The 72,089-nt window shown below is 38.4% G+C and overlaps 3 protein-coding genes across 10 annotated transcripts in view; 2 read left to right on the top strand and 1 right to left on the bottom strand.

Annotated features, from left to right (window-relative positions):
• The first annotated feature begins 5,233 nt into the window (after positions 1–5,233).
• fbxo38 (F-box protein 38) lies at positions 5,234–46,373 on the top strand. 8 transcript variants are annotated; one of them, XM_060885387.1, is made up of 22 exons: positions 5,246–5,359; positions 11,766–11,822; positions 12,436–12,646; positions 15,513–15,646; positions 17,299–17,462; positions 17,537–17,702; positions 17,803–18,078; positions 18,590–18,683; positions 18,773–18,903; positions 25,106–25,276; positions 30,243–30,385; positions 33,381–33,555; positions 33,969–34,094; positions 34,270–34,443; positions 34,525–34,986; positions 38,957–39,057; positions 39,127–39,229; positions 39,334–39,500; positions 40,382–40,527; positions 44,643–44,746; positions 44,958–45,071; positions 46,141–46,373. In XM_060885387.1, exons 3-22 carry the CDS (start codon positions 12,516–12,518, stop codon positions 46,317–46,319), a joined length of 3,261 nt encoding a protein of 1,086 aa, XP_060741370.1. In that variant the 5' UTR covers positions 5,246–5,359; positions 11,766–11,822; positions 12,436–12,515; the 3' UTR covers positions 46,320–46,373. The 8 variants fall into 8 exon arrangements, 7 of the variants coding, with proteins under 7 accessions (XP_060741372.1, XP_060741370.1, XP_060741368.1 ...); XM_060885386.1 differs by having other exon boundaries at positions 5,269–5,451; XM_060885388.1 differs by having other exon boundaries at positions 5,278–5,294.
• A 14,069-nt stretch (positions 46,374–60,442) lies between these two features.
• Positions 60,443–72,089, bottom strand: part of hdac3 (histone deacetylase 3) — a 448,843-nt gene continuing 437,196 nt past the window's right edge. Inside the window, exon 16 of the mRNA XM_060885402.1 lies at positions 60,443–60,456. The gene's annotated coding sequence lies outside the window, so the exon portion shown is untranslated. The remainder of the gene's footprint in view (positions 60,457–72,089) is intronic.
• The window catches only part of hspa9 (heat shock protein 9), a 22,761-nt gene continuing 19,802 nt past the window's right edge, over positions 69,131–72,089 (top strand). Inside the window, exons 1-3 of the mRNA XM_060885586.1 lie at positions 69,131–69,379; positions 69,678–69,736; positions 69,841–69,928. Of these exons, the coding sequence (XP_060741569.1) occupies positions 69,302–69,379; positions 69,678–69,736; positions 69,841–69,928 (225 nt within the window). The 5' untranslated portion in view covers positions 69,131–69,301. The remainder of the gene's footprint in view (positions 69,380–69,677; positions 69,737–69,840; positions 69,929–72,089) is intronic.

The following is a 72,089-nucleotide window of genomic DNA, read 5'->3' on the forward strand; positions in this document are numbered from 1 at the left end:
TGATTTCAATAAACTACTTAACCTTTTAGCCTATTTCTCAAGCATGATTATTTTGCATCTTTTAAAAATTATTATAGCAAACTGTTATAAGGTGAATATTTTTGTTAGACCATTCTAAAGTAGCTCATTTATAAGATAATTCATATAATATTTTATATTTCAACCTTTAAGGCATTTTTGGACTATGAGATATTTCTCAACAAACTTCCTTCTCTCAGCCAGGGCATTAAAAATGGGTTATAGGTGGATATTCCAGCATGACAATGACCCTAAACACACAGCCAAGGCAACAAAGGAGTAGTTCTAGAAAAACCACATTAAGGTCCTGGAGTGGCCTAACCAGTCTCCAGACCTTAATACCATAGAAAATCTGTGGAATCCCATAAAAAATCTGAAGGTTTGACTTGACAAACATCAGCCTCAAAACCTTAATGTCTTGGACGGATCTGCAAAGAGAAGTGGGACAAAATCCCTCCTGATCATTTCTTTGTCACTGGGCAAACATACAAAATCAGCAAGGGATCAAATAATTTTTTCCCTCACTGTAGGTTAAACTGTAGTCATGTAAACATCAAGCTACTTGGAGATGGTCTTATAACCTTTACCTTTACCATGCTTGTCTATATTTTTTCATCTCCTTAGACAACTCTCTCCTTAGCTTTCTGTGGTCCATATTCAGTGTGGTGCACATCATGATACTAAACAGCACAGTGACTTCACGCTTTAAATAGGCAGCCTGACTGATTACAAGTTTGAAGACACCTTTAATGCTAATTACAGGACAAACTTTAGTTTAACATGTCCCAATGGTCAAATTATCTTCAATTTATTCTAGGAGTAGGGGAGACCAGTTGTAGTTGTAACCCTTTTTGCAATTTTTAGCAATACATCAAAAACCATTTTTACTGGAATAATATATAATGAATCAATCATGTACTCAAAATAGAAAATATTATTTATCAGTCATGTTATTGTGACTATTCATTTCATGTTTTTAAGTAATGATTACCTTTTTTCACAGAAATGACAAAAAAGAGGATGAAACAATGTCAAATTATAATGCAATAAAATTATTTATTGGATAGAACACCTCAAAAAAGGTTAAACATAAACTCAAACATTCTCAAAAACAGAGAGAGAGGGTGGGGTAAAAAGTGTAAAAATCCCTTCTGTCTGTGCAGTCCTTGTGTGCCCAGGCTTTACAGGACCAGCACTGGAGCCAGACCTCCCTTGACCTGGAGAAGCACACAATGCAGAATTCATTTTCATCATCAGATGAGTCCTGAGTTTTCTGTTTCTTCGGTTTGGATTTTTTGTTGTTGCTGAAATTAATTTTTCTTTTAGCTGCAGACCTGCTTTTCTCGGCCTCCAGTTGTTTTTTCACAGGAGTATCTGTAAGTTTCCCTTCTTTTCCTGGCCTTTGTCGTCTGCTTTCTTGGGCCAGCTTTTGGGTGTGGTCAGATGGACACAGGTGAAAAAGTTGTGTCCATAGCAGAGGTTGATGGCTCAGGCTCAGGCTTGGACACCACACATGGTGTGACAGGAGATGATGCTCTAAATGGCATGGAGGATGCCACTGTTGCCACATTGGGTGATGGAGCTGTAGAGGAAGATGGAAACTCTGGTGTCACTGCTAGCATTGGGCGGTCTGTGACTAGGGATGGTGCAAAGTCACTGTCAGTGAAAATATTCCTATTAAAAGGCCAAATTCCAGTGCATGCAATCCCTGCCTGAATTTGCCGTAGCATGGGGAAGGGCACGCTTCACAATGCCTGGCAGATCATACAGTAAATGGACATTGTGGCTCCTGGATGAGCTTTCATCCAGCCGTCAGAGCAGTTGTATACCAGCCTCTTCAGTGGCCCATATACACTGCGATCCAAGGGTTGCAGCTTATGGGAACAGCTTGGTTGGTGATACTGTGACAGTTGTAACGGGGCATTACAATCGTCCCAGTATCACCAACCAAGTTTTCATCTCATGTGAGCTAGCTTGATGGCTAGTTTGACACTTGTTAACCATTTATATTTTTAGCTTACAAAATAGTGATTCTAATAATACTTGTTTGAATTCATAGACATTTGATCCTATAACAGCATCCAAAAAGGTACATAAGAAAGAAAAGTAATTTTTTACCTCAAAAACAATCTTTTGTATATAACGCCGTCAGGAAGATTCAAATGTGGCTCCCTTTATGGCAAAAATGGAGGGAAACTAACTGACAGTGAGTGCACAGTGAGTGGCATCACTCTAGGTTGTTTCTGATTGGAGGAATTCAAGGTGTTACAACCTCCCCTGTTACAACTGTCCCTGGTCTCCCCTACCATCATTTTTGTCCAGGCTGGTTTCATTAGTTTGTTTTTTTAATGCTTCTGATTTTCACTAGTCAATTTTCTGTAATTTTTATTTCTTATTACTTTTGTTAGTTTCAAGTTATTTCAGTAACCATTGTGGGTTTTTATTTTTAAAAGGAAGGGTACCAACACTTTTGTAAGCCAAGTTCACACTTGGGTGTCACATTTGCTTCAACACAAACTGTTTATTTTAAAGCAGAGAAATGTGAATTGTACCAGAACACCATCTGGGTTATGTCATCAGCCTCATTGTTGAAATTTGACTAGAGCAAAGTATAAGCAGTAACTCTATCCCCAACTCCCTCTACAATTAAGGAGCTACAAATAATTCTGAGTTTTGCAATTAACTATAGAGCAAACCCCAAAAGACTCTGTTGGTCTGCCACCACCCAGATGGTAGCTTCACTGATCCCAGCATCCCTTTAGTGTTGGGGTAGACACCTCCAGCTATGGAGTAGGGGACATACTGTCCCAGCATCACAAAAACGTGGGCAAACTCCTTTTTTGTGACTGTTTCTCCATAAAGTTGACCCCTGCTGAAGCCTACTACTTGGGCCTTGGAAGAGTGGTGTCATTGCCTAGAGGCAGCCCTATGTCCATTCCAAGTGATCAATGACCATAAAAACCTAGAAAACCTACAGAATGCTAAGCGATTGAACCCATGTCAAGTCCACTGGGCCCTTTTCTTCTCATGGTTTAACTTTACAGTGACATATTGACCTAGCACCAAGCACTGCAAGATCGTATTGCAACCATGAGAAGCTCATAGAGAAGATGGCCCCATTCCTCCTATCAGCCACCTATCAGTATGGCCCTCCACACGCTAACTTAAACTCAAGCCACTGTAAGAAATTACAGATAAATGCACCCAGATTCCACTCCAAGATACACATCGGAAAGAGCTAATTCCTAAAAAGGCTTAAGTATTATAAGGTAATACATTTAGAACTCTAAATGAATAAAACTTGTTTAAATCGTTAGTATGGGAGCTGCAGCAGGACATCAAGGATTGCCACTAACAAAGATTCTACGTGGCCGCTATTACTGTACCATTTAAAGTGACCATTTGGGTGATAACTGTAACAATACCAAGCCAAAGTGTACGTGACTATGATTAACATTTAAAGACATCTGGCTAGATAACAATGTGTGACCCAGCCATTTGGGAGACACTCAGTTCAGACACTCTCCCAGCCATTTGTGAGACACTCAGTAAAGGGAAACCTCATTTAAACTACAAAACAGTATAAAATGTTTGAGCATGATCTGTCCTGACCTGGGTTCTTACTGACTCAGATGAAACCAAAGTACTTCATGTATTTTGTAACTGCTATGTTGGAATAAACTTCTTGTTCTTCATTAAGATCTTCACCCTCATCGTCTTATTTTTATACATTTTTTATTTCTTACACTACTCATAAGCTCAGTTCCAGTTACATAGGCCCATTTGATGTCCATCCTTTCATGTTTTGCTCCTCAAACCTTCTCATATCCTGCCAACACTTGAAATTGAAGGCTCAGCTTACTTGGTTCATAACTGCCTAGTCTCACACTGCTGGATAGGCCAGCTCCAGTGCCTAATTTACTGTGAGTGCTATGGACCTGAAGGAATGCCATTGCTTAAAGCCCACATACTTGACCCCCTCTCAAACCCACTCTAAGACCCTGCGGCCAACTGTCCGCTGCTAAATCCCCTTATATACTTTGGTGGAGAATATAGTGACTTTAATATTTAATGCTAATTTCTGAAAACATGGATGTATAAAAATCCATGTAACTATATGTCCCAACATATTTTGTTGGTGAATATGGGCACATAAATCTAAATAAATAAAGAACCTACATTTTATTATGGTACAATAATTTCCCTACATTAATATTTAGATAAAATTCTCCTGACTTTTCAGACTTTTTTCAGAGCTTTGACTGGAGCATTGGCACTACAATAATAATTTTATGTGAATCCATACCTTTTAATGTCAATGAGACATTATATGGAGTGTTAATATATGCTATGCAAGCTAATTAGCTAAAATAACTGGAAATTGCAAAATTGAAGTCTTGCACAAAAAGTTCAAAGTTCGAGTCCATCTGAATGCATTAATAAAGTGGATACTTAATACAATAAAGTGGATGTGTTAACTGCAAACTGTGCATACCTGGGGTGCTATTTCTTCAATGGAAGGAAAAGAGTCTGGCAGAGAGGCATGTACACAAAATGTACTGACATATCTTCTGCATATATAATTAAATTCTTAATAATATTGTTTAATTCACATTAGTTGTATTCCAAATGCACCTCAAGTGTAAACAATAACTATACAAGTACAAGTCCATGTACAAAAAACAATAGAAGAATAAGCCCATTAATTTTAAAGTTCATGTTACTGCCAGAACTACCTGTGATATACAATACAAACAAGATTCAAGCATTCATTGTGGTATACACTGTGCTGTGGTATAAAAATACCTTTACTTTATAAAGTTGTATGTCTTAATGCATTGGTGACTTTATTGCTGTACTGTGCATATGAGATTTCATTTTTCTCTCAATTTTCCTTCAACCAAGGAGACAATTTCCTCCAAATTTATGGTTTTCTAATTTAAGTGCACTTTTCCCCCAAAGTCATACATTGCTTTATACAATTTTGTCACAGTATTGTGATTTTCTTTTTACTTACTATATTCTTAAAATATTACAACTCTTTATATCAGATATTAGGGCTAGAGTCACACATTAGGACGTACTTTTCTTTTCTCGACTTTATTCTTGAAATCGCCCTAAAACGCCACCCTAGGTCTAGGTCTGATTGACGTGAAGCGTTTTTATTTAACACTCTCCAGCACAGTAGATGGCAGTAGATAGGTCTTCAGTTGCTTTGCAATCCGGCAATAAATTCACGAAAGAGGACGGCTGTGAGCATGCTTCGTATTTTTGCTGTCAGTGAAAATACTTTTTTTTTCCTCCAAAAAAATGCTTCCTTAAGAAAAATCTTCTAACTAATGTGAGCTATCTTAATTCTTCACTATTGATAAAGCCAGTATGCATACATAACATACATCCAGGAGTATACAGTTCGGAGTCAAATGAAAACAAGTGAGATAAGCAATGTTCCTTCTGTACCATTGTTAGAGCATTTACTTTTAAATAGTCTCATGAAAGCAATCGACAACAATGCTGCATGTAGCTTAAATGTCCACATGTAGTTTGACTGGTTTGATATCTCAAAATCTTTAGTTAACGTTAGCAGTTATGATAGCAGGACTATTTTTGTGACGAACGTTATGCAATTGTTTGAAAATTAGCATTTTCAATTTGGGGTGTCTAGATGCTACGCTTGGGTTTTTGATTGCAGTGAGAAACCGAATTAAATGCGTATATTCGGTGTTTTACAGCTAAAGCACATAAACAGCTATAACGCAACAGCCAGAAAGGTTTAAATGCACGATTCGCTTTATCATCAGTTCATGTCTTTAATATCTGCTTTCCTTATCTAGATTGTACGTTATGCAGAGGTTTGTTTGTGGACCACAATCTTTTTTTACTGTTAATATTTTGACGATTTTTAACTCGTGCGATTTGGGAAAAGCTAAAATAGATGAGATTGTAACGTCATTAGACACCGCGGAAAAATGTAAATTCACTATACCTATTTTAAGAATTATAAAATTGCACAATATTGTATGATATTGTGAAATTACCTGCTTTCAGAATTTGGTAAAGTAAGTAAGAAAATGAAACTGTAGCAACAGACTCTTATGTGCTCCTTTATTATAAATAACTGTTGATTTATGTGAATGGGTACTCCAGAAAAAAAAAAGCTGTCATAAAACTACATTTTCAGTTGCTTATCTGATTCTGTTACTTTTCATTTTTCATGGTGGACAACATAGTAGCAGCTGTATGAGAGGGTCAGTTCAGACTTTGTATTACAACTACAGAATCTAGCATATCTTGTTAAATACAGACATTTTCATTCCAGCTGTGAGATAATCTCTTCACTAGGTCTTTGTCTGTGCCATGTTCACTGTCTATGGGGATATGCTTGAACTCTGTGATGCTCCCTGATAACCATCCAGCATATTTGTTAGGTGCCCAGTTCACCTCAAGTGGCCCCTCCTAATTTGGAGGAACTCCTGTCCCCTCACAGAGGGTATGGCCAGCAATCTTATGGTCGGACCGATTTAACCGATTGTCTCTACCTAAGGTTTTCTACTCTGTATCTGCAGCTTTTGACCATTTTGTGAGCATATTGGGTGTAATTTGACCAGTATGTCGAGAGCATAATTTGCAATCTGAACCTACTCCACAGAAACAGTGTAAATGCTGTATGTTTAATATTGGTTATGCTGAAAAACTGGACTGAACACATTACTATTATAGCAGCAGTTACATGAGATATTGTAATGTATTGTGCAAAACCCTCAGGACGGAGGTACAGGAGTATAAAGTGCAGGACAACCAGACTAAAGAACTCCTTCTTCCCCTCAGCTATAAGACTCTTAAACAGCCACCCACCTCAGTGAACAGTCAGTCCAACTGTTCACCTCATTTGAACACTGTAATTCATATTGCTGCTATTACCACCACCATTATATACCGCAAATATTATTCATGTAGCCCCATCTTAATTTTGCACATCTGTTATTGTCATTGCTGCTATTGTTATACTATTTGCACTTTCTTGAAATATTATATTAATATTTGCACTCCATCTCAGTTTTGCACATCTATTAATGTTATTTCTGCTTTAAATACCTGGGTTATTCCTGCCATTATTATAGTACAGCGATCTCCAATCTTATCCGCAAAGGGCCGGTGTGGGTGCAGGTTTTCATTCCAACCAAGCAGAAGCCACCACACATACCGGCCCTTTCCGGATAAGATTGGAGACCCCGTTATAGTATATTGCACTCACTGTAGTATATTGTGACAACACTGAAGAAATGACACTTCTCTACAATGTAATGTAGTGAGTGTACAGCTTGTATAACAGTGTAAATTTGCTGTCCCCTCAAAATAACTCGCATAACACACAGCTATTAATATCTAAATCTCTGGCCACAAAAGTGACTACACCTCTAAGTAAAAATGTCCAAATTGGGCCAAAAGTATTAATATTTTGTGTGGCCACCATTATTTACCAGCACTGCTTTAACCCTCTTGGGCACAGAGTTCACTAGAGCATCACAGGTTGCCACTGGAGTCCTCTTCCACACCTCCATGATGACATCACTGAGCTGGTGGATGTTAGAGACCATGCGCTCCTCCACCTTCCATTTGAAGATGCCCCACAGATGCTCAATAGGGTTTAGATCTGGAGACATGCTTGGCCAGTCCATCACCTTTACCCTCACCTTCTTTAGCAAGGCAGTGGTTGTCTTGGAGGTGTGTTTGGGGTCATTATCATGTTGGAATACTGCCCTGAGGCCCAGTCTCCAAAGAGAGGGGATTATGCTCTGCTTCAGTACGTCACAGTACATGTTGGCATTCATGGTTCCCTCAATGAACTGTAGCTCACCAGTGCTGGCAGCATTCATGCAGCCCCAGATTATGACACTCCCACCACTATGCTTGACTGTAGGCAAGACACATTTGTCTTTGTACTCCTCACCTGGTAGCCGCCACACACTCTTGACACCATTTGAACCAAATAAGTTTATCTTGGTCTCATCAGACCACAGGACATGGTTCCTTAGTAATCCATGGCCTTAGTCTGCTTATCTTCAGCAAACTGTTTTTGGGTTTTCTTGTGCATCATCTCTAACAGAGGCTTCCTTCTATGCAGACCAATTTCATGCAGTTTGTGGCGTATAATCTGAGCACTGACAGGCTGACCCCCCACCCTTTCAACCTCTGCAGCAATGCTGGCAGCATTCATACAGTATGTCTGTTTCCCAAACACAACCTCTGGCTGTGCCTCTGACGCCGGCCACGTACACTCAACTTCTTTGGTCTACCATGGCGAGGCCTGTTGAGTGGAACCTGTCATATTAAACAGCTGTATGGTCTTGGCCACCATGCTGCAGCTCAGTTTCAGGATCTTGGCAATCTTCTTATAGCCTACAACGTCTTTATGTAGAGCAACAATTCTTTTTTCAGCTCCTCAAAGAGTTCTTTGCCATGAGGTGCCACGTTGAACTTCCAGTGACCAGTTTGAGATAGTGAGAGCGATAGCACTAAACTGCTCCCCATTCACACCTGAGACTTTGTAAGAGTCACATTACACCGGGGAGAGAAAATGGCTAATTGGGCCCAATTTGGACACTTTCATTTACAGTGTACTCACTTTTATAGCCAGCGGATTAGACATTAATGGTGGTGTGTTGTTACAGTATTTTAAGGGGACTGCAAATTTACACTGTTATACAAGCTGAACACTCACTACTTTACCTTGTAGCAAAGTTTTATTTTTTGAACTTCACCTAGTGGTCCGGACAGCTGAGTCACTCAAAAGAAAAAAAAACTTTGAACAGTGTTTTAGACTCATGATATCTTAAGTTGTAACCTAGTGAACCAGAGTTAATGTATTAAATGATAGAGACTTAAAAGCACTTTTATATGTCACTCTGGATAAAGGCATCTGCCAAATGGTGTAAATGTAAATGAATCCAGCTCAGTATTCAGGGTGTAAAGGAATCTCAGCTTTAACTTCCCACAGCTCTTGATTTTCTGGCACTTCCTGGATATCTCCACAGAACGTAGCCACACCAGCTTCCCAATTCTCTTTATATGTGTTCTTTAAGGAATTGACACACTTTTAACTAACTGACAGTTTGACGGTCTTTGGACATTGACAGCCCTTGCCTATTTCATATTCTCCTCTGACAAGCTCCAGTACTCCTGCCTTCTGCCTCTTATATATTCCTTCTCCTTGATCATTCAACAGCTGCCCTCCCATTCATAAAAGAGGAAAATCCTAGATCTGGTGTTCATTCTTTTCTTAGCTACAGACACCAATGCTGTCCCACTCCACATATTTAATTACCTGGTGTTCTTTACCATTGTCTTTCCTATCCTGCATTTCTTTCTAACTTGTCAAAATCTCCCTTTCCTCTATAGTTTCTTGCACCTGTTTTTATTTTTCTGGTGTCAGCTATTTTTTTCCTTCCTACCACTGAATTTGACTACAGAACCTCCTCTCATTCCATTCATGATTGTAGAGATGAAGGGGAAGAGGCCTCCCCATGCATTCAAGACCACAGGGGTTATTCACATCCTGAAGTATGTGCTTGATCCCTCAGAGCAGCTACAGACATGTCACTCCCCTCTTTTTTTTTAATTTCTTTTGTTTACAAAAAGCTGTCTCTCTATCTCTCACAGAACAACCTCCAAGATCTAAACCTGTCTGGCTTAAAAGTGGCATATTCCATAGTGATTCCCCATTTTGCTGTCACTGAGAATCTACATGCTAATAGATTATCCACGCTCTCATTAGTCCTCATCGTCCTTGCCCTTTCAGGAGCATTTGACATTATCAACCACAAGACTTTGGTCTCAGGTCCTAGAATTTGTGGTGTAGCATGGCAGTGTTTTGCATTCTGCTTGGAAGTTCAGTCATATCAGGTGACAGAGGGCATTGACCCTCCACTGACATTCCACAAGGCTTACTACATAGCCGCCTTCTTTTCTCCCTGAATCTTGACAAGGGGTTTCCTGCCACGTCTATGCGGATGATACACAACTTATTTTCTCCATTAGACACTCCATTTTTGCTCTGATGTCACCATGGCTGGAAAATATCTCATCGTGGGTGGGAGCTCATCAGTTAAATTTAATTTTGCCAAAATTAAATGGCTGTTTGTGTGCAGTCTTGTTCTGCTTACAGGGATGGCACAGGTAAAAAGGAGCATTGTCATACATTTTGCAAAATGTAGTATCTTTGTCTGTCTAGACAGCTCACCTAAGGGGCGGGTACCACCCTCTGTACTTAGGTTTGCGAAGGAACTATAGCGTAGATTTTGGTTTCACTTTTGTTTGTAGAGCAGCTATGAAACAAAGAGGCCTTAGGTCTAGTGTTAATTTTGTCACCTATTTTTAATTTAGTCTTAGTCTTGTGCCAAATGTCCTTGTTAGTTTTAGTCATATATAGTCATTCACATATTTTTTTTTTTTTGTTAATCAAGTTTTAGTTGACTAAAAGTCTCGTCATTTTAGTCTAGTTTTAGTCAAAAGAAAACTCAAGGTATCTTAGTCAAGTTTTAGTCGACTAAAAGTCTTTTAATTTTAGTCTAGTTTTAGTAAAAAAATTGTAGTCTTTTTTTAAAATAACACATTACTACTGAGATTATTACTGATAATCATTTCAGTAGAAAAGTGTTTCACATATCTCAAACATTGGTTAAATGTCGTAATTACCTGACAAAATACACTTGTTGAATGATTTTTGTTGAATGCAAATGTTAAACGTGTCTGGTTTTCAATTTCTGATTTAGGAGACACATTCACAAATGATTAACCTGTTCTGAAGAGTATTTTATTTTAACCAACACAATTCAAAAGTTGGGGCCCAACAGACTCCGACTGACAACTTAATTTACAAAGGTTTTTAAAACTGTTTTGGTTGCCTTGTGTCTGATGTTTCTGTTCAAATCAGAAATAAAATAAATATACTCAGAAAAACTGAAAAGAATAGGCCTACTTTACAGTGGGCCTAAAATACAACCTATTTACAGACCGCGAATCACAAAAGTATCAGTGAGAAGTTGAGAACACTTGTTTAAACAGTGCATACACTCGAACTTGACTGCACATCACATTTTTTACTTTATTGATACTGCTTTTATTCCTAATGCAAAGACCGGTCATCCGGACATAAGCTGTCATGTACAATAAAAGAGCCTGCGCAAAGACAGGAAATATAATTTAACACAAAAAGCCTGCCTAGACGATGGACTTGCGCTCAGGATTTATTTTTTAAGCGGCATGTGGACGAATACTATCTACGCACACATTAAACAGCGCGAAGCCGCGAACTCGTTCTGAATATTTTAAAGGCGTAACAGCTAATGAAAAAGCAGAGACAATTGTAGACGAAAATGAAGAGAGATTTTATCTTAGTTTTTATTTTATACAAAACATTTTCGTCTTGTCTTTTTTTGTCAACAATAATGCATGTTGATTTAGTCTTAGTCAGCGTTTTTGGACAGTAGTGCAGTCTTGTCATCGTCTCGGCTTAGTCATGAAAAAAAAGGTTGTTGACGAACATATTTCGTCTCGTCTGACGAAATTAACACTACTTAGGTCAGCATGTTTGGTTTTCTTGCCTTTTTTCTTTAGCACCTCTATTGTCCAGCCCAACACTTCTTCACTGTACAGCACAAAGTATTGTCTGATTATTTTTATTGTTATTATTTGTCTACATTTATTATTATACCGACTTGATCTGTCTTTTCCTTCCCTTCCCACAGCATGGTAATTGCTGACCCTGAGACTCCCCTAGACCTAACTCTTGGTCATAACACAAGGTGATTCATCCTCAGGATCTTGTGACCATCGTCAATCAAATGTGTTTTTCCTTCATCAAATGAGTTGCTAATCTGACACATTCATGTCGGTATCTCTTTGTGATATCAGAAGTAATTGTTCATTGTTATCCTCACAGGCAACTCAGGTGCTTATTCAGGTCCTTGTTATTTTAAAACTGTTATTTTAAGACTTGTTTCTGGCAGGTTAACCTCTGATCACTGCATGTGTGTGCTCGTCACTCTTCTTGCTGTATTACCTCCTGACATGGTTTTTGACTGATAGTATTTTTAGTCTGTGATTTGGTGAAACAGCTTTGATGTATTCAGTGATTGAGATTTGAAAAGCACTTTTGTGAGTTGCTCAATCAATCAAATGCTGTAAATAAGTATACTAATTTTATGAATGCAAGCAAATACAAATACTGTTATTTGATGAAGTGATGAGATCACAGAGAGCTGCTGTTCTCTGCTGTTTTATTAATTTTAGTTACAAATGTTTTTTTATAAGTGTGTTGTTAATATTTATAATACATGATTCATGTAAATTGATGGTTTCTTTAAAATTTGTTTTTGTGTATTGGTTTATATTTTTTTACTTGTCATTTTGTCACAGAAAGAAGACATAAATCGAGGTCTGCGTTTCATGGATCGAGTTGCTTAAAATTTTTGACTGACTACAATACTATCCAGGACATGATGGGCCCTAGGCGGAAATCCACCAAGACATGTTTGGTTGGAGGAAGAAATTGCACTTCTTTGCAGAAAGAGGAACCCAAAGATTACATAAATGAGCTTTCACATGAGGTGCTCTGTCATATATTCCGGTTAGTAATATTAAAATAAATAAATATTTTAATAAATTAAAATAAATTTATTAAACTCAATAAGCTTTTATTTAATAAATGTTAAAAAATGCCTTACTGATGTTTGCTAACTTATAGCTTTAATAATGCGAGAAATCTTCACACTAGTTTATTTGCTTTATCTCAGAAAAAATAATGGAATATATTCTTAGTCGTGCATGAAACAGTGACTGCATGAAACTGTTGTGCAAACAGTGGTCCCAGTGGCAATAGGAGTTGAGCGTGCATTACTGTATGTGTAGCTTTGACACAGAGACCCGGGTTCATGCCTACCTTCTGCCAAAAAAGCTTTTTTACTCTTTTTCATCACATATCAGATAATGAATGCATTTGTGTTCAAAAAAAAATATTTTAAAACTTAAAATTAAGTTTTTAATCATAAAGGTTATGTTTAGGGTTAGGTTTATAGGGTAGGTGTAGGGCATTATTATCTCAATAAGTTATCATCCTTTTAATATCTTTTATAAATATAATGATTTGCCTCACACCTCCAGGGTTGGGTGTTCGATTCCCACCTCCGCCTTGTGTGTGTGGAGTTTGCATGTTCTCCCGTGCCTCGGGGGTTTCCTCCGGGTACTCCGGTTTCCTCCCCCGGTCCAAAGACATGCATGGTAGGTTGATTGGCATCTCTGGAAAATTGTCCGTAGTGTGTGATTGAGTGAATGTGAGTGTGTGTGCCCTGCGATGGGTTGGCACTCCATCCAGGGTGTATCCTGCCTTGATCCTTAAAAATATTCTTGTTTGTAGTAACCCGACCGACCCTGTCAATTTAGGACCGACTCAAATTGTTTATTTTTTTTGCTTTAAGTTCGACCGACTTGCCGGTTGTAAATTTGCGTTGAGACCGACCAATTTTTTTTTTACTCTTCAAACAACTAATACAAAAGCAATAAAATAATATTAATTATATTAATATTAAGTATTGTAAATATATAAATTGCCTAGGCCTACATACAAACGAAGGCTATGTTCTTTCTTTTAATTAAAAATCCGTGACGTCATCTATGTTTACACTATTGGTTAACGGATGTCACACTATTGCCTGAGCGTTCGCTTCGTCTCATACTCTCGTTCACTATCAGAGTCAATGGTTTGCGCTTGGTAATGATGGCTGCGGCTGCAGTAAACAAAATGTTCGTGGTCACCGTTCAAAGTCATATGGGTTCGGGCACCATATTACATCTAAAAAATTCATTGAAACAGCTCGACACCGCTTTAACTTGGCACGAAGTTCTGGAAAAACTGTGCCCAGCATCAAAATGATGTTTGCAGTGATGCGCCCAAAGGCACTGGTTGAAGACCCAGTCAGTGATGTCACTATATGCTAATTTGTTTAAATTCATACCTATGTAATCACCATCACCAAAATTATACGTTTTTTTACATTGAAACTACCGACCCCCTTTTTTTTTTTTTTTTTTTTTTTTTTTACTGTTACTGCAAACCAAAATATTTTTAAGGATGGCCTAAACAACTTTGTAAACTGTATAGTAAACATCTGATTATTCATTCAGAGCTTCACATTTTATTTTTTAATATGAAAAAATTACAGAGGTCCGGAGGCCCTAGACCAGCGGTGTCCAATCTTATCCACAAAGAGCTGGTGTGGGTGCAGGTTTTCATTCCAACCAAGTAGAAGCCACACCTGATTCCACCTGTTTAATCAGTTGTTCTTGGCTTTTAGTAGACTCTGGTGTGGCTTCTGCTTGGTGGGAATGAAAACCTACACCCACATCGGCCCTTTCCGGATAAGATTGGACACTGCTGCCCTAGACAATTTGATCTATACCTGTAGGAAAGTGGGTTCTGTGCCACCTGGTGGATATTGTGTGAAGCACAATATTGTGTGAAGCACAACACTCACTCACTCACTCATTTTCTACTGAACTACCTCAGGTCACGGGGAGCCTGTGCCTATCTCAGGCATCATTGGGCATCAAGGCAGGATACTCCCTGGACGGAGTGCCAACCCATCACAGGGCACACACACTCTCATTCACTGAAGCACAACAGATGTATTTAAATTCTTAAAAACAAGTCATCAGGAATCCACGTGAAATTGCATGAAGTTTCCAGTGAAGCTGCGCGAAAAGACGCGCATTCTTAATAGCCACACCTGTAGGTGGTTTCAGCTGTAGACAGGGGTCGGCATGAGCAAGCTGACTGGTCTGTGGCTGCCAGATTTCCCATGCTGATCCCTGTCTACAGCTGAATCCACCTACGATAGGCATGTAAAAAAATGGTACCAGTACTATGGGAACCAGGTATGCCAGTGACCGCAGTGTTCTGGGCAATGTTCTGCAGGGAGACCTTGGGTCTTGCTGTTATTCTAAGGTTACTTTGACAGGCATTACCTGTACTTAAAAGATTTGCTGTTGAGGTCTTGGTGTCAGAAACTATAGTACAACTGCAGAGGTCTTGTGTAGATGTTTTAGAAGTATAAGAGAGACATTCCTTCCACAATATTAGGCTGGTGGTCTTAATTGGTGGTCTTAGTTGATCAGTGTATAGTGCATTATCTTTGATTGATTTGAAAGTTACAATAGTGAATTTGAGAAAATTCTGTATCATAGAGTTTGGAGCCAATAGAAAATAAAAATTGTGTGCATATTGCATTTTTCTTTCAGACTAACCTCAAAAGGAGCTTGCAAAGTTAAATTGTATGTGGTCTTTTTGAACAGAATTTTTAATCATCTGCCTATCATCAACTTATTGCTTATTCATTATAACATGCTTGAAAACAGACTAAAAAAATACATGGGAATATAAAGGAAAACTGTGAAATTTATATATTCTACCTTACAGTCTAACTTTTTTCTCTTTTAAGCTACTTGCCTATGCCAGACATTATGTGCATGGAATGTCTGTCGCGAAAGCTACAAGAGGCAGTAAGTCTGTATTTGCGGGTGGTGAAAATGGTAGACCTTTGTGCCAGTCGGTGGTGGGAGTACATGCCTTCAGGTTAGTAGAGATCCTCATGGCAGGTGGGTTGGCTTATAAGCATATTTGTTTTCAGATGTTCATGTTTGATAATCTAATGCCACCTTCACTGTGGCACTGGGTGTATGGTCAATTCTTATTCTTTATCACTCAACTTATTAAAACACTTAAATGTGACAAAGTTATATCCTGGATGAGAACTAAAAATACTGTTTATTGCAAAAAACAGCAATCAGCCTGAGATAAAGTCATCAGGACATCCCAGAATAATCTGATTGTGATTGGAAAAATTCCATGTATTTACACTGCATCTATGAGAATTTTTTTTGTTCTCCCTACCTAAAAGCTTCACTATAATATTTGGACTTAAAAATTCTCCTTATGTTTTCCGCTCTTTTAGTTCCTCTTATATCATGTTTTTGGCTTAATGATTTTGTTTATCTTCATCTGTACCTTTGGCAAGTAAACAACTCCCTAGCATCCCTCTCCTCAGTGTTCTCTATTCAGACATCTCCCACATGTGCACATCCTTTGAGTGAGCCTTTCCACTATTTTGGATACTTTTACCATGTGTAAGTATTACTTTACTCTTTTACTCATTTTTGTACAGTTTACTGATTATACCGATTATACTGGCATATCTGCAAGCTTTCATTGTTCACTTTCACCTACTCAGATGTTTGTGTGTGTGTTTGAGGAATGCCTGGTATGAGGAAAATGTACTGTTTTGGATAACGAGTGAAAACACACCCCTCTTGCGCCTTCCTGAACCAGTGTCTTTTTATTTATTTACAGTATATAAATTGTGTGTACTGATAATGCTTGCATAAATGTGTTTTACTCTGTATTAACCTTTCTATACTTCATATTTTGTATGTGTACCCTTTTGCAGCTTCTGCCTCTGGGTCTTGCTGTTCCTGTAAGCATTGTCATCCTGACCCATCACTAGGATTCTGTCATCTGTCGGCAAGCATAGCTGCTGACATGAAAGCAGTAGGGGAGCATCTTTGTGTTTCTTCACTCTCTGCCTTTTTTCCTCCTTCGTTAACCTCACCCTGCCCATCCGTTTACTCTGGCCATTATCCAGACATTCAGTCTGTCATCTGTTTCTTTATTAAACTGTATTTTTCACCAAATTCTGTGTTGTGTTTTTATTTTAATTTTTCATTCCCACAATAATGAAATTGGTTTCATATGTATTTCACTTGCAGCCTTCAGTAGATGCAGCAGTCTTAGCCTGTTGTTGATAGATCACGAATTTGAATCTCATTGTCATCCATTGAAGCCACTGGCATCCATGATCAGAAATCCAAGAGCATATAATTGGCCCTGCTCACATTTGCTATTTATATTCTAGGCAGGATTAAACATCTATTAGCTATTGTACATAAATGTGAGAATGTTAGAAATGTGTCATTGCAAGGCTATCAGTTATGTTAAAGTGGCTTATTGATTCAGCAAGGTGGATGCAATTGAATTTCTTTGCCTTTCCTGGCTGGTAGCTGTGTAGACAGGAACTATCAATGATTAAATTAAGAGCACATGCATTCATGTTTGTAGATGTCTGTGCTTGACAGGGTGGCTTTACACAAAGCATAGTGATGATGGTATATTGAGCAACCCAAAAGTGAATCCAGTTCTAAACCTTTTTCTGGTATGTGCATTTGACATAGGATTTACAGACACAAATTTCCTCACACTTCTGAAGAAGATGCCTGATTTGGAGCATTTGTATGGTTTGCACCCACGGTATTTAGAGCGTAGGAGGGTCAGGGGATATGAAGCTTTCAGTATTCCTGGTGTTTTGGAGGCTCTCCAGGCTTGCCCCAGACTTTTGGTGAGTGCTGGAAATGATAATTACTTTCTTCCTCATGCCTCATTTGTTTGCTGAAAATATTTTTTTTTTCCAAGGGTGTGGAGACCTCTCATTTAGAGCTGGTGGAAGCAATATGGAACTACATGCCTCAGGTTCACATCCTTGGAAAGTTCAGGAACCGCAATGGGGCATTTCCTATTCCTCCAGAAAACAAACTTACAGTTCCAGCAGCAGCTAAAATACAGACCCTTCATCTTGTTGGTAGGGTTCACTGTGTATTATTTAAATTGTTTTGTATACATTGCTAATGTCATAAATAATAATTGGTTCAATAAATGTCTAAAATAATTTAATTCCTCAGGTGTCAATGTCCCAGAAATTCCTTGTGTGTCCATGCTCAGACACTTGTATCTGGAGTGGGTTCGTCTTACAAAACCTCAGCCATTCAAAGATTTTTTGTGTGTAAGCCTACGCACGTTTGTCATGAGGAACTGTGCTGGTCCCACCAACTCCTTGAAGTATGTACCACTGGTGACCGGTTTGGCCTCTGCAAGAAACTTGGAACAGCTTGAATTTGTAAGGGTTCCTTTCCTAGGAGGACTGATACAACATGTGGTGGAGGACAGCTGGAGGTCAGGTGAGGACAACTGCCTATGAACTATTGTTTATCTGTCAAATTTGTTAAATGGGTCATGTTTCCTTGATCTGCCAGTCCAGAACTTTTCAGTAGATCCATATAACTGATGTTGATGTGAAGCACCATCTGCTTTTCGTAAGCTGAGGAACTTTGAGTCTACTCTTTCTTTCATTTAAAGTTATATACATTTAATTTTCATTTAAAGTTTATTTTCATTTAAAGTTATAAACATATCTGGCAGCTTATAATCAAACATTTTTGCAGGTTGCAGTAAAATGAACAGTTTAGATAATGTGTTTTATTAGTTATGTTGTTAGCATGTAGCCATTCCATTCATTCATGTTTTGCAGAGTGAGTTATATCAATTCTTCCTCTGTTATTTTTCTTAGTTTCCTGTACATGGGGTTGTGTTTGTGTTATGTCTGTTGTTTTATAGACATAGCTTGCACAGTACCAGAACAGCCAGTTGTAGCTGTGCTGTTTTTATGTCAATGTTACTTTTATTTTTTAGGAGGATTTCGCAATTTGCACACGATTGTATTTGGTGCCTGTAAGAATGCTCTTGAAGTGGACTTAGGCTACCTCATCATTACTGCTGCACATGGGTAAGATTAACTATATCATGAAAATGTGCTGTTGAGTTTTATTAGTGGTTTAATAAAAAAATGTAAAAAAATATTTTGTTGTACTTCAGATTGCATGAAGTTCGAATCCAGCCTTCCTTAACCAAAGACGGGGTCTTCTCAGCACTGAAAATGGCCGAACTTGAGTTTCCACAGTTTGAAACTTTGCATCTTGGATATGTTGATGAGTTCCTAATACAGTGTAAGTATGAGACTATTTGATATTAAACCAGTTGTAGCTATTATGCTTCAGAATCCACATTATTCTTGCATATTGTCACTCAAAACAGTGATACTTGGACAACTGAAAAGCTATATTGTGAAAAAGAGAAAAGTTAGAGGAGCTGTGAATAGATCACACAAAACAGTATCAGTGAGCATGGGGGAGCAAACAGGGCACTACTTTTTGGTGAGGTGTATAGTCTGTCAACTTTATTCCTGTTAGACTGAGTTAATACTGAGAGGTAGCATTCACCCTTTTAGGGATAGTGAAGTCTCAAAAAATGCCTGAAATGTACTGGACCACGATTAATTGGATTAAAAGGATTCCATCAGATTCAACCTGAAAACATACTGGCCTTAACAATTAACATACTTTTTTCATTTATTAATTTCTTTAAAGAGTTTTGTGGATATTAATTTATTTCTGGAGCAGATTGCATGTCTATGTAAGATCTCAAAATTCAGATGTGCCAAGCCTGTAGCATCATAAATATAGGTTTTATAATCAGCCAAATACAGTACTTTAGTACTTGCATAAATATTATATTTGTGTGGAGGGAAGTGTGTATAGTCTATTTATAGTGGTGGCAGTTTTGACCTAGATGTATCAAATACACTCAGACTGCAGCATAAGGTGCTTCCCATACAGTAAATATTCGATGAGTGGAGAGGCAAATTCTAGTCTTTCAGCTCTCCCTTTTGTACAAGTGTGTGTGTGTTCATGCACCCACCCTGGTTACTGAAGATCACTTCATACATAGTCAGGTAAGGCCACATTCCATTTTCATTTCTTTGGTTTGAGCATAGGAAAGGATAGGAAGAGCACAGCTTAAATTAGTGACAAACCATTAATCATAAAAACCATACCTATAAAGTTAAACTACAAAACTAAATGATGAACATGTCTTGTTTTTTTTTTTGTTGTGAGGGACAGCATGTAAGGAAATAAAACTAAGCTAATCATTTGTTAATGCCAGAGCTTAGAAAGTTTTTGTTGTATCAGGCGGAAAGTCCATGTCTTGAAATTGTTCCCTCCACACATCAAATTTGTCCTCTCTTCTCTCTCCAGCAGAGGTGTGCTCTCATGTTCTCTCAGTGGAATAGGTTTATACACGTTGCACCATGTCCAAACAGCGTGCACAGGAGTGATTTATTTTCAAATTTCACCTCTCTGTGTCTTCACCGTTCTTGAAGTATATTGTTGCTCATAATGCAGGTACTGTCCTTTCGCACTCATCTCACCTCACCGTGGCTTGGAAACACTAACAGTCTAGGCTATTTCATGAGTGAGCGTGATGGTGTGTGAATTCAGTAAATATCTAATTCCTCTCTAGTGATCTTCAATTGGTCTGTTGGTTGGAAGGTTTAGCCACTAGCATGTATTTCTAATTTAAGTTACTGTTATCCTAATAATGACAGTTCTTTCCACAATAGGGTCTTTTCCAAAAATGTTGTTTTCTTTTACTGCGGTCAGTGGGCTCTGGCAGAGTAGACTTATTTCTAAAGGTGGGTGTGGATGTAAGGCTGCGAAGTTCACTTTGAATTTGTCGCCATAGATCCATAGGTGTCTCAGCTGATTTGTTCTTTAAATCCTGGCTTGGCACTAGTACCCATTTGCAATGGGTCGTGTGTATCCATGTTTCTCTCTTTGCTTTTTTCACAGCGTGAAACTGAGCTAAACCTTTCATGGTACAACACACAGTACTACAAAAACACATTTGTATTACCATAGTATTACTCACTGAGTTCATTTATTGATAAAAATATCCCCTCGGCCAGGTGCCGCAGCAGGTTCCACCATAATAGTTGCCTGGGTTGCGTATGTATGTATGGGGTGGAGCGATCAAACAGGGGTGACACCCATTTGGTTTAGGGGCGTGTTTGTTTTGGTGATTTCAAATCTCAACATTGGCTTTCAAACATCGTGCACCCCACCTTTAAGTGGGGATAAGCTAATAAAAGGGAAATTCTATGAGGTAGTCTTCACCACCGAGGCCTACTGCCTTTGGTTCCTCCCTCGGCTCCTTACTGGTCTGTGTGTCCTAGTCTATCCCTGCAGGTGGTGGAACTGCAGGTGGTTCCCTTTTCCTGTAAAATGTGTCCTGTTTGCTCTTACTAATTGACCTGATGCTTGAAGCCTATATGAACAATAAAGATTACACTTCCTTTTAAGCATTCGGCCAAATTCTTTCAAATTATCTTCAACTACCAAAACATCAGTCGTTCCCTTTCATGGGGGCATTCAGATGTAATCTACCTGTAAGTGTCGAAAAGGCCCTGGTGGGGCTGGTGTGCTGCTGCTTTGAGTATTGCTGGAATGTCATTATTCCAGCATACAACACAAAGTTAGGCTGTCTCTGTGGTTATTCCTCTAAAAGCCGGATTCCACCAGTGACTATTCTCTGTAGTCACTGACTGTCTCAGGTCCAGAAGCTGTGGACATCTCTAAATGCTGATATTATTTCTTTGAGTTGTTTTCCAGGCCTTCAGTTTAGCAACTTTCAGTTGCTGTTTTTTTTTGTTGTTGTTGTTGTGGCTCTTCCTGCCTTCATTTTTGTTTTCAAATTATGTGAAGTAATCATGCTCAGATGAGTTGACTGACACTGGCCATTTAAGAAAATTCCATTCCTTTGCCATAAGAAGATTTTTGGGTTGCGTTTGAGGTATATTTTGGGTATTTATATCAGTGTAAATACACCTGTACTAGGGTCTGAAACACAACTAAGCAAGCAACATTAAGACCAAAGAGCTCTTCAGACAGGTCAGACACAAACCTGTGGAGAAATATAGGTCCAATTTGGGTAATAAAAAAAAATCCAAAGTTTGAACATTTCACAGAGCAAAATTAATTTTGAAAGAATATGGCATCAATATAAACCTGACGAGAGAAGGTCTCTCACCAGACCTCATATACTGGGCAAGGAGGACATGAATCAGAGATTCAAAAAAGAATCCAGAGATAACATTGAAGCAGCCTGCAAAAATTTGATTATTTGGATTATCCATTGGACCACTTTAAGCCAATCTACAGAATTGGGTTAAATGGAAGAGCAGCCAGAACAAAACTTATGGAAGGAGGTCAGATGAGACTAAAATTTAACTCTTTTACCATCACAGGAAACATGAAGTGTGGTGGTAGCTGTGGGGATGCTGTTACTCGGCAGGGACTGGAAAACTGGTCTGGATTAAAGGGAAGGTTGATGTCAGAAAATACAGTGCAAATCTTTCAAAGCAACACTGGAGTGGTTAAAAGGGAAAGATTTAAATGTATGTTTGAAATAGTAGTGTGGTAGGGTGCATAAACAAATTCACACATTAATGTTTTGTTGCTTTCATTTTGGCACACATTTGTTTTGCTAAGCTTATGCAATGTCACAACATTTATTTCCATTAGAGATGCCTTAATTTCTTGCCAAAATGGTTGTCATGGGAGAGTCAGAACAATGTGTTAAGTCCTCTCCAGCATATCCAAAGGATTCTCAGAGTTTAAGGGCTGGAGTCATGTTCCCTGAACTATTCCCTCATGATTTGAGCCTGATTAAATCTGGCATTTTCATTTTGGAATAGATAGAAAGAAAAAAAATCCACTGATGGAAAAACCTGGTCATTTAGTATATTCAGGTAGTCAGCTGACCTAATTTTTTGGGCATATAATATAGCTGAATCTAGACCTGGGGAACCATCAGACCGTATGACATTTTTACTCCAATCTTTAAAAGTAAAAATTTTCTGATTTTTCAGATTAGCTTCAGTAATAAGTGGTTTCCAAATGCTACACAGCTGCTCAGTCCCAATCCCTTAAGTTCTCTTTGCTTAATGCATGTGGATATGCTCTTACTTTTATTATTAATTATAACCCTGAGTTCTTCTGTTTCTGTTTATGATTTCACCAAACGTTTAAGTGATCTCTGATCATTCAAGACTTTTTACCAACCACATTTCATCCACATGGATGATTGTTCACTACTGTCCTTCCAGGTTTTAATAGTGTTGGACAATTCTTTTCCAAATTTTAGTCTTATCAGCAATCTTATTAGTTTTTTACTTGAGAGTAAGGCCATCCTTAAAAATATTTTGGTTTGCAGTAACAGTAAAAAAAAAGGGTCGGTAGGGAGGTCTATTTTTATTTTTTTTCAAGTTTCAATGTAAAAAAAAAAAAAAAGTACAATATTTGTGATGGCCATTACGTAGGTATGAATTTAAACAAATTAGCATATCGTGACGTCAATGACTGCGTCTTCAACCAGCATCGTTGCAAACCTATTTTGAATTTTGATGCAGGCTATATAGACTAGACTGGAGAAGGGATGGGAAAAGTTCTGGGCACAGTTTTTCCAGAACTTTGTGCCAAGTTAAAGCTGTGTCGAGCTGTTTTAATGAATTTTTTATATGTATTATGGTGCCGGAACCCGTATGACTTTGAACGGTGACCACGAACGTTTTGTTTACTACAGCCGCAGCCATCATTACCAAGCGCGAACCGTTGATTCTGACAGTGAATGAAAGTATGAGACGAAGCGAACGCACAGGCCATAGTGTGACATCCGTTAACCAATAGTGTAAACATAGATGACGTCACGGATTTTTATTTAAAAGAAAGAACAAAGAACAATTGTATGTTGTTATTGCTTTTATATTAGTTGTTTTGAAGAGTAAAAAATAAAAATTGGTCAGTCTTAACGCAAATTTATAACCGGCAAGTCGGTCGGACTTAAAGCAAAAAAAAAATAATATTTGTGTCGTTCCTAAATTGACAGGGTCGGTCGGGTTACGGCAAACAAGAATATTTTTAAGGATGGCCTAAGCTTTTTTTCTGCAAGAACAGGATATGTCCTCCAACATGATTAAGAATTGAGAACCTACTCACTGCATTAGTTAGGGTTAAATAACGTTTTGGCAGCTGAAGTCTCTTACCTATTTGCTTAGTTAAAATCAGGTGGTCATGTTTTTTAGCATTTTGACCCCTGGACCAGGAAAACACCTATGTAAGAATGTTTGTGGATTTCAGCTCAGCTTTTCATACAGTTGTCCCTTAAATTCTGGTTCAAAAACTACTGGACTTCCTATGCAAAAGGATCTGAGCTGTTGCTCAGATCTCATATCTCTCCAGATGCTTCAGAATTACATTACACTGTTTTTTTTCTGTTTAATCTCTGGCCCACCTGGTCACTGACTCTTGTTTAAGCAAAACCCGATTGATACTTTTCTGTAACTTTGTCCTGGGCATGGGTTGATAATGTTTTTTTTCTCTTTAACAAACTCATGCCTTGCATGTACTGGTTAGATAAAGTGAGAAACTGAGATAAAGTAACTGTAATTACTCAAAGCGGACTCTTGAATACTTACACGATCAGAGCTTTATGTTTATTTCTAATATTTTGCATAAATGTTAATTTTATAACTCACCAGTACATTACTGTAGTTTTATTAACTGTAGTAATCATAACCCACTACAGCTAGACAGGTTTACTAGATTCTTGCTTGATGCTGAATAATACAACTTTAAATGTTCTTCCTATGTTTATTTATAATCTCTAAAGACTATATATATATATACATATATAAATATATATATATATATAAAATGCCAGTTAAAATAACAGCTAAAACTTTTTTCTATTTATTGACCATACTGTATGCATGTTTGAATAGTGGTTTTAAGGCCATGTCAGGGTCTCTAGAATTCATAATTTCTTTTTTTTTTTTCTTTCATATGGTCTTCAAGGGGAAGATTTAAGTATCAATTAGAATATGCTAACTTTAACTTGATTTTTACTTTTTTTTGACAATCTAATATGGCAGTGGTACAGTAGATCGGAGTTTGTATCTATAAAAAGTTGGTTATTGTCTTTGTAGATCCATGTGTTTTATATACAGTTTCAGATCATGCTTTTTAACATTTTTAATGTTACATCATTAAACATCTTTATTGCCACATCAAAAAACTATGATTTTGTTTTAATTCCTTCTCAGTCAGCTGAATAATAACAGGCCTTTTTTGTGTCAAACAAAAATCAGTGTTTTGTTACAAGAGACAGTATGCATTGTACTCTTTAAAATCTTTTGAAAGCACTATCCATTTTTTGTTATTGAGATATTTCTTGTAAAGTATTCTCTAAAAAAAAATTTTAGCATTACAGCCAATCTTCTGCAAAAATTTCTTGGAACTCATTCTTTCATAGGTAAACTGAGTCATACTGAGTTGGTCAAATATGGCCTTGCTGATGTAATAGAAAACCCAGGAATCATCACTGATGTTGGAATGAAGGCTGTTAATGAAGTGTTTCCTTCCATCAAGTATCTGGTCATTTACAACTGCCCACATCTTCACAACCCACACAGCTGGATCACAGGTATTTCTTATAAATTTTTAAATCAAACATATCTCACACATTTTTGTAACCTTTCCTTTTTTATATTTTTAGTTTAAAAAAACATATTTTCAACCTAATTATATAAGTACTGGTTTCATTGGATTGCATTGGATTTTGGCACAGTTTTTCTTATTTTATTTCAGGCAACTGGGTAAACACACAGTCCTTACATAGATGAATTTAATTAATAGTCTTTTTTTCTATTTGTTTATTGTAGCAGTGGTTGATATCTCCCCTCTTTACATAAATATTAAAAACCTTGCTCAAAGCTGCTGTTGAATTAATTATATATAACAATTTTTAACATCAAAGTGGTGTATTTACAGCATTTATTGATAGGTGTGGTTTTCAATAATTGATCAAAGGAAAGCCTTGTATGTATGCAATAACTTTTTATGATATTTTGTTTTAGAAAATTGATTTTCATGGCTTTTTGTTGGTTTACAGTAGTGACCTCTCTGGTCCTTGAACTTTGCAGGTTAGTTGTTGTGCACCATAGATATATACACTAGATGTCGCCTTGTATACGGCAGTACATTGGGACGAATGCAAATCCAGTTAACCCACGGAATTAACCCACGGACGTCTGCTGGACCAGACAACATTCCTGTTAGAGCGCACTTGGAATGTTCAGCTAGCAGAAGTCTTTACTTACATCTTCACCATTTCCCTGAGGAGCGCCATGGTTCCCACATGCCTTAAGACAACCAAAATCACCCCATGCCAAAGAAGTCTACAGTGTTTTGCCTCAATGATTGTCCTGTCGCACTCACACCCATCATGATGAAGTGCTTTGAGAGGCTTTTCATGAGGCAAGTCAAGACTCCGCTACCACTTTTGTAGCTGCAACATTGACAGATCTTCGATGGAGATCATCAAGAGCACCAAATTTCTTGGTGTTTGTCTGGCGGAGAACTTCACCATGTCACTCAACACCAGCTACATCAGTAAGAAAACCCAGCAGTGCCTCTACTTCCTACGAAGGCTGAGGAAGGCACATCTCCCTCCCCCCATGTTTTATAGAGTCCATTGCGAGCATCTGGCTTGGGAGCTGCACCTTCTCAGATCACAAGATCCTGCAGCGGATAGTTAGGACAACTGAGAAGATCATCAGCATCTTTCTTCCCTCCATCACCAAAATTCATAAAACACGCTGCACCAACTAGCCAACAGCATTGTGAATGACCCCACACATCCCTCCATTGCTCATACCATCTGGGAAAAGGTATTGTCGAATTCGGTCCCTCACAACCAGACTGCAATAGTTTCTTCCCTCAAGCCATCAGACTCCTTAACAAACAGGACTGAACTATACTTAACATACACACACACACACAACTGTGTAAATTACTCTAATCACTCACTTAATTGCTGTTTTTCACACCACATTTTCAAGACCTTATCAAACTGTTGCTACTACTTATTTTTGAATGTTTGCAATTGCTTTAGTTGCACAATGTACTTACTGTATGCACACTGGTAAGTGCTATTTTGTGTATGGTCCTGGAGAAACATTGTTTTATTTCACTGTATATTGTGCTAGCTACAGTGGGGCAAAAAAGTATTTAGTCAGCAACCAACTGTGCAAGTTCTCCCACTTAAAAAGATGAGAGAGACCTGTAATTTTCATCATAGGTACACTTCAACTGTGAGAGACAAAATAAGAAAAAAAAAATCCAGAAAATTACATTGTCTGATTTTTAAAGAATTTATTTGCAAATTGTGGTGGAAAATAAGTATTTGGTCAATAACAAAAGTTCATCTCAATACTTTATTATATACCCTTTGTTGGCAATGACAGAGTTCAAAAGTTTTCTGTAAGTCTCCACAAGGTAGCAGTGATGTTTTGGGGGTGTTGCTGGGCAACACAGATTTTCAACTCCCTCCAAAGATTTTCTATGGGGTTGAAATCTGGAGACTGACTAGGCCACTCCAGGACCTTGAAATGCTTCTTATGAAGCCACTCCTTTGTTGCCCAGGCAGTGTGTTTGGGATCATTGTCATGCTGAAAGACCCAGTCACGTTTCACCTTCAATGCCCTTGCTGATGGAAGGAGGTTTTCACTCAAAATCTCATGATACATGGCCCCATTCATTCTTTCCTTTACACGGATCAGTCGTCCAGGTTCCTTTGCAGAAAAACAGCCCCAAAGCATGATGTTTCCACCCCCCATGCTTCACAGTAGGTATGGTGTTCTTTGGATGCAACTCGGCATTCTTTCTCCTCCAAACACGACAAGTTGAGTTTTTACCAAAAAGTTCTATTTTGGTTTCATCTGACCATATGACATTCTCCCAATCCTCTTCCGGATCATCCAAATGCTCTCTAGCAAACTTTAGACAGGCCCGAATATGTACTGGCTTAAGCAGGTGGACACGTCTGGCACTGCAGGATTTGAGTCCCTGGCGGCATAGTGTGTTAATGATGGTAGCCTTTGTTACTTTGGTCCCAGCTTTCTGCAGGTCATTCACTATGTCCCCCCGTGTGGTTCTGGGATTTTTGCTCACCGTTCTTGTGATCATTTTGACCCCACAGGGTGAGATCTTGCGTGGAGCCCCAGATTGAGGGAGATTTTCAGTGGTCTTGTATGTCTTCCATTTTCCAATAATTGCCTCCACAGTTGATTTCTTCACACCAAGCTGCTTACCTATTGCAGATTCAGCCTTCCCAGCCTGGTGCAGGTCTACAATTTTGTTTCTGGTGTCCTTTGACAGCTCTTTGGCCTTGGCCATAGTGGAGTTTGGAGTCTGACTGTTTGAGGTTGTGGACAGGTGTCTTTTATTCTAATAACGAGTTCAAACAGGTGCTGTTAATACAGGAAACGAGTGGAGAACAGAGGAGCCTCTTAAAGAAGAACCCAGAAATCTTGCTTTTTTTGTAGGTGACCAAATACTTATTTTCCACCATAATTTGCAAATAAATTCTTTAAAAATCAATGACAATGTAATTTTCTGGATTTTTTTTTTTCTCATTTTGTCTTTCATAGTTGAAGTGTACCTATGATGAAAATAACAGGCCTCTCTCATCTTTTTAAGTGGGAGAACTTGCACTAAATACTTTTTGCCCCACTGTATATATGGTTGGAATGACAATAAAAGCTTCTTCTTGAATTGATCCATGCACTGGGATTTTCAGTTTCAGGGCAAAGTTGCTCCAGCTCCTTCAATTGAGTTTGGATATGCTGCTGCACAGTAAACTTCAAGTATGCCAAAGATTCTCAATTGGATTGAAGTCTGTGCTTTGATTAGGCCATTCCAAGACATTTGTGTTTCTTTTACCATGTAGCTTTAGCAGTATGTTTAGGATCATTGACCTACTGAAAGGTAAACCTCTGTACCTAGTGCCATCCTTTTTTTCTTCAATCCTTAAAAGTTTTGTTTTGGTTTTGTTTTGGTTTTATTTCACAATGAAAAGCATCCCCACAGCATGATGCTGTTCTCAAGGAGATGGTGAAGTGTTTGGTTTGCAACACACAATTATGGCTAAACAGTTCAAATTTATTCTCATCTGACCACAGAAACTTCTTGCATGTGCTTCATCTGTTTGGCATGCTGTTTGACAGGATCCAAACATCGTTTCTTATCTTATCTTATCTTTCAACCTTCTGTCTTTATGCAACAGCATTTTCATCTGGCCAACCTTCTACTCATCCTATTGACGGATACTACCATCCCTGCTGTGGAGGGATCCCTGTCTTTGCAGCACTTTCAGCGTTATCTTTTTGGTTTTTGTTGCATCTCTAATTTATGGTCTTGTCAGTTTTGGAAAGCAGTCTTCTCTTGTCAGGTTTATAGTGGTGCTATTTTCTTTTTATTTAGTTATAATGGAGTTAATGGATGTTTAAATTTTGGGGTATTATTATACTGTAATCAACTAATTATGGGACTACTGAGGTTTATTGGGTGGACTACATCTTATTTATGGGTTTCACAGCAAAGGGGGTGAATACTTATGGATCCTGGTGATTTCTGTTTGTCTTAATTATTGTTTGTTTCACAGTAAAAAATATTTTGCACCTTCAGAGTGATACGTGTGTTGTGTAAATTCAATGGTAAAGAAAAGTTTAGAAAATAGAGAAATCCATTGTATATTTAAATTTCAATGTAATTTAACAAAAACACACACCATATTTTTAACATCTTGTTTCTGCATTTTTGCTGAATGGTGAAAGGTTTTATATCACAAGTACATATCAGCAAAATATGCAATTTAGACAGATTAATACTATTAATTTTAAGATTAATTACCTGCTTATGAAGTTAGGTTATTTTACTGTTAATTCTACCAAAACTGATGTCAGTGATGGCATCTGCTAGCTGTCTACTATCTGCACATACTGTATCCCAAGCACTCTGCTAGGAATGTTGTGGGGTCAAGCAGCTTTTTGTTGGTATACTCTGCACATCAACTGTGGAAATTCAGAGTACTTATTTGTTGGGAGGGATGCACTTCAGTGTATCTTCTCAGCTCTGTGTAGTGTTTGTATTAAGCTTAAATTGTACAGTTGGGGATGTGAATTTGGCAATGTTTTTATTCTTCAATCTTCCGCATACTAAATGTTAAAGTGCAGAGGATTTGTGTGAAATTGTGTTTTTGCTTGATTAAACAGCTGCTGAATTGGTGACTATGCTAGAGCAATCTCCATGTCCTGGTGCCTCTCCACAAAAATGCACTTGTATCAGAAAGAAAAGGATAGTTACTTATGTTTGTTTGTTTAAATAAATTATCTTAATTGGTCATTGAGAGTCAGTTAATCAGCTGTTTTTCACAGTGCTTAGTCATTTTTAGGAAGGCATCAGGAAAATAAAACACTTTTGTCCATATAGTAAATCACATAACCACAGGGTTCATCCCTGCCATACTTTTTATGCTGTGTTTCAGCTTTAATGTTTTAACTCTATTTGTGCATGTTGACCAAATGACCTACACATTTGCTTTCCATTAGATAATTCTCGCTGGAGCAGATTGCTGGATCTTACCCTAGTGCGCTGTCATGCCATTAAGCTTGAGTCCTTTTGCCAGTGTATTGAAATGCTGCCCAATCTGGAGTTCATCTCCCTAGACCAGATGTTCCGTGAGCCCCCAAAGGTGAGTGTGACCTTGATCCTGTACATGTATAAATAACAAGTACACAAGTTAATGTACACTAACACAAAAGTTTTGATCATCTAAATAATAGACTCTAGGATGCATAATAGTATCGGTCTACCCCACTTATTCATTAAATTGATGCTACGGTATTTTGCAAATGCGGATGTGAGTGTGATGAAAATACCTCAAAGTTTCCCAGTAGGAGCAAGATCATTTGAGTAAACAATTTGTGTCAAGTTCACTCTCAAAATGGCATGGAAAAAAAAGGTGATGTTCAAGTTTGCCCATGTGTATGATGCGGCTCTTTGCGGTAACACAGCTTCTGCTTGGTTGGAATGAAAACCTGCACCCACACCGGCCCTTTCCGGATAAGATTGGAGACCCCTTGTCTAGACACACACAATAAACAAGTGTGGTGGAATAAATTGTTCTCTTATATTGAGAGGTCCTTCAGGTGAGGCAAGGTAAACAGATGGGGAAGGGTGCTGTTGTCTGCAGTGTGCTTTGTAGCAATGAGTTATAAGGCTGTGCTGAGTAGCGACAGGGCACTTTGCAGGGTGCATCAAGTTCAGGGAGCATCATCCTTGCTTTTGTTATCAGCTCGCAGAAAAACATGAAAAGACCGCTACCTTTCTGTGTGTGCTGAATCCCTAAGATATTCCCCTTCCTCCTCATTGAGGGTGATTAGTTTTTGCCATCACTTTAATTGGCTGGCCTTCAGCACTCCTACCACCCAGCCCTGCAGCCAGGTGCTCACCTGCTTTCCACACCAGAGGTGCTGAAGTGGTGTTTTCTTTTAGCATCCACATAGTAGTCATATATCATTTAATGTTATTCAAGCAAAGACTTCACCAAAGACATTGGAGGAAATGCACTGGAATGGTTTAAAGACAAGAGAAATTTCCTTGTGACAGTAAGCAATTTACTTCAAATTTAATTAATATAATTGATTTCATTATATAACAATTTAACCCTCATTTGCATTTTGGTTAATTACTTTGATTCCTGTTTTTATAATAATAATGTTAGTATTGCACTGAAGGAGATTTTTTCCTAATATGTTTCAAAATTAAGACAGCATCTAAGCGAATAATTAATGATTTAATGATTAACATCCTCAAATTGTTCACAATCTAATGTAAGAAATTTAGTGTTATAGATATACTTGCTTATATTTTCCATGAAAATATGTAAGGACATTTTACTATTTAGCCTGATGTGCATTAAACTACACAAGCCGGGGAAATTTTGCAAAATTTATATTTCGATCAACTAATTTTTCCAGTGATAAGTTAAGCTTTGTGTATTAATAATTCCGCATGATATATGTCTGTGACTGCTGAACATAATATTCTAAATATAGTGAATACAATAAAAAAAGACAAATTCTGAATCATGAAACACAAACTTTCCTTTAAAAATTAGTCTTTATTATATTGTTCTAATACACAGAACCTATTCTAATACATAAACATACACACACCCAAAGATTAACAAAGGATAATGAAATGAAATGTACTGTAGGTAAGAATTGTGTGAAAGTTTCTAGCATTTTCTAGTAGTTCTCAGACCATGATCTCCATGATCTATCAACTCCTCTAGCAATTCAGAATTAAAGCTTTTGTTCTTAAAGAATGGCTTCCAGTACACAGACAACACAAGATGAGAATACAAAAAAATACACACATGTAAAGTGTTTGATAAACACAAAACAGGAAAATCTAACAAAAACACTAAAACAACTGGAGAGTGAAGCACTGTTGTGGTGATGTGTGGCACCATACTAAGATTCAAATCCCATATTATGATCTAACACCTTCCATAAAGTGAGAACATAAAAAAAATTCTGCAGAGAAACACTTAATTCCCATGCATTTTCTGAATTATTAGGATGAAACACATAAATTGTTGACACATGCTGAATATTGTAATATAATTTTATTTTGAAAGACAAAATAAAAAGTCTCTTAAAATACTGTATATTTAAAAAGTCTCTTAAAATAAATCATCTCAAACCTTTACATAAAACGTTTAAAAAATATTCATCAAACGTTAAGTTAAATATTTAAACATTAAATCAAAACACTGAAAGTTAATGTTAAAAACATTGTTAAAAAATATTGTAATAAATAATGAGAAATATCCTCAACTGAAAACAAACTATAGAAACACAAAATAAGACTTCTACTGTTTCAATTAAAGTGGGGCTGGAAACTTTATTTGTAATTAAGTACATAAGTTTTGATCCTTGAACACTTTCTGTAAACTATTTTAATTTACACTGTAAATTTAAATTATCAACCAAGTACTATTGCTAGCTATTAAATGTGTACCAATTTTTCTATTGAATAGTCGCCATTTAGATATATGAACTGACAGAGATCGATCAAATAAGACCTTAGCTGTCTCTTTAAAAACATCATCAAGTTTTAGCCTATCAAGAAAAAACAGTGCTGTCTTTGTGCTATGATGAGGCCTCACAATCCTGACTGGTACATTTCATGAATATTATTCCTATGTGGGTATGAGCATAACTGCTTCAAAAATTTCTATGATCTTGGAGATAAAGGGGATGTTTGATATTGGCCTATAGTTGGACAGCTGGCTTGGGTCAAGGGCAGGTTTTTTAATCAGAGATTTGATAACCGCTATCTTAAAAAAATTGCCACATAGCCACAACAGAAAACAACAGAAAACTCTGTGAACTGCTCAAGGGCTTCACAACCTTTAAACAGCACTATAAATTTTGAGCAATACAGTAGAAAATGTGATTGAGTTGAAGGAACAAGGGCCACGGTCATCAAAGTAGTCACATCCATGCTAAAAGACCACATTTAAAAACAGCAAAGAAGCAATGAATAAGTAAATGACAATTTATTAGAAATTGTAACTGTAAAATTTCAAACATATTTGTCTGTTTCAGCTTGATCAGGACTCATTTCATTTCCTCTATGGTTGTAATTTCCTGACACTGGTTGTTTATCTTCTGCAGGGTTGTGCTCGGGTTGGTCTGAGTGCAGGCACAGGAATTGGTGTATCCTCTGCTCTAGTCAGTAACCAGAACCCTAACCAGAACAACAACAACAATCACCAGAACAATAATAATGACAATATTCAACCACATAATCGGGACAATGCTGTTGACATGGCACCACACAGAGTTGAGGGTATGTTATACTTTAGGCCAGGGGTGTCCAATCTTAACCACGAAGGGCCAGTGTGGGTTCAGGTTTCCATACCAGTCAAGAAGGAGCCACACCTGATTCAACATGTTTAATAAGTTGATCTTCTCTTTCAGTAGATTCAAGTGTGGCTTCTACTTGGTTGGAATGAAATTGGGATGTGGTACCTCAGTCTTTAAGACATTGGCCCAGGCCCTTAACCCTCAATTGTTCAGTTGTATTAAAAAAATTTGATAAAACAAAAGTCTTACTGGATAAGGACACCTGCCCTGTAAATGTAAACCTGCACACTGGCCTTTTCTGGATAAGTTTGGACACCTCTGCTTTAGGCACTACAAAATTTAAATACACACCTGTTGTTATGGAAATTCTTTAACTGTTATGTATGTTTTATGCAGAGATCCATGATGTTGAAGGCTTGATGGTGGAGAATATTGAGGTTGAGCCACAGATAATTGATGCCAGTCCAGAAAAGGAGTCTAAAGCTTCCTGTCATACACCAGATCAGGATGAAGAACAAGCAGGTATGAAGCTGAATATTACCATTACTTTGTGGAGGACCCACGCTATATGGCCATCACACTATATAGTGTGCCTCCAGTTTGGGAGATGCCTCCATATGGGTGTGATGGTCTGGTGTCCACAAACCAGATGATGTAGTGTGTCACGTGTAAGTTAAATTGAGATATAATTTTGTAGGGCCCAGTGGTGTACAGCCTGTCGTTAAGAAAATTCCGGTAGTGGCGTCTGACTCTGACAGTGATGATGACGAGGCTCCAGACAAGTCCCAAGGTGTATTTTGCTCCTCTCAACAGTACCCTCAGTCATACATGCAGGAGAAGAGAGATGATATAGAAGAACTAGCCACAAGAGGTAATGAAAACTCGGGTATCACTGTCCTCATTAAATGTGCACCAAAACATTCCAACAAATAAATATTTCTTTGTTTTTCAGATAAAGGGAAAACTCCATTACGCCGGGGAGTGAAGTATCCCAGCTATGACAAAGGCTGCCAGGTGACGAGTGAACAAATTAAATTGGACATAAAAGCAGCCAATGAAACAGCAGTGGATACTGACCAAGACAAGAATAATGGGTCATGTGTCTGCTCTGTGGACTGGAGAGCGCCAAGAAATGCAGGAGAAAGGGATGAAGATAGTGTGAGGGCACATTGCACTTGTAGCATGACTTGCTTAGGCTCAGAGAGCAGCACTCATGCCACCTTCAGTGAGCCAGGAGGAGAGGTGAGCCGATCAACCCACCATGTCTCCAAGCAGAGAGCTAAAGCAGAAACCAGCACAATAGGGCACCAAGGTGGAGTGGAGTCCCACACAACTTCCAAAGACATGTTTTCCAGTCGACCAATAACCCGTGCTTGCAGTAAACTGTGCACTGTCCCCTTAACTACTGACTCGGGTAAGATTAATAGAATAAGACCCTTTAAGCAACAAATAACTGCTTTAAATCTAATGATGAAATTTAATAATGTCTTCAGTTTTAAGTTATTTTTTGTACTGCTTTAGAAAGCCTTGATGTATGATGTATATGAATATACACTAACTACCCAGATTGTTGTGAAAAGTGGAATCTATTATAGACGTTCTATTATATATAGTGGTGTGAAAGTGTTTGCCCCTTCCTGATTTTTTTTTTTGCATGTTTGTCACACTTCAATGTTTCAGATCATGAAACATATTTAAATATTAGTCAGAGATAACACAAGTAAACACAACATGCAGTTTTTAAATGAAGGTTTTCATTATTAAGAGAAAACAAAATCCAAACCTACATGGCCCTGTGTGAAAAGTGCTTGCCACCTAAACCTAATAACTGGTTGGGCCACCCTTAGCAGCAAGAACTGCAATCAAGCATTTGTGATAACTTGCAATGAGACTGTTATAGCACTGTGGAGGAATTTTGGTCCACTCATCTTTGCAGAATTGTTGTAATTCAGCCACATTGGAGGGTTTTTGAGCATGAACCGCCTTTTTAAGGTCCTGCCAGAGCATCTCAATAGGATTCAGGTCAAGACATTGACTAGGCCACTCTAGTCTTCATTTTGTTTTTTTCTTCAGCCATTCAGAGGTGGACTTGCTGGTGTGTTTTGGATCATTTGTCCTGCTGCAGAACCCAAGTTTGCTTCAGCTTGAGGTCACAAACAGATGGCCGCACACTGTCCATCCATCCGTCCATCATCTACCGCTTATCCGGGGCCGGGTCGCGGGGGCAGCAGACTAAGCAGGGATGCCCAGACTTCCCTCTCCCCAGACACTTCCTCCAGCTCTTCCGGGGGAATACCGAGGCGTTCCCAGGCCAGCCGAGAGGCATAGTCCCTCCATCATGTCCTAGGTCTTCCCGGGGCGTCCAACCGGGAGGAGACAGGTGCCCGAGCCACCTCAGCTGACTCCTCTCGATGTGGAGGAGCAGCGGCTCTACTCTGAGCTCCTCCCGAGTGATCGAGCTCCTCACCCTATCTCTAAGGGAGCGCCCAGCCACCCTACGGAGGAAACTCATTTCGGCCACCTGTATCCGGGATCTTGTCCTTTCGGTCATGACCCAAAGCTCATGACCATAGGTGAGGGTAGGAACATAGATCGACTGGTAAATGCGGCTCAGCTCTTTCTTCACCACAACAGACCAGTATATCGACCGCATCACTGCAGAAGATCCACCGATCCACCTGTCGATCTCCCGCTCCATCCTTCCCTCACTTGTGAACAAGACCCCAAGATACTTAAACTCCTCCACTTGACGCAGGAGCTCTCCGCCAACCTGAAGGGGGCAAGCCACCCTTTTCCAGCTGAGAACCATGGCCTCGGACTTGGAGGTGCTGATTCTCATCCCCGCCGCTTCACACTCGGCTGCAAACCGTCCCAGTGCACACTGAAGGTCCTGATTTGAAGAAGCCAACAGGACAACATCATCTGCAAGAAGCAGAGACGAAATCCTGTGGTCCCCAAACCGGACTCCCTCCGGCCCCCGACTGCGCCTAGAAATCCTGTCCATATAAATAATGAACAGGACCGGTGACAAAGGGCAGCCCTGCCGGAGTCCAACATGCACCGGGAACAAGTCTGACTTACTGCTGGCTATGCGAACCAAACTCCTGCTCCGGTCATATAGGGATCGGACAGCCCTTTGCAGAGGGCCCCGGACCCCATACTCCCAGAGTACCCCCCACAGGTCACCATGAGGGACACAGTCGAATGCCTTCTCCAGAGCCACAAAGCACATGTGGACAGGTTGGGCAAACTCCCATGAACCCTGGTGAGGGTATAGAGATGGTCCAGTGTTCCACGATGAAACCCGCATTGTTCCTCCTGAATCCGAGGTTCGACTATCGGCCGAATTCTCCTCTCAGATACCATGGCATAGACTTTTCCGGGGAGGCTGAGGAGTGTGATCCCCCTGAAGTTGGAACACACCCTCCGGTCCCCCTTCTTAAACAGAGGGACCACCACCCCAGTCTGCCAGTCCAGAGACACTGTCCCCAGCCTCCACGCGATGTTGCAGAGGCGTGTCAACCAAGACAGCCCCACAACATCCAGAGACTTGAGGTACTCGGGGCGGATCTCATCCACCCCATGGTGCCTTGCCACTGAGGAGCTTCTCAACTACTTCAGTGACCTCAGCTTGGGGATCAACGAGTCCACAACCGAGCCCTCAGTCTCTGCTTCCTCAGTGGAAGACATGTCGGTGGGGTTGAGGAGATCCTCGAAGTACTCCTTCCACCATCCGAGAATGTCCCCAGTCAAAGTCAGCAGATTGTCCATCAGGATTTTTTGGTAGACAGCAGAATTCATGGTTCCATTTATCACAGCAAGTTTTCAAGGTCCTGAAGCAGCAAAATAGCCCCAGATGATCACACTACCACCACCATATTTTACTGTTGGTACTTTGTTCTTTTTCTGAAACGCAATGTTACATTTATGCCAGATGTCACATACCTTCCAAAAGTTCAACTTTTGTCTCATCAGTCCACAGAGTATTTTCCCAAAAGTCTTGGGGATCATCAAGATGTTTTCTGGCAAATCAGAGACAGAATTTATAACATTTTTGTTTTTTGCCATATCAAACAGGTTTATTTGTAATGTGAGTATTCATAAATAGCATATAATTTTGCATATTTTTCAGACATAAACAATTCAGATCATCTAGCAAATTTTTATATTGGCCAAAGATTACTCAAGTCAATACAAAATGCAGTTTTTAAATGATGACTTATTTTATTAGGGGGAAAAAGCTAATCAAACCTGCCTGGCTCTATGTGAAAAAGTATTGCCACTGAACCTAATAGCTGGTTGAGTCTTTCACACAACAGTGGGACTTTTGGCCCACTCTTCTTTGCAGATTTGTTTTAATTCAGGTTAAAAAAGGAAAGGTTTTCGATCATGAACGGCCTGTTTAAGGTCATGAGACAGCATCTCAATCAGATTTAAGTCTGGACTTTTGTCCAGGTCCTAAAGCTGAAAAGCAGGCCCAAACCACCACACTACCACCACTATGTTTGACTGTTGGTACTGTTTTCCAAAAACTTCCAATTTCTACACGTTCCAAAAACTTGTCTCATCAGTCTACAGAATGTTTGTCCAAAATGGCTTGAGGATAATTTTTTTGGGGGAAATGTGAGATGACCCTTTGTGTTCTTGGCGGTCAGCTGTGGCTTTCATCTTGGAACTCTCCCACTGATGCTATTTTTGCCCACTCTTTTTCTTATTGTTGAATCATGAACACTGACTCGGAAGGTTCACAATGTTTTCTCTATTTGTGGATAATGGCTCTCCCCGTGGTTTGCTAGAGTTTCAAAGCCTCAAGATCTCAATCATTTAAGTGTGTCAAATATGAACATGAAATATAAGGGACAGAAAAATATTGAATATAACCATCTCCAAATTGTTGGAGATCTCTTGCTCCAACTGAGAAAACACTGAGAAGACTGTTGTATTTTTTTAATGCTTATAGAGATGGCTTATAGATTCTTTTAGTTGTTTGTTTTCTTGGATTTTTCAATTCAGTTTATTAAATCCATTTAAAATCCAATGTGAAACCGACTGTAGACGTTAAAAGCTATTAATTGTTTAAACAGTCAATCTAACAGGGCACATTTGGGCAACAAAAAAAACACCTCAAGTCACATGGGTGGGTTGTTTAACACCCCATGTTTAACATCTCATGAGCGGAACGATACCAAAATGTACTAAATTTAATGAGATGGTTTTTAATTTAAATTTAGCACCATTTACCATTTTTTCCAAAATGCCAAAATAAGTATCTCTGAAGATATAAGCTTTTCCAGACAATTATTTATTCACTAAGGCTTTCATAGACAAAATTGTGACAAGTCATTGAAATATGACTAGTGTGTTCATTTACCCCATACCTGTAGGAAATTCCAAACCTATGCCACGGATAGCAGTGAAAAGAAAAAGCACTGCAGACAAGTCAACCAGCACCAGTGACCCGGTCACTGAGGATGACCATGTACAGGTGGGCTGCCTGAATTTTTAAATTAGAAATATCAGAATTTATTGTACTAGAAATCTTTGCTTCTTTTAGGTGCTCACATTGAAATCCAAAAATCTAGTGGGAATCACACTGTCAAACTGTGGCATCACAGACCTTGTCATGAAGGACTGCCCTAAAATGATGTTTGTCCATGGTGAGTTTGACATAAATCATTTTGACACTTAGAAAGGTACAGTCTAGTCTATAGCCAGTACCTCAAACTCTACTGACTGGTTTTTGCAACTGTGATTTGTTTAGCCACTCGCTGCAGGGTGCTGAAGTACCTAAAGGTGCAGAATTCACCCATAGTGAACCGCTTTGATTTTGCTCAATGCAAGAAGTTGGACATAGAACAGGTCTTGGATCAGGTGTTAAGCATACCTCCTGAAAGAAATCGCATTGTGTACTTGCGTCCTATGACACAGGTCAGGCTCTACTGTATTACATAAAGATGGTTTGTAAGATATGATTAAAGGTAGGGTCTCCGATTTTTGAGAAATGCTTCAGAAAACTGAGTCAGGCCAAAAACTAAAAAAAAATCAAAACAAACGTGTAGCCAATGAGGAGAAAAGGGCGGGTCTTGTGAATATATGCGGAGAGAGTGTTCAGTGCGCATGTGTGACATTAGCAGAAAGTGGTTTTAACATTCACATGGAGGATAAAAACAAAGAAAGAAAGCGAAGAAAGGCTTACGATAAGGCAAGAAGTAGGACCCGTGTTAATATAGGATCAGCTTCATATTCACAGATCGGAGTTTCCCCGAGTCAATAACTCCTGAGCTAAATGCTGTTACTACACAAATAATAACTAATATATGCCGTCCTTTGCATGATAATGCTTGTGTGTCATTTTTGCTTGTTTGTTAATCTGCAATCGTATTGTTCTTCCCTTCAGCTATGATAGACATTTCTTTCCATTAGTTGCCTGGGTTGTGTATGTATGTGTGGGCGGAGCTATCAATATAGGGGTGGGACCCATTTGGGCTAGGGGCCTGTTTGTTTTGGTGATTTTATGTCAACATTGGCTTTCAAAAATCGGAGACCCTACCTTTAACTCGTTTTATTATTCTTTTGTCAACAACAACTGTTTACAAAGAATACAGGTTTATCTTTTGCATGTAATATTCTTTACATTTTAAATAACACCTACAGTTCTATAATGATTGACATGTGTTTGCAACCTGCTTGCAAAGAAATTTGAAATGTTATTTTGACTAAACCTATTATGCTATTAAACTGCACTTAAAATAGTGACAGTACATGTGTTAAATTTCTTGGCTTATATAAAGGTGAATTTTGCTCTTTAGATTGATTCGTTGGCTTTGGAGAGAAAGTTGTTCAGTGGTCCCTACCCATACCACATCGCAATTATCCATGAGTTCAGTAACCCCCCCAATGTCAGGAACAAAGTGAGGGTACGGAGCTGGATGGACACTGTCGCTAACATCAGTCAGTATGTATACCTGTTCACATGTTAATGAGAAAACTTTGTCTTATTATAAATTTATATATTATATAAATATTTATGATGTACACATGATCAACAGGCACAAACCATATTGTAGACTGAGCAGACCATGATGCATATACATACTGGTCCAGTTGAAATCGAAATGTTAGGCACTTTAGGGCCAATCTTCTTGTTTTTGCACTCTGATAAATTGTAATGTAAAACTTATTTTCATATCCATGGTTTCCTTATGCTTTCTTTTCTTTTAAAAAATAATTTATTGCTAGACATACTTGTAATTTTTTTTTTTTTTGCTATATATCCATAATTTTAGTTTAAAATTGTGCAGCAAACATCTGATCCTCAAAAATGTGTCTTAATGTGTAAACATTATAACCACTATATTTCAAATAGTCATTGTCTGCCAGACCATAAATTAATTTACATCTATAAGACCGCATTTTTCTTCAAGCCATCGCCATGAAATTTGTTAGTTAGGTCTATAATAAACAGAAATTTTATACCCATGTGAATAGGGGGCTATAATGAATTTATCCAAAGATGTATGAGATAAAGTAAAACACATTATTAGCAGAGTTCCTGAGTTTTATTTTGTCTATATTTTGTTTAAAAGGCATCTGATCGGCATGAATTTTGGCAAGTAGCAAGTAGAGTATAGTGACAAAAATGTGTAAAATACAGTTAATTACTCTTATAATCCGTATTTGAACCTCAGTTCCTTTTTTGAACTGTTTTGGCTTTTGAATATCTGAAAATTTCTGTAAAATGCTTGAATGTTTGATCCTTAACAATGATTAAAAACATATCGGCCTTTGTAAAAACAAGATGGGTTTTACATATAAATCAATTCTTGAATGACAGAACTTAAATTTGTCAGTAAGTAATAAAACCTGAAATTTTAGATGGATTTGAACAAAATCAGCCCTTTTTCAGGATGGAGCATAGTCATAGGGCCCAAATGGCCGAATTGTTTTGGGTGGCATCAATTCACAAACTTTGTCAATGTATTATTGACACTTAATACACTGAATGAAACGTTGAATCAATTATAATGAGGCAGAGCTTTTTATACCCAAAGATCTATAACTCATGACTCAAATCTAAATGATGATTACTGACCACTTGTTTGTCAAATTACAGATCTGACTAAAAATATAGGTAGGTAAAATTCCTCATAAAAAAAAAAAAAAATATATATATATATATATATATATATATATATATATATATATATATATATATATATATATATATATGTATGTATGTATGTATGTATGTATATATATATATATATATATATACACACATATATATGTGTGTATATATATATATATATATATATATATATATATATATATATATATATATATATATATATATATATGTGTGTATATATATATATATATATATATATATATATATGTGTATATATATATATATATATATATATATATATATATATATATATATATATATATATATATATATATATATATACACACACGTGTGTGTGTGTGTGTATATATATATATATATCTCCCTGTGCAATCATTCATGTCGAAGCCCAAAATCTCTCTAAATCTATTTTATAACATCTCACCATTAACTGTTTCAAGACAGATAGAAATGATTTATCTATTTTGTATCAGAAATATTATAGAGAGGTCTTTGTGGAAGGATATCTAAGGGTTAAGGTGTTCCTGTATGCTGTTCAGATGACCTGAGGGTGTAAAAACTTTTAGCATGATGAAAACCCACCTCTTTTCGTGTTTTTTAAACCCAGCTGTTTTCTGTTTCAGTGTTTAAAAAGGGAAATAATGTGAGAAAATAGTGACATCGGCTTGATCGGTGTTTGACCCACCTTTAAAAGCTCTAAGTCAATAGAATCAAATTAAAAGCCCCAGATTTGCGTATCTTGAAGCATAGTTCAATAGTAAGGCAGTAACACCATGCATGATGAATGATCCATGAATGGTGGCCAATGGACTTTTTGTCTTTTTAAGTCACTCACAGATGCAAGAAGTAACAGAGACAAAAAGCAGAAGTTTCTTTTAGTGGCAGACAGATGAAATTTTGTAATTCAACCAAATTTTTGTCTTGGAATACGGTTTATAATCCTGAAACACCAAAGGTAAGAGCAAATTTGGTGTCATGGTTGCTCAGTTGTTTTGTGTTTTTTTCTTATAATTTTGTGAATATTGGTCACACAGTGATGATCATTATACGTTGGATTTTCAGCTTTCTGACTGAACCAAGGTTGTGTATGTGTCATATAATGGATGATTACAGGAGTCAAAATTCGTACGGACGACATGTTTACAAAGATTTTCAGTCTGTCCATTTAACTTCTTGGTGTTGGAATTCTGCTTTATTTCATTGAAAGTAGTGTTATTAGTTAAATACTTGAGTTTCTTCTCATTGTTTTGTTATGCTGCATGTGTAGATACATTAAATATTTATATGTTTATGAAACTCATTTACATATGAATGTCCTCCTTGCACCGATATTGGGGCTCTCGGATGGAAGACATAACAGAACAAATAAAAATGGCATGGGCAAATATTTTGACACTAATATTGTAGCTTTGGAGCCAATATTAGAACTTAAACATATTCTGTAGTTCTGAGTTACTGACCTGAGTAAGATTATTAAAGTTTGTGTTAGTAATTTGGTAGTTCTTTAGCAAGCTGATTAATGGACAGTGTCCATTTGTTAAAAGCACTATACAAGTAAATTGACTTGTTTAGTGTGACACTCCCAGGGGTATAGTGCATCTGGATGAGTGAGTACATCTATTTGACCTGACTACAGTAATGATTATAAGAAAACACCTTGTGAACCAAAAGAAACCTGTTCAGACTCCTTTCAAAGGGTAATAATAAATTTGTCCAACCTATTTTAGAATTTTCATTCCAAGCCACAAATATTTTGCAGGACAAATTGTTTTATTTTAATAAAAAATCCAGAAGGACTAATATTTTTGGCCATGTGTATATTCAAGAGTTGCAATATGGCCATCACAGGACAATCAGATATAATAACATGGAGCCTAATTTGCATAAACAACCCTCCCCCAACCCTCACTGCTCCACAAATGCTGTATCATGGTTGACTCCATGGTCTGACCCATCTTTCAAAGATGGGATATGTGAAGAAAGAATTTCGCTGTAATGTATATGTGACAAATAAAGGCCTCTTCTTCTTCTAGTGTCAGAACTGTTTCTCAGAAACTGTAAGACCATTCAAGCTGAAGTTTTTCATAAATTTGCTTGCCTCTATTTTGATAATGGCCAATTTACTTAAAAAATTACTTAGAAGTAAAGTCCTGAAGTACAGAGATTGCTCCTGCTGGCCAGGGGTTCACCTGTTTCAGAATTGGTTAAGAGAATCTGACAAATGGCCTGTATGCTTTAATTAGCATAACAGAGAATCTTTTTTTAAGATGTTTTGAACAGTTACATATAATGGAAAAACCCTCATTTCTCAATTTTCAACAAATATTGTGCTATAATAATATATAAGCAGTATGCATGTGTGTGTGTTTTTTTTTTCTCAATTGTTTGTTAATAAAGCAAAATTTTTAAGATGTTGAGACAGGTCCATAAAACAGACTTTTGTGCCCTGGATTATGTAGACCTGATTTTTTGTTACTTTGTTGAATAAACCATCCTGTTCATTCATTCACATAAAACAATACATTTATATGGTATTTTTTTGTTTGAGAAAGCGTATGTGAGGGAGTGTCAACAACTATGAATATTGTGTGTATTATCACATATGTGGAGACAATAACCCACCCCATACAATCCTTGTGACTCGTGGTGTCATACAATGAATAACATTTGCTATGATTTGGGTGTGTCTAGATTAGCGCTAATAAGATGAGACAGAAAAACTGTACCCATCAAAAGTTTTAATGTATAAAACACAAACAGAAAATATTTGTTTTTATACAAAAAGAATTTCAAAAAATATTCGAAAATTTTCTCCTTTTAAGCTTCAACAACTGAGTACACAGTACTTTGGGGATCTGCATAAAACCTTATAATTCCTACCAATTTACTCTCTGAAGTGCTTTTTTTTGTTTAACCAACAGGGAACTAATTAAGAATGAATTCTTCCCAGAGGCCAAAAGAACAGAAGCAGACATAAAAAAATATCCTAACTACCCATGGGGTCGAGACATCTATACCTTAGAGGGTGAGAGAAAGCGGGTTTGGAATCCTGCAAGTTTGTTTGTTTTTGTTTGTTTGTTTATTTATTTATTAACCAAAAGATTCTAATAGATTTCCCTACCTGTGCCGTGAAGTAAAAGTCAATGTATGAATTGAGACCTTGTTTGTTTCGTTTTTTAGCACATTGTTTTCACTCTGAAACACTACTGTTCTCACTCCTTCATTCTCTGCATTAGGTGTAGCCGATGGGGCTCCCTACTCCATGATCTCTGATTTCCCATGGCTTCGTTCTCTGCGCATAGCGGTACCCAACAGTTATGCCCGTTGTGATTTTGAGGATGATGAATCCAGTAAGTGAAGAACACTGTGGTGCTTCTGTTGACCAGATGGATGATTCTAATAAAAATATCATATTTATCTTTGAAACCAGTATCAATGACTTTTATTATGGGTATATTGAATATATGGTATATTCAATATACGGGTATATCCACTGATGATACCCGAGGAACAGTGATTATCTCCCACATAGTTTTCTGTAATTTAATTCAGTTGAGTTATATTTCGATAGCACTTTTGGACATTGACACATTAATTTTAAGATTATGATTAAGTTAATTTACTTATTATACTTATTATTACTTAACCATATTCAAGGTTTCTGATAAAGAACTATGCAGTATAGAAGATGTAGATAAATTATTAAAGCTATATTAAACTATTCATTATATATTTAACAAATATATGAATTCTATGAGATGGGGCAACAGTACAGTGGACAAAATAAACGCAATGATATTTGTGATCAAATAGTAGATAGATCAAAAAGATTTAACTAGTATAAAATAGGTATGCTCGTCTGGAAATCACTAATCAGGTGTAATGACTCTACATCAGTCATGCCAAATGTCCAGCTGCTTCATCCTAATTAGCATGAATGGAGAACAGCTATTTAATCCTAATGACTTAATCAGCACAATACTTCTGTGGAGATCATTGTGAAGATCCAAAGCTCTTACATGTCTTGGTCTTAAACTGGAAGAGATAGACTAATAACAATACAGGATCAGTCAGGATTATAGAGTAGAAATATGATTCTGAAGTTGATGATCACGGTGTATGATAGGTGTTTTGGTTTTATATTTTTGATTGATAAACATGGTCATATCATATCATCTTGCTTCTTTTATCTGATGTCTTACATATCAGTATATCATGCATATCAGTGTGGGGATTCTAAAAATTATCAGACTTTTACAATTAAGCCAGCATCATGTTAATACTTCCCCTCATCATTACAATGTTTCTGTTCCAATATATGTGAAGGATTGTGTATGTAAATAAACCTGCATTGCTCATTTGTAAGTTCACATATAGTTTGGTTAAGCTTTTAAACTTTTACACTTTTCTCTCTTTTAGCTACTATCTATGCTCCACGACGCAAAGGACAGCTTTCTGCTGATATTTGCATGGAGACCATTGGTGAGGAGATCGCAGAGCGTCGTCAGATGCAGCTAGGGGTTTTCCAACGTGTGGTTGTTATTTTTGTCCATTACAGTGATATGCATGGAGATCCTGTCGATGATGACTATATTTAAAGCAAATTGTAAGAGGGCTTGATGATAAATTAAAATCAGAACATATTTTTTTTACTCCTTTTGGATTCTAGTAAATTTATTATTTGAAACTGTGCACAGTGATGACTGTTGAAAAGAGTTGCTTTTATTTTTAGAAAAACTGTTGAAATGAAAAAATGATAGAAATTTACAATAGATTAAAATCAAGGTAATGGGAAATAAGCATTGTGCCATTCTTTAAGGTTCTTAGTGCCTCTCTCGCTCTCTCTCTCTCTTTGTGTGTGCCTGTGTGTGTCCATGAGTAAGGCAGTGGTATGTGTGTGATTGATGGGTATTGCGTATAGTTACAATATGTATTTTCTTTTACATACCAGTATCGCCTGTATTTCAATTTGATTCAATTTATTTGTTTGGTGCTTTTAACCTTCACATTGTCTCAAGCAGCTTTACAGAAGTATAGAAATAGAACAAATAAATAATAAAAATAAAATAAATAAATACATACGTTTAAGGTTTAAAACTAATTTTAAAATATTAATTAAAAATGTAATAAAATATACATCTCTAATATCTATCCCTAATGAGCAAGCCGGAGTTGATAGTAGCAAGGAAAAACTCCCTCAGATGATATGAGGAACAAACCATAATCATTTGGGTGACACTGGACAGTAAATAACATAAATGTAAATAATGTCATTTCTACTACAGTTTATAAATGTGCAATCGAGGAACTAATGGGTCAGTGCAAAGTCACTTCACTAATGGAACCATGACTTAGTCCTTCCTGGCAAAGTCTTCAAATTGACTGTTGTATTGACTAGTAACTATAGTTTGGAGATTTTTTTTTTAGGTCAAATTAATCTCAAGTTTTTTGTGATTTCTGCTAAGACTGCCTTTTATAAGGGAAAGATTAAAAAAAATCTGACAGTCCTTACACAACCTTACACTCAGGAGCCCCTTCTGTTTTACTGGCATATTCTTCTAATTAAAAAGCAACAGAAGAGATCCTGTAAGTCATCTTGTGTGGCAATCCTACCACCTGCTGACTGGATTCAGTCTTTCCACACTACTCTAATTCAAACTCAAATTCACAGTGGGCCAAAATATAAAACTGAGATAAAGTCACGGGCCAAACTGAATATTTATTGAAAAATTAACTGCAACTGATATGTAATGTTCAACCTTTTTCATATGGAAACAAACTTTAGTTTTGCTTGAACACAGGATTTGGAACAACCAGAGCTTGATATTACAAATAGGCATGTACCGATCCGATATTTTGGATAGGTATCAGCGCCGATCCAAGCATTTTGACTGGATCGGGTATCGGTGGTGCGTGACCGATCCAAATCCGATACCCGTGGTCATGGGTGTCGGAACCATTATATGGTGTGTGTGTGTGTGTGTGTGTGTGTGTGTGTGTGTGTATATATATATATATATATATATATATATATATATATATATATATATATATATATATATATATATATATATATATATATATATGGTATGACAGTACCCGCCCACATTATATGTGTGTGGGACAGGACACACCCACTTTTTATTTACTTCCGACGCCCATGCCCGTGGTGGTTTATTAATGAACAGCAAACATCATAGACTATTTCTAAAACCTATAAGAAAAATACACTTATATATATATATAAGTTAATAATTACACTTTAATAATTACACAATAAATACACTTATATAAATAATTTAATAATTGCAGTATATATGGTTTAGATTATTATACCACTAAAAGTTAAAAGTACTGTTTGCTACTGCATTAATACTTACTTTTTCATCCAGTAATGGGGATTTTTGTATTTCTTTGCCAGAAACAAATAAATCTTAATAACTATACGTTCTTTAGTTTTAAAGGCAGAAAAGAACACAGGCCAATACTGGCAAACGCTGGTATCGGATCGGAAGAGAAAAAGTGGTATCGGTACATTCCTAATTACAAACACAAAAGAAATTCAATTTGAAAGACACATCAGTAGTGTTCATTTCTTATTTAAATAAATAAAATAAATTATGCCTCTCACTGTATCATTTTAAGTTCCTTTTTGAAGTGGATCTTTTTCAAAACCGTCCAGGTCCTTATACGTCTCATAATGTTTCGTTTCATAGTGTCTTCTTATGTTGTAATGGTGGGAGGCAGATTATCTGCTCACGAATATAATGGACAAACAGGTCTGTCCTTTATATTCGTGAGCAGATAATCTGCTCACGAATGAATGTGTGCGCTCAGGGCTCAGGCCCTTCATACATTAAAATTCTATAAATGTCCCTGTCTCAAGGTACATCTGAAGTAGAAACAATGAAATGCTTAATAATAAAGTGTAAATAAGAACAGTTTCCATCAAACCATTTAGTTCTTTTTCTCAAGCTTGTGCGGTTTTTTAAAACTGCTTTTCAGGAAACTGCTTTGTGTGGTCTTTTAAAAACAGCCTAATAGCTTGTTACAGAAAAGGATGACAAACAGTCTGTACAAAACTCTATGACTATATAATCAGACTGAACAGCAAGTACAAATGAACATTGTCATTTAAAACCTCACCTCTCTGCACACTCCATTTATGTTCTGTGGAGGGCTGTTCTAATATAAAGATTGTAATAAAAACCTGTTCTTACAGGGTGATTAGATCATTCTATTTGTAAAGCTTATATCAATTTAGTAATTTCTTAGACAATTAACATTCAGATTTCAGATAAATTGATTAAATCTCATCGTTTTCTGTTTTCAGATAAACCATCATACCCTTTTGATTGAGCATTAGACATTCAGGTATGCTAAACCTATTAAACAGATATTTTACCGTGTTGAAAGGAGAAGGTCAAACAGATATAACGGTGACATTCGCTATTCAAGTTGGGAAATCATAAATTTGTTCAGTGAATAACATTTAGAGTCTTAGAAGGAATCAAAGAAACAAGAGTATTTCATGTTGAGAGGTTCAAAAGTTATTAGCACCACCTAGACATGTAATTAGAAAAAGCCAACTTGGATGAGGTCCTTCAGTAATCCGTCATGTTTGGTCAAAATATGCTCTTCAGAAGAGGCCATTATTTTCATGGCCTTGAAATGTGCATCATTTCATCTGAGTGCACAATTTGGACATCACTACCTATCTGGATTTGCTTTAGATGTCTCTCTGCCTCCTACCCCATTTCAAATGTCAATTTACCCCTGTCTTCATCTGAGGACATCAAAGTTTTTCCTTTTTTGCTCCATTGTGCACTTTAATAACTAATAAAAAAAGAACACCATTCTAGGGACTAAGAAAGAATTATTATTTGGCCAAAGGTGCCATAAAACCATTGACTCTTAATCTGGAGTTGCCAGGAAGCCAAGTTATAGTGCTTCTTCTCCACATCTGCCTAATTTAAGGAGTGAGTGTTAAGCCTGACCAATATATAAAAACCAAGGAACCTCACTTATAAATCTGATAACCTAAGACAAAGTGATGAATCACTATCATTAGTTGATATAACTTACTTTTACATAGCACAGCCTCCTCATGGAATGAAACCTTTTGATCTTCCTTCCCAAAGAGCCCAAAAGCAAACCCTGTTCTCACCACAATTCTCATAAGACTCTTTTTGTTTGGAGAAAATATTTTGGGTTGAACTAGCTAGAAACGGTTAAAACACTATGAAACCCTATGCATTACAAAGTTAAGTCAGGCCTACAAGTCTATGCTTGGAAGATCATGCTTGATCTGAGACTTTGCACAAGATTCTAGCTTGAGCATTTGCACTGCCATGAACCACCGCTTGACTAATTAAATGCTTTTCTGCAACCTTCCTATGAACCTGTGCATGGTACATATTTATACCATTCACCATCCTGAGTGGCCACTCAGCTGACGAGACTGCCAACAAATAATTATTGCAATAAGTATGACCACAGAATTCATAAATACACAATGTTCAACTTATTTTTGAACAAATAATTGATCAACTGTTGAAGTATTAAATTAGCTGACCGTCCCCTGCATATAGAGGTGACAAAGAAAACCCCTTATAGGACCGAAGGTGTCACAATTGAATGTTCAAAGAAGATTTCAAGGACAGATATATAGAGGCCATATTTAATACAGTAGTCTTCACAAAATTTTGTCTGTGGCTGGTAGGTTAAGCTGGCCGCACCACTCTCTGAGAGCTCGTCTGTCCAGCTTGGTGCTGATCCCTAACCAGTCTGTGATGCTGCCAGTCAGGATGCTCTCAATGGTGCAAGTATAGAAATTCTTAGCACCTTAGAGGACAGTGTAGTCCCTTAATCGTCTGAGGTGAAAGAAACACTGCCGAGCCTTTACTACCGTACAGTAACACTTGCTAATGATGGTATTTTCTTTAAAAACAAAGTGATAGTTTAAGAGAAACTAAATATCAGCGAAGATTATACCAAAAAATGTTTATTAAAAACATTTTGAGTCGATTTAATTTTGTACCATTGATTCACATCAATCATGTTGCAAATAACAAGTGCCCACAACCCTTAACTAAAACATATTTAGCTTGTAATACAAAAGTCTTTTTGTTTTTGGCTAAGAATTTATGATTTTGTGTCTTGATTTTCCACTCCTTACAAAAATGTCCCAAATGCGCTACTCCTGAAGATTAGGAAGTACTGAAATTTTTAATTTTACTGCCCAGTTGTGAACTGAATGGCTGAATGGGTGTAATCAAAACTAAATAAGTTGAAAGAAAAAAAATACTTATATTTAGAATAAAACTTGAATCTAATAATCATGCCAACAAGCAAAATGTTTCAGTATTACAGTTTTACACACAATTCTCAAATCATTGCCTTTAGCCTATCAGGGATGTTATTAGCAAAATATAACAATAGAATGTTTCTTCAAGGCAAAACATACCATGACAAACCAGCAGTATGTTAATAAAGTTTTGTAGTTTTGACAAATAATTATTTTAACAGAAGTAAGTTGAGACAGAACATATTGTGGCATTGCTATGTCTGCATATAGTACCAGTGACTTGCATTGCAGGTGCACCACTCAATGGCAAATAAAATATGGCTGCTTTCGGCATGATATTCTTACAAACCACAAGTGATTTCAAGATGGTTCCATGTACATGTACATCAGCAGCCTACCCAGTCCCCAGATCCAGTAGAGCACTGTTGGGATATGGTAAAACAGGAGATTCACTGTATGAAAGTGTTAATAATTCTGTAGAAATCATGTGATTCAATCATCTCAACATTGTCCAGAATATCAAAGGAATGTTTCCAACATCATAGGAAAGCTCTATTACAAGAACTGGGGCTGTTCTAAAAGCAAATACTAAATTGTATGCATTAATATTTTTCTTGTGCATCTATGGTCATACTTGCTCATGTCCTAATATTATCTTATGTTAAGATATTCACATAAGCATGCATAAGCGAATATCAAAGAATGAAAACAACTCCTCAATTTAACCCCAGAAAGAAGTTTGATCAAAAGTTCAAAATGAACAAGGCAAGCAATTGCAATATACAAATTGTAATTTTATCATCCAAGTAAACTATTTAAATATTTTATCAATTGTAATTATATTATGTAATTATCATTTACATGTAATTATCATTTACATAACTGGGCTATGAAACTGATAAGAAGCTTCCAGGTACTCAGAGCTCAAACTAAGTCTATCATATTTGGAACATATATCGATTGCCACACAACATGCAAGATTCCAAATCTTTTCCTTCTTTTGGTGCAACTTTGAAGGTGCATTTCCACCACCTACTAGATTGGAGTGAGGGGCATAAAATGGTAGGGAGATTAGGAAACAGCACCTCGGCTACTCAGACCACAATCTGTTGTGCTAATTCCAGCATACAGACCACTCGTCAGACACTCTAACCCGGTTCTGAAGCAGGAGAAAACCTGGCCAGCAGGAGCCACCTCTGCTCTTCAGGACTGCTTTGAGTGCTCTGACTGGAACATCTTCAGAGAGGCTGCAACCAACGGCAACTCCATCAACTTGGAGGAGTACATGGCATCAGTAACCGGCTACATCAGCAAGTGCATTGACTGTCTCTAAGACCATCACCACACACTCCAACCAGAAGCTGTGGATGACTGCTAAAGTGCGTATGCTGCTGAAGACTAGAGACCTAGCCTTTAGAACAGGGGACAGGGCAGCCCTAAGAACAGCAAGGGCCAAACAGTCCAAGCAAAGCACGCACATCCCCAGACAATCCACAGCCACTTCCAGGACAGCAGAGACACGGACGCATGTGGCAGGGCATACAGGCGATCACAAACTGCAAGACAGCTTCACCTGCCCCATCATTATGAAGTGCTTTGAGAAGCTCGTCATGAGGCACATCAAGACCCAGTTGCCACCCTCACTGGACCCCCTACAGTTCGCGTATCGTCCAAACCGCTAAACAGACAATGCCATTGCCACGGCCCTTCTTTAGCCCTCACCCACCTGGACAATAAAGACACTTATGTAAGAATGCTGTTCATAGACTAGTTCGGCATTCAACACAATCATCCCTCAGAACCTGATTGGGAAGCTGAGCCTGCTGGGACTGAACACCTCCGTCTGCAACTGGATCCCAGACTTCCTGACTGGGAGACCTCAGTCAGTCCGGATCGGGAACACCATCTCCATCATCTGCGCTGTTTCTGTTTATTGTCTTTTGTGTATTGTCTTGTAATTTTTTGTTTGCACTGTCTTGTCTGTCTTGTTTGTCTCATCCTGCACTGTTTGCACCAGGTTGCACAGTTGCACTTTACATGGCTAGAACTACTTCCTAAATTCTCAGCTCTGTCTTTGTTTTATGTAGCACCATGATCCTGCAGAAACATTGTCTCATTTCACTGTGTACTGCAACAGCTATATATGGTTGAAATGACAATAAAAGCTTCTTGACTTGACTTGACATTCTTCCTTTTATTCACATTCTATCTAATTTAATTAAAAAAATTTCCTCCATATCATATTGTATGCCTTTTCAAGAGCTTTTTTCAATTCAAATAAACACCGAATGTAACATACATCCAGATGGTCTTCTTTCTTCTATTATTTGAAGGTTCTCTCTCAATTTCTGGTCTCTACACCTCTTAATTTCTTCAGATATGTTTTCATTTGCACTTTACCAAAAATCTGTTTTCGCATTAAATATTGGTTTACATTCACTTTAATACTTCTCATTACTTGACCTTTCACATGTATCAGATAAGTTAATTATTAAGATACTCCTTACCATAATTCTACCACCACTACCTCTTGTTACTCTTTCAACTCAACTCTTCTATACCCAATACCTTGTTTACAAACTGTTTTCTTTATAGCTATCTCTTTGTAATTTAAAATATTCACAAATTAAAAAATCAAACAGATAATATCTGGCTCATTTTCTAGATTTGTTATGAATTTCTTGAGTTCTTGTCTATTAACTTTTAAACTTCTTACATTCCACTGTATTACTGAGAACATGATGTCTGGCTGTTTGCTATCTGAATACAAGTTTGCATTTAAGCCTTTAAATGAATCATTTTTAAACTGATATTCTCTAGCTCTAAATACTTCTCAGCAGCTCTGATAATTGTATTCACTATAACAGCACTATGGATTTGTATCTTGACTACACTGTGTTCTTCTGTATGTCACACATATCTCTGTTTGCCTCTACATACGGCTGCTACATGGCCATATTTTTGTCATTATTTTAGGAATTGAGCTTATATTCAATTCAATTCAGGTTTATTTGTATAGTGCTTTTTACAATTGACATTGTCTCAAAGCAGCTTTACAGAACATTAACATAAAACAAAAGGTTAATATAAAGAATAATATAAAAATTAATAGAATGCAAAATTCAAGATTAATATTTGTTCACAATGTGTATGTATTTATCCCCAATGAGCAAGTCTGCGGTGACTCAGGCAGCAGTGGCAAGGAAAAACTCCCTTAGATGGAAAGGAAGAAACCTTGAGAGGAACCAGACTCAAAAGGGAACCCATCCTCATATGAGTGACACTGGAGGGTGTGATTATAAAAATACAGTCAAACAAATGTTGTATAGATGCAAAAGGCCTCATCTCAGTGGAGGTCCAAAAACTTAAAATATGAAAACGCTCTACCGCCTTTAGTAGACTTAGATATTCTGAGAACTACCAGAAGATATTCTGGGAACTACCAGTTTATAATCAATTCTAAACTTAACAGGTATCCAGTGTAGAGACGATAAAATTGGGGTTATATGATCATACTTGGTTAGCACGTTCGCCTCACACCTCCAGGGTCGGGGTTCGATTCCCGCCTCCACCTTGTGTGTGTGGAGTTTGCATGTTCTCTCCGTGCCTCGGGGGTTTCCTCCGGGTACTCCGGTTTCCTCCCCCGGTCCAAAGACATGCATGGTAGGTTGATTGGCATCTCTGGAAAATTGTCCGTAGTGTGTGATTGTGTGAGTGAATGAGAGTGTGTGTGTGCCCTGTGATGGGTTGGCACTCCGTCCAGGGTGTATCCTGCCTTGATGCCCGATGACGCCTGAGATGGCGTCATCGGGCGCACAGGCTCCCCGTGACCTGAGGTAGTTCGGATAAGCGGTAGAAGATGAATGAATGAATGAATGATCATACTTCCTTGTCCTAGTGAGAACTCTGGCAGCTGCATTCTGGACTAACTGTAGCCTATTAATTAAAGATGCAGGACAACCACCTAGTAATGCATTGCAATAGTATAGTCTAGAGGTCATGAATGCATGAACTAGCTTTTCCGCATCATATACAGACAGGATGTTTCTCAGCTTGGCAATATGATTTTCAAAAGACAATTTGCTGTCTAATATAACACCCAGGTCTTTCACTGTCGAGCTACTAGTAACAGTACATCCCTCTAAATGGAAGTTGAATTGTGAGAGTTTCTATGTACTGGTTTTTGGACCGATAAGTAATATCAGCGTCTTATCAGTGTTTAACAACAGAAAATTACAGCTCATTCAATCTTTTATCTCTCTAAGGCACTGAGTTCATTTGGACAATTTAGCTATTTCATCTGGTTTTGATGAGATGTAAAACTGTGTATTGTCAGCATAACCGTGGAAATGAATTGCATGTCTTCTAATAATGTTCCCAAACGGAAGCAGTGTTGTATAAAGTACTAGAAAGCAATACTTGAGTAAATGTATTGTACTAGAAAAAGACTTTGGTAGAAGTGAATGTTACCTTTTAGACTATTACTCAAGTAAAAGTCTTAAATTATCTGATATATACTGTACTTAAGTATCAAAAGTAATTTTCTGATATTTAATGTACTTTAAAGTAAAAGTAAAAAGTAAAATTTCAGTGATTTTCAGTAGGCATAAGAGGCACTTCATCTGGTAGGAAGAATCTTTCATTCCAATGTACAGAAACATTTGCAAATACGGCCACGGGTGTATAACGTTATCTTCTTCACCCTGTTCACCGAGTTCATCACTATCGTCGAGGTGGTCGTCTACGATAACAGGAGATCCTCCAGTAGGTGCTTCCATGGCGGTTTCAGTTGTGCTTCCTCCTCCTTTGCAGTGGCGGAACTAGAGTTTTATACATGGGGTGGCCAAGGCAACTTTAGGGGGTACACAGACTATGACACAAATTACCCTAAAAAGGAGCATGGATGAATCCCATAATTGCTCATTAGATGTAGAATATATCTCTCATAATCTTTTTTATCATTTATAATATATTATGTTATAATTTTATCTTGTGAATGTCACACATAAATCAACACCTAATTACATTTTTATGTAAAGCCTAAACTGATGAAACCATCTATAACAAGCTAAACTTAAATTCTGAACTGGACATGTGACTGACTAACTGACTGACTAACTGACTGGCAGGAAGCTGCTCTGGGGTACTGTGGTGATGCAGGGGCTGAGGGCTGAGGGCTAGGCTGGGGTCTGTTTGCACCTGATCTGTATGTGTTTGCTTCTTTAAAAAAAGTCCAATATCTCTGCCTTTCTTTTCATTTTTTATTGACCCTATGTAAAAATATGACACATGGATATAATACATTTAAGCATTAAATACAGATTTTTTTTAAATTCAAACTCAACTTTAACTACAAATCCCACTATAATAATTGCACTTTAAAATCAACTGTCAGCATAAATTACTACTTTAATCACCTTTATGATAGCTAACAGGCTGTCTGCAATTGCATTCATTTTTTGAGTAACATTACCAGATACACAGTTTAATAACAACATTAAACACTGACAGCTGTAAAACTAGTTACCTCATATTAGCTAAACAGTTAAAGACTTACACACAGTATACACACAAAGACTTACAGTACACACACACTGTATATGTGTATAACTAGCACAAATGTCAACGTAACATTTTAAATAACGTAACGTTATTTATCTATAACGTTAATCGGTGGAAATTTCACTATTCTTATTACCAGAGTTGTAGCACAAACAAAATATTAATGCAAACAATCCATTCAATACTAAATAAAATGACTGCATTCATTGGACATACTGTTTGTAGAGAATGCACACATACATGAACTCATTTGATTCAAGACTGGCTTCATTACATCATGCATAAAATTTTGGTGTCCACTTTTGCCATTTACTCACTCACTCTCACTCAATCATTTTCTACCGCTTATCCTACCGGCTTATCTACCGGCTTATTCTACCTCAGGTCACAGGGAGCCTGTGCGTCATCTCAGGCATCATCGGGCATCAAGGCAGGATACACCCTGGATGGAGTGCCAACCCATCGCAGGGCACACAAACTCTCATTCACTCACGCAATCACACACTACGGACAATTTTCCAGAGATGCCAATCAACCTACCATGTAGTCATATAATATATAATATAAAACTCTTCTTGTTTTAAATTCTCACTGAGGGCTAAACCCACTAAAGATGAAATCCTAGAACCGCCCCTGCTCTTATGCCTACCGAAAATCACTGATATTTTACTTTTTACTTTTACTTCAAATACTTAAGTACATTAAATATCAGAAAATTACTTTTGATACTTAAGTACAGTATATATCAGATACTTTAAAACTTTTACTTGAGTAATATTCTAAAAGGTAACTTTCACTTCTACCAAAGTCTTTTTCTAGTACGATACTTGTACTTTTACTCAAGTATTGCTTTCTAGCACTTTATACAACACTGGTGAAATGAGATGTCAATCAGCACCAAACTTATAATGCTATCAAATAAAAATTTGGGGTGGCACCTGGGGTGGCCAATCAGATGTCAGGGGTGTTCAGTGCCACCCCGGACACCTCTCTGGCTCTGCCACTGCTCCTTTGGCAACATTACGCTGAAATAGTGCGTGCAGAGTGTAATGCAATCTAGGAGCAGTGATTCGCCAAACCTCCCTTATTGCAGTCGCACACATTTCTTCTCATTTGATTTTTGTAGTAACGAATAAATTGGAGTAAATATATTGGAGTAAAAGTATACATTTTATCTAGGAAATGTAGTGGAGTAAAGGTGAAAGTTGACATAAATTTAAATAGCGAAGTAAAGTACAGATACGTGAAATTTCTACTTAAGTACAGTAACAAAGTATTTGTACTCCGTTACAACACTGAACGGAAGCATGTATATCGAGAAAATCAGGGGTCCAAATTCAGGGACCCCATAATTAACTGGCAATAAACTGGAGGATTCACCATTTAATTCTACAAAATGGCATCGATCGGACAGGTAGGATGTAAACCAACTTAAAGCCTGTCCATGAATACCTGTGTAATTCTGTAAGTGATCTAGAAGAATGTTGTGATCTATAATGTCGAATGCAGCACTAAGGTCAAGTAGAACTAGTAGGGACATACAGTCTTGGTCCGAACTAGGAACAAGTCATTTGTAGCTTTAACAAGTGCAGTTTCTGTGCTATGATGGGGCCTGAAACCTGACTGAAACTCTTCAAAGACATTGTTCGCCTGTAAGAAGGAGCTCAGTTGAACAGACACAACCTTTTCTAGTATTTTAGACATAAACGGAAGATGTAAAATAGGTCTGTAATTTGATAGTTCATTAGGATCTAGATTAGGTTTCTTAATGAGTGGCTTAATAACTGCCAACTTGAAAGATTTTGGGATGTAACCTAAAGATAGCGAGGAGTTAATAATATTAAGAAGAGGCTCACCAGCTTTATTTAACACTTCTTTCAGTAATTTAGTTGGAATGGTATCTAGTGAACAAGTTGTTGATTTAGCTGTAGTAATAAGCTTGTCTAACTCTTCCTGTCCTGTACTTGTAAAGCACTGTAGTTGTGAGTGTAGACTGAGTCACAAGGTGCTCTCACATGTTGAACATCACCTATTTTGTTCCTGATACTTTTAATTTTATCAGTGAAGAATCTCATAAAATCCTCACTACTGAACTGTGATGGAATATTGTGTTCAGCTCTCTGGATTTTGTTAATCTAGCCACTGTGCTAAATAAAAACCTGGGATTGTTCTGGTTATTTTCTATAAGTTTGCTCAGGTGCTCAGCCCTAGCAGCTTTTAGAGCTTGTCTATAGCCGGACATACTGTCCTTATACGCAATTCTAAAATCCTCTAATTTAGTTTTTCTCCACTTTCGCTCGAGGTTACGGATTTCTCTCATGAGGGTGTGAGTATGACTATTATACCATGGTGCAGGTGTTTTGTCTCTAACTTTCTTTAATCGGATGGGGGCAACAGTGTCTAATGTGCTAGTGAATATAGTGCCTATGCTGTTAGTCATTACATCTAGATCGTTTGTGTTTAAGGTGTAAGAAATTACAGAAATTGCACCCAAATTCCACTCCAAGGTACACATCTAAAAGAGCTCATTCCTAAAAAGGTTTAAGTATCATAAGGTAATACGTTTAGGACTCTGAACGTATAAAGTTGATTCAATTATAAATATGGGAACAGCAGCAGGACATTAAGCATCACCACGAACAAAGGGTCTACATGACTGCAATTACCATTTAAAGTGACCACTTGGTTGATAACAATGCCAAGCCAAGGTCTATGTGGCCGCGATTACCATTTAAAGTGACCACTTGGTTGATAACAATTGTAACAATACCAAGACAAGGTGTACGTGACCATGATTAACATTTAAAGACAATCAGCTACTGTAGACAACAAGGTGTAGCCCAGCCATTTGGGAGACATTCAATTCTTACACTCAACACACATTCAAAGCGGAACTTCATTTAAATTACCAAAAGGGAAAACTGTATATAATGCTTGAGCAGGATTTGCTCAGGGTTCTTGTTGACTCCAATGAACCCAAAGTACGTCATGTATTTTGTCACTGCTATGCTGGAATAAACTTCTTGTTCTTCATTAAGATCTTCAACATCATCGTCTTATTTTTACGATACGCATTTTTTATTTCTTACAAAGGGTACAGTAAGAAGTCTAGACAGATCAGGCAGGTTATTTGTGAATCTATCTTTAGTGGTCGGAATAATCGTTCTACTGAGTTGATAACGTGATGAGACACAGTTAGTCTGCTCTATAGGTAGTGTGTACATTATGAGGTAATGGTCTGTGATGTCATCATTTTGAGGTATGATATCTATATCAGTGACATCTATCCTGTGTGATATTATTAAATCTAGTGTGTGATTAAGGCGATGAGATGTTTTGTTTAAGCCCAAATGAGTTTAGTAGGTCCATACTGTAAATGTGAGTCCTAAAGCATTGTTTGTATCGTCAACGTGAATGTTAAAGTCTCCTACAATTAACGCTTTAATAAAGTTAACCAATAGGTCCGACAGAAAATCTGCAAATTCTCTAAGAAAATCAGTGTAGGGCCCTGGGGGTCTATACACGGTTGCTATAGCAAAAGACATCAGGGATTTTTCCGTGTGCATGTGCAATTAAGAACAAGCACTTCAAAAGAATTAAATCTATACTGTGTTCTCTGAGTAACAGTAAAGAAATCACTAAAGATAGTGGCAGCACCACCTCCACTTCCAGTCTCATGAGGCTCATGCTTATAGATATTACAGCAGGACTGTATATCTTATAAGATTATGCTTATAGCTTATATCTTCTTCTTCTACTTTTGGCTTTTCCTGTTGGGGTCGCCACAAAGAATCATCTCTTTCCACCAAACTATATCCTCGGCATCCTCTACTCTCGCACCAATTAACTTCATGCCTTTTTTCAACACATACAATCCTGCTCACCATTATTGGCACCCCTTCATGTTTTGCATAACTGAGTGAATGTCTTCAGAAATAAATGGAAATGTACCAAATTTATATCAGCAGGATCTTTTAATTGGTGGTCCAAAGTAATTTAACAAAGACAATTCTTATTTCAACATAGATATTGTAATTCCAAAGGAAAAAACCAGCATGTGCACTAATATTGGCACCCCTCCTTAATATTTGGTTACACACCCTTTGGCAGCGATGACAGCCTCCAAACGTTTCTTATATCCATCTATAAGCTTCTTGCACTTCTCGGGTGGTATTTTCTCCCACACTTCCTTTGCAATATGCTCAAGCTCTTGAACATTTGCAGGGTTTCTTTCTCCATCCATCCATCCATCCATCCATCCATTTTCTACCGCTTATCCGGGGCAGCAGTCTAAGCAAGGATGCCCAGATTTCTCTCTCCCCAGACACTTCCTCCAGCTCTTCCGGGGGAATACCAAGGCGTTCCCAGGCCAGCCGAGAGACATAGTCCCTCCAGCATGTCCTAGGTCTTCCCCGGGGCCTCCTCCCGGTTGGACATGCCCGGAACACCTCCCCAGGGAGGCGTCCAGGAGGCATCCGGAACAGATGCCCGAGCCACCTTAGCTGACTCCTCTCGATGTGGAGGAGCAGCGGCTCTACTCTGAGCTCCTCCCGGGTGACCGAGCTCCTCACCCTGTCTCTAAGGGAGCACCCAGCCACCCTGCGGAGGAAACTCATTTCGGCCGCCTGTATCCGGGATCTTGTCCTTTCGGTCATGACCCAAAGCTCATGACCATAGGTGAGGGTAGGAACATAGATCGACTGGTAAATAGAGAGCTTCGCCTTGCGGCTTCCCCACAACAGACCGGTACATCGACCGCATTACTGCAGAAGATGCACCGATCCGCCTGTCGATCTCCCGCTCCATCCTTCCCTCACTCGTGAACAAGACCCCAAGATACTTAAACTCCTCCACTTGAGGCAGGAGCTCTCCACCAACCTGAAGGGGGCAAGCCACCCTTTTCCGGTTGAGAACCATGGCCTCAGACTTGGAGGTGCTGATTCTCATCCCCGCCGCTTCACACTCGGCTGCAAACCGTCCCAGTGCACGCTGAAGGTCCTGATTTGAGGAAGCCAACAGGACAACATCATCTGCAAAAAGCATAGACGAAATCCTGTGGTCCCCAAACCAGACTCCCTCCGGCCCCCGACTGCGCCTAGAAATCCTGTCCATATAGATAATGAACAGGACCGGTGACAAAGGGCAGCCCTGCCGGAGTCCAACATGCACCGGGAACAAGTCTGACTTACTGCCGGCAATGCGAACCAAACTCCTGCTCCGGTCATATAGGGACCGGACAGCCCTTAGCAGAGGGCCCCGGACCCCATACTCCCAGAGCACCCCCCACAGGTCACCACGAGGAACACAGTCGAATGCCTTCTCCAGATACACAAAGCACATGTGGACTGGTTGGGCAAACTCCCATGAACCCTCCAGCAACCTGGCGAGGGTATAGAGATGGTCCAGTGTTCCACGACCGGGACGAAACCCGCATTGTTCCTCCTGAATCCGAGGTTCGACTATCGGCCGAATTCTCCTCTCCAGTACCCTGGCATAGACTTTTCCGGGGAGGCTGAGGATTGTGATCCTCCTGTAGTTGGAACACACCCTCCGGTCCCCCTTCTTAAACAGAGGGACCACCACCCCAGTCTGCCAGTCCAGAGGCACTGTCCCCAGCCTCCATGCGACGTTGCAGAGGCGTGTCAACCAAGACAGCCCCACAACATCCAGAGACTTGAGGTACTCAGGGCGGATCTCTTCCACCCCCGGTGCCTTGCCACTAGGAGCTTCTCAACTACCTCAGTGACCTCAGCTTGGGGGATCGACGAGTCCACAACTGAGCCCTCTGCCTCTGCTTCCTCAATGGAAGACATGTCGGTGGGGTTGAGGAGAACCTCGAAGTACTCCTTCCACCGTCCGAGGATGTCCCCAGTCGAAGTCAGCAGATTCCCACTCCCACTGTAAACAGTGTGAGCAGGGCACTGCTTCCCCCTCCTGAGGCGCCGGACGGTTTGCCAGAATTTCTTCGAGGCCAACCGATAGTCCTTCTCCATGGCCTCACCGAACTCCTCGAGTTCGAAGAGAAAAGAGTTTTTGCCTCCGCAACCACCCGGGCTGAAGCTCACTTGGCCCTCCGGTACCTATCAGCTGCCTCCGGAGTCCCCCGAGCCAACCAGGCTCGATAGGACTCCTTCTTCAGCTTGACGGCATCCCTTACTTCCGGGGTCCACCACCGGGTTCGGGGATTGCCGCCACGACAGGCACCGGAGACCTTACGGCCACAGCTCCGAGTGGCTGCATCGACAATGGAGGTGGAGAACATGGTCCACTCGGACTCAATGTCTCCAACCTCCCTCGGGATCTGGTTGAAGCTCTGCCGGAGGTGGGAGTTGAAGTTCTCTCTGACTGGAGACTCTGTCAAACGTTCCCAGCAGACCCTCACAGTACGTTTGGGTCTGCCAAGTCTGTCCAACTTCCTCCCCCGCCATCGGATCCAACTCACCACCTGGTGGTGATCAGTTGACAGCTCCACCCCTCTCTTCACCCGAGTGTCCAAGACATACGGCCGGAGGTCAGATGAAACAACCACAAAGTCGATCATCGACCTCCGACCTAGGGTGTCCTGGTACCATGTGTACTGATGGACACCCTTATGATGGATACCCTTTGGATACCCTTTACTGATGGATACCCTTTGAACATGGTGTTCGTTATGGACAAACTGTGACTAGCACAGAAGTCCAATAACAGAACACCACTCGGGTTCAGGTCGGGGGGGCCGTTCCTCCCAATCACGCCCCTCCAGGTGTCACTGTCACTGCCCACATGAGCGTTGAAGTCCCCCAGTAGAACGATGGAGTCCCCGGTTGGAGCACTTTCCAGCACCCCTTCCAGAGACGCCAAGAAGGTCGGGTACTCTACACTGCCATTTGGCCCGTAAGCACAAATAACAGTGAGAGACCTATCCCCGACCCGCAGGCGCAGGGAAACGACCCTCTCGTTCACTGGGGTGAACTCCAACACATGGTTGCTGAGCTGGGGGGCTATGAGCAAGCCCACACCAGCCCGCCACCTCTCACTGCGGGCAACTCCAGAGTAGTAGAGAGTCCAGCCTCTCTCAAGGAGTTGGGTTCCAGAGCCCAAGCTGTGCGTGGAGGCAAGCCCAACTATCTCTAGTCGGTATCTCTCAACCTCCCGCACCAGCTCAGGCTCCTTTCCCCCCAGCATGGTGACATTCCATGTCCCTAGAGCCAGATTCCGTGTCCGGGGATTGGGTCGCCGAGGCCCCCGCCTTCGACTGCCACCCAATCCACATTGCACCAGCCCCTTACGGTCCCTCCTGCAGGTGGTGGGCCCACAGGAGAGGGTTCCTTTCTCCAATGGCAGATTTCAGCTCCCCCAAAGATTTTCAATTGGATTGAGATCAGGACTCATTGCTGGCCATTTTAAAACAGTCCATTTTTTCCATTTCAACCATTCCTGCATGCTTTTGGAGGTGTGCTTTGGGTCTTTATCTTGCTGGAGGACCCATGATCTTCGCCTCAAACCAAGTTCCCTTACACTGGGCACGACATTTCTCTCTAGAATTGCTTGATAATCTTCTGATTTCATGATGCCTGTGATACGGTCAAGGCCTCCAGTACCAGATGCAGCAAAGCAGCCCCACAGCATTATGGATCCTCCACCATGCTTGACTGTTGGTATGGTGTTCTTTTCCTTAAAGGCTTCATTGCGCCATTTGTAAACATACTGTTTGTGTGCATTACCAAAAAGTTTGTTTCATCTGTCCATAAAACACTGTCCCAGAAGGCTTGAGGTTTGTCCAGGTTCTCTTTCGCGAAGATCAATCGTTCCTTTTTATGTCTTTTCTTCAGCAATGGGGTCTTCCTTGGCGTCTGCCCATGAAGCCCCGATTTGTTTAGTGTGCGGCGTATAGTCCTTGTTGAAACAATTACACCACACTGCTCCAGGTTGGTCTTCAGGTCTTTAGATGTTTGACGTGGTGTTTTTTCCACCATTCACACCAACCTTCAAAGACTTCTGTCATCAATTTTTCTCTTCCCCCCATGTCCAGGGAGATTCTTGACAGTTCCATGCCTGGAAAACTTCTTGATAACATTACGCACCATTGAAACAAGGATACCAAGGTCTTTGGAGATCTTATACCCTTTGGAGGTCTTGTGCTTGCAAATAATAGCATTTCTGGTGTCCACAGACAGCTCCTTTGTCTTTACCATTGTCACACATGAAGAGGGAATAACAGGTGGCTTTTTAAAACACCAACAAATGATCATTCATTGGCTAATTCATGTCACATGTGTGGAGGCAATTCATCACAGGTGATCCTCATTTGTGATTTGCAACGGGTGAGCGAAATTGGGTTTCCATACTGATTTGCAGCAAAGGGTGCCAATACCATTGACATGGAAAGCATTATGTTTTTCTGTGTTTTCCTCATAATGTTTATCTTTTTAATTGTTCTTTAATATTTGCTGTTTTGTATCAAACACAGGCTATCTGTAGTAATATGTTGTTTCACTTGATAAATTTCCTTCAGTAGATATTCCACAATATGTACATAAACTTCATGGGTGCCAATAATGGTGAGCAGGACTGTAAATATATCTGCTCTTTGTCCTTCCTCCTGACCTCTTACATGGCAGCTCCATCTCCAACATCCTTCTACCATTACAAACCACCCTTCCTCCTCTGCACATGTCCAAACCATCTCAATCAAGACTTTCTGACCTTGTATCCAAAACAGCCAACCTGATCTGTCCCACTGATGTGCTTGTTACTAATTCTATCCAACCTCATCACTCCTAAAGAGAACCTCAACATCCTCATCTCTGCTACCTCCATCTCTGCCTCATGTCTTTTCCTCACAGTCTCTAACCCATATAGCATAGCTGGTCTTACTACTGTCCTATAAACCTTTCCTTTGATTCTTAGAAATTGAGCTTATATGTAACTTCCTAAACACTAATTACAGTATTTGGATGTGATGACATCCATCAACATTTTAAATGATCAGATTAAAACACGCATCTATTGAACTCTCGTTACTTTCATTGCCTTCTAGTTCTTCTTTTTAGGTTTATGAAAGGTTGTGAACCAACTTTGTAGGTGCATACCACTGCCTGTGAAGAAGAGTGAAGAGAATGAATTCAATATTTCTCACGTAATCCACTGATCCTAATAACATTATTGCACTTATTTGGTTTTTCATATTTGTACCACAATTCTTGACATCCTAAAGACTCCTCCTTTCTTTTTCATATTCAGTACATTCCATTAAAACATGCTCTGCCATCTCCTTTATTAAACAAACTTTTAGATATACCAGTGTATATAATGTGTAATGTGTGTTAAAGAATTTAATGCCCTATTCGTAACCGTGTGAAAATGATTTGCTAATACTTATGAATGATTATGAGTCATCTGTGGAGGCCTTCAAGTTTCTGGGCACTACCATTTCCCAAGGCCTGAAATGGGAGTGCAACATAAACTCCATCATAAAAAAGGCTCAGCAGAGGATGTACTTTCTATGCCAATTAAGAAGGTATGGTCTGCCACAAGAGCTGTTGATGCTGCTTTACACTGCAGTCATTGAATCTGTTCTGTGCACATCCATCACCATCTGGTTTGTTGCAGCAACAAAACAGGACAGAAACAGACTGCAACGCACAGTTTAAACAGCAGGAAAAAAAAATGGTGCCCCCTGCCCACTCCGCAGGACTTGTACAACACAAGAACCAGAACCCGGGCAGGAAAAATCACCCTTCACACCCTGGACACAATCTCTTTCAGCTCCTCCCTTCTGGCAGGCGCTACAGAACTTTGCTTACTAAGACACAGGCAATCACCCTAATCAACAACTCACCATAATGATATTCTCTGTTTCATAGCATAAGTACTGCATTATCAGAACTGTCACTAATACACACACTACTGCTGCTATACACAGGGCTATCAAGTGTCACGCATTGAGAGTAACAGTCACTCATTTCAGTCTTTTTTCACGCTCTCCCGCCACACATTGTATTTCTCACGCAGAAAAACTTACTATTTATCATATATTTAATATGCCGCAGCGCCAAAATGTATCTGTCCGCACCGCTCTTTCTATGGAAGTGGGCAGGAATCAAGCGCATCTCCCCTGGAGTTCTTAGTCAAGCCTGACACTTATCAGCCAATCAAAAAAAGAGGCTACACAATAGCCAATCAAAAAATAGCACTATCTGGGTAAGCAACAACCAATGAAAAAAACATTCATTAGAGAGGGTATTTTCGATGGCCGGTTTGAACAAAACCTCAACACGAAACAGCTTGTATCTGGACGGGACATTGTCCTCAATCATGACCCTAAAAATGGCTGGGCTTGAGCCGAACTGTTTTAAATGGGAGCAACATTACAAATGATAAAGGAGTCCAAAAAGGAAACAAAAACTTACAATAAACAACACGTCATAATCTCTCTCTCTCTCTCTCTCTCTCTATCTCTCTCACTCTCACACACACACACACACAAACACACTCAAATTAATAAATGGGAATTGAACAGTTACACAGTGAAACATTAGTTATTTATTTTTTTTATTTTTTTTTATTTTTTTTTTGGGGGGGGCGCAACAATGTCACTCTTGCCTGTCTTCAAAACTTGGGAGCCCTGTATATAGGGCCACATGGTGCAATGACAATAACTTGCTCCTTAACACCTCCAAAACAAAGGAGTTTCTTTGTGGACTTTAGGAAAGAGGCAGGAGGCACACACGACAACATCCACATCAATGGGATGGCTGTTGAACGCATTTCTAGCTTGAAGTTCCTGGAGATCCACATCTCGGCGGACCTGTCCTGGACTACCAACACCTCCAGCCTGGTCAAGAAGGCTCACCAGCGCCTCTTTTTCCCGAGGACACTAAAGAAAAATCAGCTCTCCTCGGATATCCTGGTGAACTTCTAACGCTGTGCGATAGAAAGCATCCTAACCAGCTGTGTTACAGTCTTGTATGGGAGCTGCTCTGTTGCAGAGCACAGGGCATTGCAGCGGGTACTGAAAACCGCCCAGCGCGTCACAGGGACTCCACTTCCTGCCATGGAGGACATCCACAAGAAACGCTGTCTGCGTCAAGCTCGCAGCATTCTTAAGGACTCCTCTCATCCTGCCCATAAACTGTTTTCACTTCTACCCTCTGGCAGGCGTTTCAGGTGCCTCCGGACCAGGACCAGCCGACTAAAAAACAGCTTTTTTCCTAGAGCTGTCTCTTTATTGAACTCTGCCCCTCGCTGATCCTACTGTCCTTCATTCTACGGCCAACCCCTATATTGTTTATAGCACACACCCTTCTGTAAATTTTAGTTTATAGTAATAGACATCTGTATATTTTTTTTTTTTTTTTTTTTTTTACATTAATGTATTCAATGTTAAAGATTTAAGCACTTATGTACATCACTCTGGATAAGGGTGTCTGTCAAATGCTGTAAATGTAAATGTAAATGTATATTATATTATATTATATAATATACATTTACAGCATTTGGCAGACACCCTTATCCAGAGCGACGTACATAAGTGCTTAAATCTGAATAGAGATGAATATATATATATATATATATATATATATATATATATATATATATATATATATATATATATATATATATATATATTCATCTCTATTCAGATTTAAGCACTTATGTACAACTATTAGAAGTATAACTATTACACTCTGGTTAGACCTAAACTGCATTGTCTTGTTGCCTTGTATTTGTACATGTGCAATGACAATAAAGTTGAATCGAATCTAATCTAATATTGTACAAAAAGCATAATATTGCAAAATATTGTAATTTGCACTTTTCACACTTTATGTACATAACTGATCAGTCATATATTCTGTATTCATATTTAATACTCATAATGTCTATTGTATCACATCTGCATTATGCATGTATAGTCTGCATTATCTTGTATAGTATAGTGTTATTTATTTCTGTACTTTTGAGAGTCACAAACAGCTGGAACCAAATTCCTTGTGTGTGTCAACACACTTGGCCAATAAACCTGATTTTGATTCTTTATGCTTTTTTTTAACACTTTAACCTGATTCGACCTGATTGGCATGAGACCCAAAGTCTGCCATGCTATTGCATGTTTCTAATATCAAACGTTTTCCTCAGAACGATGAGTTAAGTATTTATACTTGGTTCATCGATCTTTGATTTTTAGCCATTTTGTTTATTTATTTATTACTCAAAATTATGAATTTCCAAACGTATATAAATCGAACTCTGTTTTCTAACGACGGTAGCATGACCTTCTTCGGGGTCCTGCTTCGACCTTCACATGTTTGTTGAATTTGTGGTCCGGTGATCTGCCTTATAACATTGCTTCTCAGTTATTCAAACCTCTTGCGTTTGATAGGGACGTATAACCATATCCACTGCAACAAACACCCTATATAATAAATTAATAATTTTGTTTATATTGTCACAGGAACGTTTTTGTTAAAACTTGTTTATACAAAATAATTTGATCAGGCAATTTACCATTGCGTACACGAACCGCGCTCCGAATGGTGTTTCCTAGCGGTGTCATCAAGCCATGTGGTGTAAAGGACAGTTCTAGAAGCAGATTGTGTGCAAGGTGGAAGCTAGTTACTCGTAGTGACCGTGAGATTTAATAGACCTAATTTAAGCGTAATTATTTGAATCTACTTTCTTGGTTCGGCAATAGTATAGCAATCTGGTGTTTGCAAGTTGAGGAAAATGTTAAGTATAGCAAAAACAGTTTCGCGAAGCCTGTCTTCAAGCTGTGTTCGAGGTGTACCATCTTTAGTAAAAAAGGTGGGTTATTTTCTGTAGCTATACGTCACAAGTTTGAGTTTTCCTTAAATATATTATATTTTCATCAAATGTAGCAATACATTAATACTACGTTTGACATTGTAGATTTAGACATTTGGTTTCTACAGTTATCCACTGTATGATGAAAGACGTATTCAAGTTTTAACTTAAATGTCTTAAGCCAATGTGGGTTTCATTTTTGAATATGTAGTTGACTATAATCAAGATAATGCATTTTAGTTCATGTTGTTCAATCATCTTATAGTAGTACTGTGGCTAAGAACAGTAATTTTCCTAGGCTTGCTGGAATCGGTTGCCGGAACATGTCATTAAGACTGCATCCAGACGTGAATATGCGTAAGTAATGTGCACCAATTGTTAAAAGCTTTTTAAAATGTGTCCTTTGCGACGTTTTAATACATATTTTTTATATTTACCATGCTTTTGAATGTTTTTTACAGCTCAGAAGCAGTCAAAGGAGCAGTGATTGGAATTGACCTGGGGACCACAAATTCTTGTGTGGCTGTCATGGATGGGAAACAAGCAAAGGTCAGATGTCTTTTCTATGCCACTAATAAAATATTGTAAATTACATATTTTATGGGCTTTTTTAACATGCTTTTCGCATGAATCCTTCACAAGAGTCGAGGTAGTACAGGAATTATACAACATGATATTTGGAAGAGAAGCATATTAAAATCTTGGCCTGTATTCATAAAGTTTCTAAGAATGATCTCAGAGACCTTCTAACTTAGCTTAAAAATTCCTAAATAGGAATCTTAAAAGTGATTCAGAACTAAACTCAGAGCACTTCTGAGCAAGTAAAATGCAAAAATTTAGAGTGGAGGCAGGGCTGACACCGTTGCTAAGAATGACACATTCTTTAGAAGACTGTGATTCCTTTACTTCTTACTCTTTGTTAAGATATTTGAGGCTATATTGTGTAGGGATTAGGTTCGTGACCGATCATATTGGAGATGTGCTAACATCTGTCTGATATAAATAATGTAATGTAAACATCTCTGACACAGCGCAAAAATTCATAGCAGCAGAAATTATATAGATTGCTCCGTCCGTGATGTCGTCATGGAGAGTGAAAGAGGACTCTAGTGGCAACCTGTTATGATCTGGTGAACTCCATGACCAACATGGTTAAGGCATTGCTGAAAACTAATGGTGGCCACACAAGGTATTTACACTTTGGGCCCAATTTGGACATTTTCACTTAGGGGTGAAATTATCATCTCACTATCATTATTTAATATTGTATGCAACACATTTGCTGTCCCTCTTTATCTTTCGGCCATTTTCTCCTCTGTTAAAATCCTCTTACTAGGATCTTCTCTTTAATTGTAAGGGGACACTCCCACATATATGTATGTATACGTGTGTGTGTATATATACAGTGTTGAATTGAAAGTTTGTGAACCCTTTAGAAATGTACTGTATAAATATGGCCCAAAACATCATCAGATTCCCAAGTCTCAAAAGCAGACAAAGTGAACCCAAACCCAAACAGGTTACATAAATATATTATACTTGGTAATTTTTCAATATTTATATCTGTGAGAGGCAAAAGTATGGGAACCTCTAGGTTTAGTACTTAATTTCAAGGTCAAATTAGAGTCCATCTGATTTCAGTTAATAAGATGACAATCAGGTCTCCATGAGTGTCCTATTTTATTTAAAGTACAGACATCAAAGTCTGATGTTCATGATGTGTGTTTGTGGAAGGGGATCATTGCAAAAACAGTGGAGATTTCTGAGAATTTCAGAGAGTTATTGTAGCTCATCAGGCTGCAAAAGGTTACAAAATCCTCTCTTAAAAGTTTGGAATCATAGTCATATAGATTCTGCACAAATGGAGGAGATTTAAGTAATCAACCAACAAAGAACACTCCAAACGCAAGACATGTAATAGTCTGTTGGGTTAGAATAGAATAAAGGGTAACGTCTAAGCAACTAACGGCCTCTTTTACTTTGGCTTATGTTAATGTTTGAGTCTGCCATCAGGTGAACACTGAATAACCTTGGGCGTTGCAAGGAAAATGCCACTGCTTTCCAAAAAGAACATTGCTGCCCATGAAGAGGACTATTGGAAAAATAAAAGGACTATTGAAAAATTTTGTGGAGGAATAAGACCAAAATATAACTTTTTTTTTTTTTTTTTTTTTTTTTTTTTTGAAAAGAGAAGCATTATTTCTGGAGACAGTAAAATATTGAATTCCAGCATAAGAACTTTATACCATCTGTGAAAAATTATGGTGGTAGTATCATGCTTTGGGACTGTATTGCTGCATCTGGGCCAGGACAGCTTGCCATAATTGACGGAACAATGAATTCAGTATTATGCCAGTGATCTCTAAATGAAAATGGCAAGACATCTATCCATGAACTGAATCTCAAGAAAATACGGGGTTACACAACAAGCACACAAGTCTGTCTGCCAATGAATGATTTATGAGGAGCAAAGATAATGTTTTATATACAAAACATTAGGGATGAGCGAGTACAGCATTATCTGTATCCGTATCTGTTAACCATATGAATTATCTGTATCCGTATCCGTACTCGGAGTGGGTGGGGCCTAACCCGGAAGCTTGTCTTGAAATGGGCGGGGCTTTAACCGGTAGTAATTAATTTGTAATATTTATAACATATATACTACCTTTTTATGTTTTTATGAAATACAGCAAAAAGTGTCAGACAC

This window comes from Tachysurus vachellii, chromosome 13 (assembly GCF_030014155.1).
Source record: "Tachysurus vachellii isolate PV-2020 chromosome 13, HZAU_Pvac_v1, whole genome shotgun sequence".
Classification (NCBI taxonomy): Eukaryota; Metazoa; Chordata; class Actinopteri; order Siluriformes; family Bagridae; genus Tachysurus; species Tachysurus vachellii.

Bases quoted from the DNA above. Each gene is read 5' to 3' on its own strand.
- fbxo38 (XM_060885385.1), top strand. The intron at 34,095-34,269 runs GTATGAAGCTGA...ATAATTTTGTAG, and splicing joins TCAGGATGAAGAACAAGCAG to GGCCCAGTGGTGTACAGCCT. The intron at 34,444-34,524 runs GTAATGAAAACT...TTTGTTTTTCAG, and splicing joins AGAAGAACTAGCCACAAGAG to ATAAAGGGAAAACTCCATTA.